The 72,089-nt window shown below is 42.0% G+C and overlaps 1 protein-coding gene across 1 annotated transcript; it reads left to right on the forward strand.

Annotated features, from left to right (window-relative positions):
* Positions 1 to 13,194: 13,194 nt before the first annotated feature.
* On the forward strand, positions 13,195 to 42,246 carry SFXN1 (sideroflexin 1; the record flags this gene model as incomplete). The annotated part of the gene is made up of 10 exons (XM_084242634.1): positions 13,195 to 13,358; positions 20,801 to 20,971; positions 21,865 to 21,963; positions 23,600 to 23,675; positions 24,901 to 24,986; positions 25,908 to 26,035; positions 29,121 to 29,170; positions 37,056 to 37,105; positions 37,637 to 37,684; positions 42,019 to 42,246. The coding sequence occupies 10 exons, from the start codon at positions 13,195 to 13,197 to the stop codon at positions 42,113 to 42,115; spliced, it is 969 nt and encodes a 322-aa protein (XP_084098760.1). The 3' UTR covers positions 42,116 to 42,246.
* Positions 42,247 to 72,089: the final 29,843 nt, after the last annotated feature.

Genomic DNA, 72,089 nt, shown 5'->3' on the forward strand with positions numbered 1-72,089 from the left:
GTAGGCTTATAGTATAGAATGTATTGGTATAGTATGAATGGAAAAATCTGGTACTCATTTTGGCTTTCAAAGCTTATAAATTCTGGGCCTGGATTAATGTGAATTTAAAGCAGGTTTATTCCATTGAGATAATGGGTATTTTTGAAAAGGGTACTCAGACTTGGATGCTAGACTCACCCATATCAATATGACTTATCCCAGTCAGTAATCAGTAACTCAGTTTAAGATTTCATTGGCTGAATTGGGGGATGCCCAGACACAGACTCTCCAAAAATATCTTTATTGTTCATGTCATGAAACATTGCCATCATTTTCTTTCATATATTTGGCTGTTGCAAATTATATCTAAGTCTTTAATTTTGAATTTATTGTTGTGACTTTATTAATACTATGCTGGTTGTATGTGAATGTTTCCTCCAGCTCAATAGGATGTCATTTTAATTTACTTAAGTAGATTAAGTAAATTCTATCTGTTAAGGGTGTCTACAGGGTATTTGGGACAATCAAGGCTGCATTTATTAGAATGTGTTTGTTTTTTCAGCTTACTGTGTGTTGAGTATTTACAAGCTCTGGGCCAAGCCAATGTTTGGAACAGGAGAAGCCATCAGTGGTTATTTAATTGTAAAGTAATTTTGTTTGAATAAAAGAATTCAATGAATTAAAAGAATTCATTAAAAGAATAAATGAATAAAAGAATTAGAGAAGTTTATTCTGATGACTCTCCATGAGACTCTTTTTACACAAAACCTTACCCAAGAGGTTGAATTTTAAGTTTTTTCCTCACTAAGAGATTATTTTTTTCCTCGTTGAGCAGTTAGTTTATTAATATATATAATATGTAAAATAATCTCTGTTGGAATGACTCATTTAAATGCAGTCTAATGCTGTAATAATTAATGGTCCCAGATAGTTCAGCTTAAATGATTGCGTTTTTTAAGTGATAAAGCCTTCACATTGCTTCCTAACCTAAGTGGTATCAGTCAACCATAAAAAAATGTTTCTATAATCCCACTTCTTTTCTCATACAAAAAAAAAAAAAAAAACACCCAAAGCATTTTTCTCTAGTGGATAGTTTTTATTTTCTGCGTTACTGTCCCTAACATCCCTTTCACCATTTCTTCCCCCCACCTCAGATACCTCACTTCTTTTGTTAGTGTAGGCTAGTTTCCATAAGTTTTGCTTCATCAGATTGTCTGCTGTGTAAAGATTTTGTATTTGTCTTTGTCATTCTGACTTGCCGTATTACATGTAATTCCCTCGCACTCCTCCCATTTTGCTGTAAATGCCAACATTTCATCTTTTCTTATGGTTATCTTATGGTATTCCATTGTGTGGCTATAGTGAAACTTCCTAATCCAATCTTCTATCAGTGGACATCATCGTTGTATCCATGTCCTACCTACTGTAAAGAGCACTGAAGTAAACATTGTATCACATGGAATTTTTTGTTTGTTTTTTTGGTAGGTGACCAAGACTGGGATTGCTGCAGCATACAGTGTTTCCATTTTTTTGTTTTTTAGGGTAGGTCTGAATCATTTTCCAAAATGACTATACCAGTTTACAGTATTCTTGGTCTGCATCCTCTCTAGCAACATTTGTTGGGGGGATTGTCATTCTCAAAGGTGTTATGATAGATCCTTGTGACTTTGACTTGCATCCCTCTTATTGGAAGTGACAATGAGCATTTCTTCATGTGTCTATTAGCCTCTGGATATCCTCTTTAGTGAACTGTATATTCAGATCTACTGTCCATTTATTTGTTGCTTTTTTATTATTATATTGAAGATGATTTTAGTATGCCTTAGATATTGACACTTTGTTGGTTGTATAATGTATGAATATTCTCTTCCACACAGTAGGATGTCATTTAATCTACTTAATATTTTCTTTCATTGTGCAAAAGCTTTAATTTGAGATAACTCCATCTGTTTTTTTTTTTAAGATCTATTTATTTATATAAGAACCAGGATACAGGCCAGATTTACAGGAGGGTGAGAGGATCCGCTAGAGACAGAGCGGGGAACAGAACATGCAGACTTACTGAAATGCACTGCTGAGGGGAGCAGCGGGTGAGACAGAAGAGGTCTGCCTCGCCATGTGGGTATCTCCGCAGCCAGCAGGGATCAAACTGGCACTGCAGAGGCTGTGGACAGCTTCACAGTGCTGCGCTCAACTGCCTGCGCCACCAGGGAATCCCAACCCCATCTGTTTTTTTTGCTTTTATTTCCCTTGCTGTATAGATTGACTTTCCAGAAACATATTTATTATTCATGTCATGAAACATATTGCCAATGTTTTCTTTTATATATTTGATTGTTACAAGTTTTATATCTGTCTTTAACCCATTTTGAACTTAATTGTTGTGCACGGAGTTAGAGAGTGTTCTGACTACATCCTTTACATGTGGCTGTCCAGTTTTCCCAGCACCATTTGTTAAAGAGGCTCTCCTTTTCTCCTTTCCCCATTGGGTATGATCATGGCCCCTTTATCATGAATACTGATATATAAACGGACTTATTTTTGAGCTTTTAAATTCTGTTCCATTGATTTGTAAATATTTTTATGCCAATACCAAATTGTTTTAGTTACTGCTACTGTACATTATACTTGAAGGTCAGATAATATGATGCCTCTGTTTTTCTTTTCTTCTCAGGGTTTCTTTTGCTATTTGAGGCCTTTTATGGTTCACATATAATATTTTTTATTCACTTCCTCTGAAAAATATTTTTGTATTTTAATAGAAATTGCATTGAATTTGCATATCACTTTTGGTAGTCATCTTGACTATATTGATTCTCCCCCCATTAACATGGAATATCTTTCCATCTGTTATGATCCATATCCTTTAATAATTCCTTATAATTTTCACTGTATAAGTCTTCACCTCTTTAGTTACACTTTCCTAAGTATTTGATTCTTCTTTGTAGTGATTATAAATGGAATTATTTACTTAAATTTCTTTTCCTTCCCATTCATAACTTCTGTCTAAATATGCAACAGATTGTATGTGGATTTTGTAACTTTCCACTTAGCTGTGTTTATTTATTGTTTCTAATTCTTTTTTTGATGGAGTCTTCAGGATTTTCTCTCGATAATATTTCTCTCGATTGTTTCAGTTCTTTTCCAGCCTGTACTCATTTTATTTCCCATTGCCTAATTTATCTAGCTAAGACCTCTCTCACTAAATTAAACAGATGTGGTGACAGTGGGCATTCTTGTCTTGTTCCTGATCTTAAAGGGGAAACTTTCAATTTTTCACCAATAAGTATCACATTGGGTGTAGGTTTGTGATAGATGGCCTTTATTATGTTGAGGTAGGTTTCTTCTATTCCTGTCTTATTTAGAGTTTTTATCATAAGTGGTGCTGAATTATATCAAATGTTTTTTCTGCATCTGTTGATATTATCATGATTTTAACTTTTCTTTTATTAATATAATGTGATATTGATTGATTTACACATAGTGATCCATCCTTGCACCCCAGGGTAAATTCTTCTTCATTATGATGCATACTCCTTGCAATGTATTGTTGAATTTTCTATTATTTTCTTGAAGATTTTCACATTTTTTTAAGATTTATTTTTTTTTATATTCCCCATACAATTGCACCTTATTTGACCCCAATCCCTCCCTTCCCCTCCCCCCATAGTGTGTCTCTGGTTTATAGTTGCTTGTTGATTTTGATTTTTTCTTTCTTATAGTTATTCTTTTTCCTGGTCCCTTATTTAGGTTTTCTAGATTCCTGCTATGAGTGAGACCATCCAGTATTTTTCTTTTTCTTTCTGGCTTATTTCGCTGAGCATGATCCCTTCCAGCTCCATCCATGTTGCTGCAAATTGCGATTTTTCACATTAGTACTCATTCAGGATATTGGTCTATATTTTTCTTGTGCTGTCTTTATCTAGTTTCAGTATTAAGGTAATGTTGACATCATAAAATATATTAGGAAACATTCCCTTGTCTTGGATTTTTATAAATAATTTAAGCTAGGTGGATAGAAGTTCTCTATTAAAAGTTTGATAGAATTCATTTGTGAAGTCCTGTGGCCCTAGGATTTTGTTCTTAGGAAAACTTTGGTTACTGTTTCAGTTTCTGTGATTCTGATTGGTTTGTCCAATTCTGTTTCCTCCTCATTTAGTCTTGGCAAACTGTATTATTCTAGAAATTTGTCCGTCCTTAAAGGTTATTGAATTTATTTGCACATAGTTGTTCATCATAACCTCTTATGATCACTGTATTTCTGAGCCATCTGTGGTAATTTCTCCTTTCATATCTAATTTTGTTTATTGCTCTTTTCTCTTTTATTTGTTAGCCTAGCTGGATATTATCAATTTTGTTTGTTTTCTCAAAGAACCAACTCATACTGTCATTGATCCTTTATATGATATTTTTGACGAACTATTTCATTTATTTCCACTCTTATTTTTATCATTTCCTTCCTTCTAACTTTTTTTGGTTCCTCTCTGTCAAGTTGCTTTAGGTGGGTGTGAGAGTAGTTTATTTGGGGATTTTTCTTGCTTCTTTATGTGGACTTATATTGCATTAAAATTGTTCTCCAGACCACTTTTGCTGTACCCTGTAAATTCTGATAGCTTATATCCTCATTTTCATTAGCCTCAAGGTATTTTTTATTTTGGTTTTAATTTCCTCTTTAATTCAACAACTATTAGGCAGCATATTGTTCAGTTTTCTTGTATTTATGATTTTTCCTTTTTTAAATAATGTGTATGATCAGAAAGAGTACTTGATATGATTTCAGTCTTCATAGTTTTATTGACAGTTGACTTATGTCCCAACATATGGTCTATTCTTGAAAATGTTCCATGTACACTTGAAAAGAAAATACATGTAGCAGTTTTTGGGTGGCGTGTTGTACAGATGTCTGTTAAAACTATTTGGCTTTATTACTCATTTAAGGCTATTGCTTCCTTGCTTTGTCTCGTTTTTGTTGAACTGTCTATACTTATTAATGGAGTGTTAAAATTCCCTAGTCTTACTGGGGTTTTTCGGTAAATATCTTTCTTTAGTTTTATTAATAATTGTCTTGTGAGTGTAGGCACTTCATTAAGGTGGTTTATAGCTTCTTGTTGTAGTTGGTCCTTAATAATAGTGTAATGTCCATCTCAATCTTTTATTGCCTTTTATAAATTGCAAATCTATTTCGGGCCTCCCTTGGTGGCGCAGCGGTTGAGCGCTGGGCTGCAAAGCTGCCTGCAACCTCTGCAGCGCTGGCGAGGGTCCCACATGGTGCACAGACCTTTCCTGCCGCACCCGCTGCTCCCCTCAGCGTGTATTTCGTTAAGTCTGCCTGTTCTGTTCCCTGCTCTGGCTCTGGTGAATTCTCTCACCCTCCCGCGCTTCTGACAGTACCCAGTGCTTGTGTAAATACATAAATAAATCTTTTTTAAAAAAAAGGAAAGAAAATACTTTATGTGATGTAAATATAGCTGTTCCTAACTTTTTTGATGACAACATTTAACTGCAAGTGTGCTTATCTTTGATAAGATTAATTTCCAAGCATTATAACAGAAGGTTGGACTTTGTTTTGAAATGACTTCAACCAATCTAGTGAATTCAGTTTATTTGCATTTAAGGTGATTATTGAGGCATACATGCTCATTGCCCTTTTTTTTTTTTACTTTGTATTTTTTATTTTGACATATTCCTTTTATGTTTTGTTTAGGTTCCTTGCCATTGTTTTATGTGTTACTCTGATTTTTGTTTGAAGGGTCTGCTGAGGTGAGTATATGATGTACTATTTTTGTGGCCCAGTAGATGGTCTGATATCAAACTCATTCTGATGGACCACATTTTAACTCTCCTCCTCCTCTTCTACATTGTATAATTTAGATATTTGTTACCTATAGATTCTTTTGTTATTTTTACTACTGCTTTATATTAGTCCTTTTATACTTCTTTTACCTTGGGCTTGGTGCTAATAAATTCTTTTAATTTTCACTTTTCTTTTTTTTTTAAGATTTATTTATTTATGCATGCAAGCTGGGGCACAGGTCAGAGGTACAGTGGGGGTGAGAGGATCCAGCAGAGACAGAGTGGGAAACAGAGCAGGCGGATTGACCAAAGTACACTGCTGCGGGGAGCAGCGAGCAAGACAGGAGAGGTCTGCCTCGCCATATGGGAATCTCCCTGGCCAGCCGGGGATCAAACTCATGCCGCAGAGGCTGCAGATTGCTTCATAGTGCAGTGCTTAACCCCTTGTGCCACCAGGGAGGCACTAACTTTCACTTTTCAATGAAGTTTCTTACCCTTCCTTTTGTCTTGGCTGATAATCTTGTAGGATAAAGTATTTTAGGCTGGAAGTCGCTTTCTTTGATTACATTAAATATCCTTGCCATTCTCTTCTTGACTGTAAGACTTCTACTGAAAAGTCCATGGACAGTCTAATAGATATTCCCTTACAGGTTACTCTTCTTTCTCTCAATATTTTTAATATTCTCTTTTGTCATTGGATTTCAGCAGTTTAAATGTAATGTGTCTTATAATATGTCTATCTTATAGTATGTCTGTCTTGTAGTATACATGTCTTGGATCCAAAAAATATTTTAAAGGTATTTTAAATACCTTTAAAATCAATATTTTTGTTTCAGTCATTCATGGAATATATTCGGAAGTCAGAATTAACACTTCAATTGGTCAAGCTTCATGAAGCTACATTACAGCTATTTAAAAACTAAAGGACTCATTTCTCTAGACATTTCATTCTAATGTCTGTTTCAGAATCCTATAGCCTCTTTCTCTATTCTCCATGCCATCATTTCTTCAGGTCTTGAAAACTGAATTTGTTGAATATCAGAAATCTGCCAAGAGGACATTATGCAAACCATACCATTTTCTGTTGACCAGTGACAGTAAACTAGCTGGTCTCTGCTTACTAACTTTCTTCTGGGGAGCTTTTTACCTACTCCTTCTGTAACTGTGATGGTCCACCATTCGTGTCTCATTGCATCGTCTTTCTGAATTTCGGAAGATATTTCAGCAGTTCCATGTAATTATCAAAGCCTTAGGTAGACATGGCAAAGAGAATATCCTCCCCACAGATGTGTCCCACTTCTCTTGGTGGCACCTTTAACTTGCTTCCACTCAGCCAAAGCTGATAAACTCACACATTATTTGGCATCCTGTGCAGCCTGTCTCTGAGGCATGACTTTTTTCCTTACGCTTCCCACATATGCAATTGGGAGATATATATATCTTGTTCTCAGAACCTTTCTTTTGAACTCTCATGGCTTCATGATCAGTATGCTGCCCCAGCATCCTCCTACGGCTGTACAACACACTCTGCAGACATTTCTAGTAGGGAAGCGCTGTTGTAAAACTGTCACCAGCCACTATCATGCAAAATGGTCAGAACTGTGTGGTCAACGGTGCTTAAGAACATCCCTCTACAAAGGCATCTGAACTTTTACCAATTTTAATCTTGGGTAGGAATTGTTGGGAGGCAGCTCAAGTTTCAGGGACCACAAGCCACAGGATAGCTGTGTGCTTTGTGTCTAAACTAGACTTCTGGGAAACCAAATCCATTTATTTCTTCCCTTCCCACAAACCAGGGACTTAGCTTTCTCCCCACAAAGGTGTCCATGGCTGTTCTTACCCCACAGCTGATTGATGGGCACTGTCAAGAGTACAAGGTAGAGGGGCCTCCCCTGGTGGCACAGTGGTTGAGCACTGGGCTGCATAGCTGCCGCAGCTTCTGCAGCACCACTTCAATCCCCGGCCACCGGCAAGGGTCCCACATGGTGCGCAGACCTCTCCTGCCGCCCGCTGCTCCCCTCAGCAGTGTATTTCGGTCAATCTGCCTGTTCTGCTCCCCGCTCTGGCTCTGGTGAATTCTCTCACCCTCCTGCACTTCTGACTGTACCCAGTGCTTGTATAAATAAATAAATAAATCTTAAAAAAAAAAGAGTACAAGGTAGAAACCCCCAGAGCACAGACCCTCCTGCCCAAGGCTGCCCACCATTAAGTGGGTGCCCGGGATACTGTAGCCTAGCCAAGCATCCTGGAGGACCATATGGGGATGTGCCCCAGTGACCCCACATGTCGGTAAAGGCCATGGGAGTACTTTTGTTCCCAGGGCACACTGCCAGGTCACGAGCCGGATCCAGTCTGGGGCACTAATTAAAGGGCTCTTGGGTTTGTGCTCCAGTTCCCCCTTCAGCACATGGCCATCCACAGCTTAGCCCTCATGAGCCAAGAGCTGGTCCCAGGCCCACAACTCAGTCATAAGGAGGGAGAACAGTCACCGGTGGCAGCAGAGAGGGAGAGCGGTTTTTCAGTGTGGAATAGGAAATAAGGTTTTCTGGTTTTTATTTTGTTTTACGTAGGACTCTTAATTATAGAGGCTGCTTGATTTGCTTGGAGTGGAAAGAATGAAAACTATTCCTGTCCTTGAAGGTTCATGCAGGAAGAATGCTTGTCTAATTGAAACATGGAAATCATAGCGGATAATTAAAATTTTATCTAGTTTGTGATTGTTGTCTTTGTAAGAATGTTAATATCGAATTCTGTGTCTGCCTAGGTTTTTGAAACTTGTGGAGGTGGGGACAGCTTCGTTGGTATTTCTTATACCAGTATGTTATGCTTTTCCAAATCCTTTTTAAGTTGGGAAGAAGCGCTGTATTCATTTCTTATTCCAACTGTAACAAATTACTACAGATTTTTTAGCTTAAGACAATATATTATCTTATGCCTCTCTGGGTCGGAAGTCAAAAATGAGCCTGTGTTGTTCTGTGAGGCTCCCAGGGAGAATCTGTTTTCTTGCTTGTTCCAGCTGCCAGAGGCTGCTCACATTCTGTAGCTGGTAGCCCTGCAACACTCCAGCCTCTGCTTGTCCTCACGTCCACCTTCTCCCCTATTCTTTCCCTTTCTCTTACAGGAACCCTTGCTATTTCATCAGGTTCACCCAAATAATCCAGGGTAGTTTCCAGTCTCAGGATTCTTAACTAATCCCCTCAACAAAGTAAGGTAACATATTCATAGGGATTGGGATGTGGACATCTATGGGGAGCCATTCTGGCTTCCGCAATCCATACAACTTTGATGAAGATGAGCAGTCAGTGTTGTGGCTTTGGAAGACTTGGCCTGGAGTCCTCACCTGCTTCTTCTCTGCCGGGTAGACAAGGGGTGGCTGTGCCGTCCCAGGATCATACTTACTTCTCCTATAAAACACACATAGTCAAGTTGACCCTTGAACAATGGGAGTAGAGGTGCCTAGCCCCACGCAGTAGAAAATCCTTTAAATCATTTACAGGTGTCCTTGGTATCCCAGGGGGTTGGTTTTAGTACACATACCTCCTCCCATGCCTACATCTACAGATGGTCAAATCCCTCAGTGGACCCTCTGTATCTGCCTGTTCTACATCACAATTTAACCACATGAAATCCACAGTTGATTGACACTGTGAATGCAGAACCTGCAGAAAGGAAAAAGTCCTCATGTAAATGGACTCAGGCAATCCATACTTGTGTCGTTCAAGGGCCAACTGCATAAGCAAAGCCCATGGTTGTGAGAACTGAGATAGAAATATCCTGCCACTGACACAGAGTGGGCACATGCACTCTTTGGGAATCATCTAGCCGAATACCCTGTATGTAATAGAAACTCCAAAATTGTTGAGATTCCTCTCCATGCCACTCTCCTTTGTCCTTGCCTGTTAAGGAAGAGACCTTATGAGGCCCCACAGTGTTCTTCTTGCCCATCCATGCTACAGTCACCATAGGGCTATGTCAGTGCAGAGCTTTGTAGCATCAGAAACACATTTTCATTTAAAGGAAAGAAAAGTCATCCTCAAAGATACCAGTTCTGTACAAATATCGCTTGATACCCTTTGGGGAAAAAAAATAGCTAAGAGAATAGTAGAGAAAATGAGCTGACAGACCAGTGCCCAGGAATCCAATTATACTTTGGGTAGAATCTTCTACCACTAGCACCGATCATGCAACCTGGGTGAGTGACTCCCCCTGCTGGGCCTCACTTTCCTTATCTGTCTGATTAGCATGTTTGGGTAGATCATTTTTAAAATCCTAGGCTCTTGTGCAATTAGAACATTTTTATTTATAAAGTAAAAGTAACCCTATTTAAAATGAGATCATGTTTGCAACAACTTGACCTAAATGTGTAGGAAATAGTTTCTTATTAAGAACTAGAATCCTGTGAAAACTACATTTTAATTTTTTTTATTATGTACGGTAAGTGCAAGGGCAAAACAGTGATAGAGAATTATACTTCAAAGAGAAGAAGGATGATTTGGCACTCCATTTTTTTATGAGACAGATTGGTATCTGATATCATGAGAGACCATCATAGGTTACGCAAGCCTGAGGGACGGTTCAGAGAAAGCTACAGGGAAGGAAATGACTCCCAAGTTCATGTAGAGGCAGAGCCTGGTGCCCAGGGAAATGGAGTTGTGACCAGAGCACCTGAAGCTTATCCTGACAGGCCTGAGCTTATCCTGGACCTACCTACTGGATCCAAATCTCTAGGCATTCTCCAGGTAGTTTCGATATGGTCCTTTGGTGAGAACCCATGAGTCTGTGCTAGTGGCTTTGTGGGAATAAGCAGTCCAGAAGAAGGAACATTTATTTACTCTGCTGTACACTGTTGCTTAGACCCTTTTAGTACCTGTAAAAGCAATTATCTTTACAGTAATCCCCTCCCTAGACTGGCCCCGTGGATTTATATCCCCCTCCTAATTGGAAGTGACCACCAGCCGATGGGGTCTTCCTCTGGCCCCCTGGGAACACCGGTACACTCACTCTCCTTTCTTCCGGGACATCACCCCCCTGCATTCCCCCCACTGGTTCCCCTCTCCACCTCCTTTGCTGTAACTTAGTCTGTTCTGACCTCTGAACATAGCCGTCCTCGGGCCTCTTCCCAACTTCTGTTCAAGGTATCAAATTTTTGTCCAGATTCACCCTGTCCCCTCAGCTCCCGACTCCAACATGTATCCACTGTCAGGTGTCTCCGTTGAATGTCTCTTACGCATCTCACACCTGAACTTGCTGTTTTCTCCTTGGACTTGCCCTTCTTCCAGACAACCCTTTTGGAGTTGTGCTTTTTCTTTCTCTCACACCCCACATCCAAGCTGTCAGGAAATCCTGTTCACTCCATCTGGAAAAGCTCTGGGACGTCAGCTCTTCCCTCCACTTCCGTGCAGCACTGGCCTGGCCTGCAGCACCGCCACGCTCTGCTGGATGCCCCTGGAGCCGGCAGTTGCGTTTTCTGTGCCCACACCTGTGCCTTCACCTGCCCCATTTTGATGCAGTGGGCCATGCTCCGTATTCATTTGAGATTCTGATAAAGTACAAATGACAAGAGTGCCTCACATCTTCACCTGACAGCTTAACACACCCAAGAACATGTGACGCACCAAAAAATAACAATGAAAAAAATCTCCTGGGGGCATCCCCGGTGGCACAGCAGGTTGAGTGCAGCACCGTGAAGCTGTCCGCAGCCTCTGCAGCGCGGGTTCAATTCCCGGCCGGCCAGGGAGATGCCTACATGGCACAGCAGTCCTCTCCTGTCTCGCCCGCTGCTCCCCTCAGCAGTGTTTTTGGTCCGTCTGCCTGTTCTGCTCCCTGTTTTGTCTCTGGTGAATCCCCTTACCCTCCCTCGCCTCTGGACTGTACCACAGTTCTTGTATAAATAAATAAATCTTAAAAAAAAAAAACTCCTAGGAAAGAACACTACTGTTAGAGCTGCTATTAGAAATGCAGGAAAGATGGGCCTCCCCTGGTGGCGCAGGCAGTTGAGCACCGCGCTGTGATGCTTCCGCAGCCTCTGCAACACCAGTTCGATCCCGTCTGGCTGGCGAGGGTCCCACATGGTGTGGCAGACCTCTCCTGCCTTGCCCACTGCTCCCCTCAGTGTATTTCATCAGTCTGCCTGTTCTGTTCCCTGCTCTGTCTCTGGTGAATCCTCTCACCCTCCCGCACATCTGGCCTATCCCCTGGATCTTGTGTAAATGAATAAATAAATCTTAAAAAAAAAAAAAAAAAAAAAGAAAATGCAGGAAAGGGAAATGGAGGAGGAATTGACTGTTAGAAGACTTCATAGTGTTTAACATCCATCCTTCTGCTAATATACGGAGAGCTCTGGTCTGAGGGCATCCCCAGCTTCTAGACAAGGTACAGCATGCTTTATCAACTGAAAGGGGTTGCTGTGTACCCCAAATGAATATTTAGTACCCCAGGAATGCTCCTAAAATAATACAAAAAAAAAAAAAACAGGACGTTAAAATCTGGAGTATGATAGCAGCTTTATTTTTTTAATTATATGATAATATGTGTATAGAAAATGTCTGCAAGAAACTGTACCAAAACATTAATAATGATTACTTCAGTGTGGCTAAATTATAGGAGATTTTGTTTCTTTCTTTATTTTCTACAATAAGCTGATATTATTCAGAATGCCACAATAAGCATGTGTTCCAACAGCACAATGCAGTTCTAAAAATAAGAATGTCTTATGCAGAGAAAGAAATTAGTTACTTTTAGAGAAAAGTAATGGTTTGAAGCCAGAAACTGGATATTTTATGAGGAAAATTATATGGTGCAGTGTTATTCCTGTACACGGGACTGTCAGACTGCGTTTCCCCATTGTGTCCCTATTAGATTGAAGAACATGATTTTTCATTTTTGCTTGGTAGCTTACATACTGAACAAGGATGAATGAACCTGAATCTTTTTTTAAGTGTACAGTTTTTAGCATTGAAGCCCTTTTTTTTGCACAGCTAGTCACTTCTACTGGTAGAGATAATAGATGTAGAGCAGCAGGCAGTAGGAATTTAACATTGCTTGTTTTACCCAGAAAAAGTGTTTCAAACTTTAGACCCTATTTTAGCTGTTATTTTTAACTTCTTCTATCTGCTTTTTTTCCCCTAGACTATTTCTAGGTGTCTAAAAATAAGAAATGATGAAAAACTGTATACTAATGAGGAGGAAAATGTGGGAAATTACTGAAATTTGGTTAAGGTCTATTGAGATTTATGAACAAAGTTAGCTTTGGATTTAGATTGTCTTTCTGTTAATTATAGCAAAATTTCTTTTGTAAATAGGAATGTACATATACTGTACTTGAAGATTAGAACAATTATAAAGTTTCTCAATTATAAAGTTATACCTAACATTGTAAGTCTTAACCATGCTTGTCTTTTTTACCCTCCTTAGTCCAGAACGATGTCTGGGGAACTTCCACTAAATATTAACATCAGGGAACCTCGATGGGATCAAAGCACTTTTGTTGGACGAGCCAATCACTTCTTCACCGTAACAGATCCCAGGAATATCCTGTTAACCAACGAACAACTGGAGAGTGCAAGGAAAATTGTGCATGATTACAGGTAACATTAATGATTATGCTTTTGGGCTTAATATATTAATAGATTGTCATGTTAACCTGCATTTAAACCTTCACTCAGTGATCTTGTAACTTTTTTTTTTTTGTAATGGAATCCTTTTTACCAAAAAAAACCACAAGAAAACAAAAACAAAAAACAGGAGTAGGAAATGGGAAGACATTGTATCCCCACTGCTAACCCTGAACACAGATACCCAGCACTCATGGAAACTGGAAATAAGACAGCCCTCCCTGCAACTCCATAGGTACCATAGGTACCAATCTGTGAGATCCCCTTTTTCCATCATCCTGCCTCCTACGTTCCATAACAACCACCCCCTGCATCCACAGCCACCCCCATGTATCTTTCTGCCTCTATTTGGAGACAGCAACATGCAAAATATAAGTGGTCAAGAATTGGGGTAGGTTGTTTGCTTCTGAGATAAAGCACTAGTGAATATACCCCATAAGCAGGCATTCAGGTGGGAAGGATGCTGGAGGCAGGGCGTGTAGGTTTAAAGCACTCCATCAGTTCCGAGAGCTAGGCAGGGTAAGGAAAGAGGGCCTCTAAGGCAGTGTTGCAGTTTTCTCTATAGAAGACCATTTAGGAAATGTTTTAGGCTTTGTGTGCCACAAGTGTTTCTCTCAGGTATTCTTCTTAGTTGTTTGCTTTTTTGATCCTTCAGAAATGCAAAAGTCACTCTTATGCTTTTACTAGTAGTTGGCTTATCCCTACTCCAGGGGACCTTCAGGCAGCTGCTGAGAAGCGGATGAAAGTGAGCTGTGTACCTAACCTTGCCGGAGCAGTGCATGAGAGTCAGGGATTTGATGTCACGTGGTCATTAGAGGAGAAACAGGGAAATCTGTGAACTTGGTTGCCAAACACTGAATCTGTCACCTGGTAGGCGCCCCCTGCCGATCTCACCAGGTGCCAGTGTGCACACCAGGGAGCACCGCCGTCATGGAGCCTATGAGAAAGCACGGGGGTACAGGCGTAAACATCCATGAGAATTCAGGAGAATAAATGTGCTGAGAATCTGGAATAAAGACTGTTAAATAAGGAGAGGCCAAGATGAAACAATAGCCAGTCTGGCTGAAAAAAAATATAAAAGGGGGTTCATCGTAAGGTGGTGGAGTAGGACATAGTGTAGGGTATACAGGTTGACTATGGTGCTGCATCCCTGAAACTTACAATACAGTTGCACCCGCATTACTTCTGCTGAGATGACATAGATGTACAGGTCTGAACCTGTACCCCCAAAACATATATAGTGTTGTAAGCCAGTAAACAGAATTAAAAACCAATCATTAACATAGTTTTAAAAAAGGAAGAAGACTTAAAGGTCAAAATTAGGATGTTCACAGAAGGAACTGGTGGAGAAATTAATGACAAAAATGGGCGATGAAAAAGCGGAAGCTGAGCTGTGGAGAATAAACCTGACATGCTCTAAGAACACAGAACAGAGGTTGGCAGGCTTTCCCACCAGGCCAGAGGGCAATGGTTTGGGCTTTCTAGACCAGCCTGTCTCTATGGCACATTCTTTGGTGGTTCTCATTGGTTGTTTTACAACCCTTTTTAAGGGGTGCTTTGCAAAATGCTCAAATCATTCTTCACTCACAGCCATGCAGAAGCAAGGCTGGGCACTGTCGTTGACCAACACCTGTTAAAGATGAAAAGGTGAAAGTGTGCAAAAGATTATATTTACAGGGACTAGAGAATGGAGAGTGAAGGTATAATTCATTGATGTTTCTAAAGGAGAAACTAGAAAAATGCAAAAGAAGTAATGTTAAGTACAAAATGTATTCTTAAAAGTATAAAGGTACATAAAGTATAACATTAACTATATAAATATGTTTAACATATAAAAGGAATTTTTTCCCTGATGAGGAAAGGCATCTTCAAATTAAATTCACCCTATTTTAAGCAAAGAAACCCACGTGAGGCAATTCGTCCTTTTTTTCTTTTATTATTTTCCTACAAATAAACTTTTAAAGTTACATAAGTATACAAGAATAGGGAAAAAATTATTTAAAAAGACAAATATCATAGACATCTCAACTTTTTCATGTATGTGCTGAATGCCAGAGGACGGGAAAGGCACGTGTGCTGGCTACCTAACTAGTTATATGTTTGAGGTAACTATGGAAAAATGTAATGCGTTCTTCCAAAATCCCTAAGTGCCTCATCTTTTCTCTACCCCTTTTAAACCATCTAAGTCTGTGTGATAAATGCCTAGGCCTGCTCCAGCTGAAAGTTGGGGGTGTTTGTTGTGGTTTTATGCTGCTTTTGTATATATTGTAAAATACATAAACTATGTGTATGTTATATAAAATATGCATTGCAATATATGAGCTACATATTAAATGTGTGATATAAAAATATTATATATAGTCAATAACACCAGTGATTAAATTAATGGATAAAAATGCCCCAGAGTTCCCTCCTGCTCCCACCAAAAATCAAATTAGGCATGCACCTTCAGGGAGAATGGTTGAAAGGGCTAGCTGGAGTCAAAGCAATTTTAAGTTATAAACCCTCATGGAGGATGCATACCAATCTGTTGTTCTACCGGGATACCAACAATGCTATTTTGATATAAACCTAAAGGAGGTAATAAAAATGAATGACTGATATCACAAAGCAGGGCAAAGGTAACTGCAAATAAAACACAGTTCAGGGCAAATAGGTCAGAAAATTAGATATTGGTAAGTGAACATTGAACATACAGCTTTTATGAGCCAGTTAATAGTTTATCAAATGTACAAAGAAAAGATTTAGAGATGCAGATGGAACCTGATTAAACACAATGATAGTAGAAAATTCTAGCCTTTGATAGATTATCTAATTATATCAGAATCGTTTAATGCTTTAGCTGTACAGAAAGAAAAAACAAAAGTAAAATTACAAAGTGAAAACAATGAGAGAATAAATAGGAAAATGTACCAAAATTGTATAGAAAAAGTTTCTGGTTTTATATGTCTGTATTATTAAGTAATCAAGATTGAGAAACACATGAACTGAAAATCCAGCTTAAGAAATTAAATAACAACACAAAATAATTTTAAAAAAAAGCAAATGGTGTAGTACACTTTGTGTGTGCAGTACGGCTTTAAGCAATCCACATTCATTCACTTAACCCTCACAAAAGTCCTTAAAGGTATATTCTATCATTATTCCCATTTTTCAGGTGAAAGATCTAGGCATAAAAGTTTATTTTTCATTTTATTTTTTATTTCCTAATAGAGTACCATTGTTTTATATCCTTATTAATATTTGCCAGTATAGGATTTCTCCCCCAGGTGTGGTCACCGGAGCTCTCCCTCTACGGAAGAGTCCCTAGTTCTCCACCTTAGTCTACTTGTTCTACCCCTGCCTGACCCGGTGTGAAAGTTTAACTTGCTAGGAGTCCTGCCGCTCCTTAGTGGGGAGCCAGGATTGGAAACAGAAAGCCTGGCTCCAGAGTTCATGCTGTCAACCGCTGTACATACCCCTTTTTTAGGAAATCAGGGAGCTATTAATACATTTTAAAATTAAAAAGTAATTCATAAAATTAAAAAATAAATTTTAGAACTGATTCTTTGGTAAACCGAGTGAAAGCTAATCTTCTGGCATGTCTAATCAATCGTAAATAAATAAATAAAACCCAAAAGAGTTGACAAGCAGAATAAGAAAGTTACCTAAGAGAAATAAAGAAGTTGAAAAGTGCAGCCTGCTATTTAGCTTTTTGCTAAAAATTTTGGAGATTTTAGTGAAATGTATAATCTTTATGAATTACCAAGCTTTACTCAATCCAAAAGAAGGAAAGAGAAAAAGAAGAAAGAGAAGCTGAGACAAAGGTAAACAAATAGCAATTGGTAAAAAATGTAACTTTCCCATAAAAATCTACAAAGCCTGTTGGCTTCACAGTTGAGAGAAATTATTTCTTCACAGGAAGAAATAATACCAATTGTATCACAAACTCTCCCAGACAAGAGAAGAGCAGGAGTACCCCATTCATTTAGGAGGCTAAAATACCCTGATAACAAAACCAGACAAAGGAATAAGAAGGAAAAAAACATATAATCCAGCACCCCACATAGGTATAGACACAAAGATCTTTGAAAAAGTACAAAGTAAATCTAGACATACAGCCCACACAAATTAAATCTAGACACACACACACATAAAGGACAATACCTGAAAAGCAGAACCCGACTAGGGTTCATAACAACATGTAAGATTGTTTTAACATTTGGAAATCACTATCAATAGGCAAAAACAGAAACCATATATGATTATCTCAGTAGGTACAGAGAAAGCAGACAAAATCCAGTATCCGTTCATGATAAAAATCTCAACAAACTAGGAATAAAAAGGGTAAAGTTACATCTGGAAAAACCTACAGTTAACACCAAACTATTAATCATGAAAGAACGAACACTTTCCCCCTGTGATCAGGAAAGGCAAGGATTTCAGCATTGTGCTGGAGGTTCTACCAGTGTGATAAGAGAAAAATAAGTAAATGGAGATCCACAGATAGGAAAGGAAGAACTGTCTTCACTCACAGAAAACATGTTTATCTCTATAAAAAGAATCTACCATCATGTTTAGCATGGTCACAGGATATATGGACAATATAGTAATTTCAGTAAACTGAAATTTTAAGAATAATAGAATTTTTACTAGGAAAAAATATTAAACATTTGGAGACCACTTTAGCCAAATATGTAAAAAGGTGGTAGTTTCCTATATATCAGCAATAGCCAATCAGACAGTATTTCTTCAATTTCACACGAATGAGGAAATCATAAAATATCTGGGAATATGCTTCTCCAAACATGTGAGAGGCCACCAGGGTCATTAAAATAAGTCTTTGGGGAAGAACACTGGGTTAGGCTGGACAGAAAGTCATAATATTGTACAGGTGTCACTTTTCTGCAAAATAATATAACGTCAGTCAAAACACACTTGTGATCACCTTTAAAACTGACAAAATATTTCTAAGGATTATCTGGAAGAGTAAAATCATGAGTGTATTGCTTCTTGACCTTTTGGTGAGGATCAAGTGTAAAATCATGATCTAACTCAAGACATTTCTGAAAGAGAAGAGGAATGGAGTGAGGGGCCATTGTTCTATTGAAGAGTGATGTGGACTGTGGAATGAAAATGGCAGCACTGGCCCCAGAAGATGTAGATAGTGGGAAAATACGAGGAAGTCCAGAAATCAGGCCTCAAAGTCCTGAAATCTCAACAGCATTGTTATTGCAATGACAGACCAGCCAATAGTAAAGTTAAACAGGTTTCACATTTGCATATTTTAGGATAGATTCCCCAGTAGATTAAACAAAATGAGTCAGACAGAGAAAGACAAATGCCAAGTGATCTCACTCATATGTGGAATATAAAGAAACAAAGCAAAGGGATAAAACCAAACCACAACAATCCCTGAAATCTGGTTGTAGAACTAAAACTGCTAGGGGATGGTAGAGGGTGAGGACCCCAGGGGAAGGGGGCCCAGTTGACTACAGTGGAGAACTGTGGGTCCCTTGTTGGTGTACGTGGTGTGCTAGCATTCATCTGAAGAGGTGTGAACCTAGACCCTAAAACACATTCAGTGTTGTAAACCAGTATTACCCCACTAAAATAATTATTTTTTTTAATTAAGCAACAAAACTGTCATGAAAATGCAAAAGGTAAAGATGAACATATATATAATCTTGAAGTGAGTTGAACTCTTGTAGGCAGAAACTTAATTTGTTCCTACCTATTATACATAAAAATGAAAATTCTCAGGATGGCAGATAACAAAATTACTCACAGTGTACAAAATATACATACAAACTATTACATAATAATGGTGTTGCTGCTGAGGATAAGAAAAGGTATAATCTTGTAGAGAAAAAGGATAAAGACATCCAGTTTTAATAATTTATAGTTTTCATCTCAGCAAATGTGCTCATCTCTTTCTAAATCAACTTGAATGTGGCGAAGATTTATTTATGAGGCTACTTACTTCTATGTCCTTTACAAGTGGAAAAGATTGGAAACAATTAAAATGCTAAAGTGTGGACGGTTGTTATGATATAGTAGTTGACAAAAACAGTGGAATATAGTGCAGCAATGAAAAGGATAATGTGTTTATTTCCTAAGGCTGCTAGAACAAATTAGCACTAACTCAGTCACTTAAAACAGAAATTGATCCTCTCAGTTCTGGAGGCTAGAGGTCTGGACTCAAGGTGTGGACAGGGTAGTGTTCTCCCAGTGGCTCTGGGGCAGGTCCTTCCTGCCTCTTCCATGGTCTGCCTCAGTTGTTACATGACCACCTTCTTTGTGTGACTGTCTTAGAAGGACACAGGTCCTTGGATATAGGGCCACCCTAACCCAGCATGACCTCATCTGAATTAATTATACCTGCAAAGACCTGTTTCCACATAAGATTGCATTCAGAGGTTCCAGGTGGACGTGAGTTTTAGGGGACACTATCAACCTAGTATAGATGATCTGAAGAATATCTAAAGGTGCAGAGAAAAGTTTACAAAAAAGTATTGAAGAAAAGGGCCTCCCCTGGTGGCGCAGCGGTTGAGCGTTGGGCTGCGAAGCTGCCCGCAGCCTCTGCAGCGCCGGTTCAATCCCCGGCCACCGGTGAGGGTCCCACATGGCGCGCAGACCTCTCCTGCCTCGCCCGCTGCTCCCCTCAGCAGTGTACTTCGTCAGTCTGCCTGTTCTGCTCCCCGCTCTGGCTCTGGTGAATTCTCTCACCCTCCCGCGCTTCTGACTGTACCCAGTGCTTGTATAAATAAATAAATCTTTAAAAAAAAAAAAAAGTATTGAAGAAAAAAAAGGTGGCTATAAAGCAGCAAGCGTGGTGTGACGCCTTTAAATAACATATTGACGTAGATCCTCGAAGAGAGTGAAAGTGTGCTCACCAAAATGTTACCATGGTGATGAGTAGGTTTGAATGATTTTAATTGCTCTAATGAATGTATTTTCTTAATTTCTAGCACTGAATATGTGTTTCTTTGATAAGGAGAAAAAACAATGAGCCTTTTTAATCTAGGTTTTCAAACTACAAGTTTAGAAATGAATTAATATTCTTGATTGCCACAGCTTTTGTCTAATTGGTTAGAAATATCTTAGAGTGTGTAAAGTTCAAAATGCATTTTTCAATATGTCTTTTTAAACAAAGAATATTTCAAAGTTGAATACTTCCCTATTATGCAAGGTAAGTTTTTATTTTTCTAAATTATAGATATTTTAAGATATGTGAGTTTAAAATGTTCATGGGTTTATTTATTGTGCTATGGGTTATTAGACTGTCATTGACCATTTAATAGGTTAGACTGTCATTCCATTTGGGGGCAGTTATTTTAGGTAAGGGCAAACTTAAAATACCTCTTGCTGTGTCTCTAGAACACCAGTAAAATACTTGAAATGAACAATTGCCGTGTTATTTGTTGTTTTCCTAGACAAGGAATTGTTCCTCCAGGCCTTACAGAAAATGAACTATGGAGAGCAAAGTACGTCTACGATTCAGCTTTTCATCCTGACACTGGCGAAAAGATGATTTTGATAGGAAGAATGTCAGCTCAGGTTCCAATGAACATGACCATCACAGGTTGTATGATGACATTTTATAGGTAAGTTATAGAAATGTAACAAACGAATTCATTTTATATTATAGAAAACTAAAAGTGCATGTTTTGTATGTATATAGTTTTATTGAAATAAGTATCACTTCCTGTTGAGTTTCATTGTGTAAATATATCAACTCGAGAAGGCTGTTTTACTTTTTCCCTCTGCTATATATAGCATTCTCTGTGTTGTTCAAAAAGAAGTTGAACCTTTCCCTAAATCTTAGACTCAAAAGAAAAATGGGCTTAAAAAGAAAATAAGAGTCTTCAAGCAAATTTTCTTTTTAATCCATTCATCTGATACAGATTTAAGCAGAGATAATAGGGGTAGATGTAGGTGCAAGTATAGATGTAACAGTAGGTGTAAGTGCAGATATAGCAGTAGGTGAAGATGTGGGTGTACAAGCAGGTGTAGAACAGGTATATGTATACGAATAGGCGTAGATGTAGATATAAGATTAGGTGTAGATATAGTGTAGGTGTAGGTGTAGACATAGCTATAAACACAGACATATGAGCTTGCACGTGCAGTCAAAAGGGACTTTTGGCTACAAATGGCTTTTTTCCCACAAGAGAAGGGACCTGACATTTATTGAGTGCTACCTATGCTAGGTTCTCTACAAATTTAAGATAAAATTTAATTTAAGTAAGATACCTTCCTCACTGTAACCCTCTGAACTTAGTGTTCCCATATCGAACAATTGAGGAGGCTGAGAATCAGATGGCATGGGAGCCTGCCAGGCCACACAGGTTAAGCCTTTGCCCCAGAATGTATGGCCTTCCATGCAGGCTTTTCCCTTCCTCATGCATCTCACCTCTGGGTGCTGTGTGCGTCCTTGCTCCACACAGCAGCAAGGGCACAGGCGATGGGGCCCACGTGCCGGCTCTCTCTGTTTCAGGACCACGCCGGCGGTGCTATTCTGGCAGTGGATTAACCAGTCCTTCAATGCCGTGGTCAATTACACCAACCGCAGTGGAGACGCCCCCCTCACCGTCAAGTAAGTCTCTGCTGAATGAGCCTCTGTGTTCCCAGGGTTTGCTTGACTCAGTGAAGTATAAATTAAACAGTATATTTGTACAAATTGTATTGTTTAAAATATTCAGGACTTACTTCACAGTCATGCTCCTTTTCTTCTCTTTTATCAAGATCCACTTGTTGGTAGTGGCGCTGGTGGAAAGGTGTGTCTTCACACCCTAGGACTCATGTCTCCTGCTCAGCACACAACAGGCAGCTGGGGCGGGTGGGTAAATGACAGGCCGCACCCTGCTCTACTCTGCCAGTACATGTGATACCAGCATCCACAATATGGGCTGCAGACGTCCAGGGGACATCTGTGGCTTTTATGTCCTATTTGGGGTTTTTTGATATTGTTTATTGAGTTAGTATTGGTTTAATCACTGTTTCCCTTTTAGAGGTGCACTCTCCCCCCTACAGGCGTTTTTGCCAGAGTTCACCCACCACCAAGGAACCATGGTCCACCCCCAGAGCCCTGGTGCTCTGTGCTCCCCACTCCTTGTCCCTGGCCCCAACTCTTCTCTCCCCCTCCAGTTCCCCCATTCCACAGTCAGCTTTCAAGGGTTGGTTTTATAGCTTGGGTTCATCTGTGCCTTTGTTTTGTTTGCTGTATTCCACTTAATAATTGACACCAATTGTCTTTCTCCTTCTGGCTGATTTTGCTTAATATTATCCCTTCCAGCTCCATCCATGTTGCCCATTTGTTTTTAAATCAGACAGCCAAAAAAGAATGCAAATGATCTTCAGATTTTGTCTCATGTGGGAAAAAAACACTTTTAGACAGGTGACAGAGATCAGTTAACAGAAACTTTAGCATCATGGGCATAACTCTTCAAAGTGTTTTCTTTTTTGATTTTATATTGCTTTCGACAGCCTGTCTTCTTCTACGATCAGCCTGTAGCACAAGGATATGGAAATTAGCAGCCAGCGGTGTTTATCACACCTTCATTTCATCCAATCCTTGAATTTAAATTTTAAACTGAGAGAATTGCCTGGGCTTCTTCACTGCATTTTGGAGATGGGACTTTTCAAATTTCCATCCAGTAAGATGTCATTTCAATGCTGGCAGCATTGCTTTGAGTTGTCACTTGCAGTATGTATATCAATATTCTGAGAACTATTTTATATTTCAGCAAATACACTATAAACACTTGGCCCCGTGTGCATTTGTTTCCTGCACGTTTCTACTACACACTCACTTGCCCCTAGCCCTCACACACACTTGGTGTGGCTGCTTATTTTGTGTTGTAGGTGAAGAATCCCATTTTTTTACGGGCCAACGTGCTTTTCATGGGGATTTCTCTACATTGAGAGTGATCATGGATGTTCCATGGAATCCCCATTTTTAATCTAGTTCTTTCACCTTTCCCCCTCATTGCTGCAGAATCTGCTGTACCAGTTTCCTGACAGGTGCTCACTGGTTACGCACTATTCTTTTGTTTTTTTAAATGGAGGTAACATTGGTTTACAGTTCTGTACATGCACTAAGGGAACAGGTTCAGATGCATGTCACCACAGCACACCCACCACCAAAGCACCCATGACTCGTTACCCTGCACCACCAGACCCCCTACCCCCTTGCTCCTTCTCGTCCCAACTACTGTTCTCTTTCTTTTCAGTGAATTGGGAACAGCATATGTTTCTGCCACAACTGGTGCTGTAGCAACGGCTCTAGGACTCAATGCGTTAGCCAAGGTACTCAGATCTTTATTTCTATAGTAAAGCTTCCTAATTTGTTCTTACCTGCCTGGTTCTGAGTCTCTCTATTATTGCCCAAAATAGTTAACTGACTTTCTTCTTAGAGTCATTCTCTTCAATGCTGATTTTAATTGTGTCTTCCAATAAGCTCAGAAAGGGGTGTCACCAGAACATGTGCCCAGACCTAGTCTATAGCTGGCATTGAAGATTAAGTGTTAAATGCTCATCTGCCACACAGCCTGCTGGAGCAGGGGTCAGGTGGTGTGTCTCGTGCCTACACCTCCCGGAGTTGGAGGAATCCCAACTGAACTCAAAACCTGGGACTCCAAAGCCCCTACTCCAGCAACCACACTAGACTGTCAAAATGTCTTAGATGTTGGCATTTTATGCCCAGCATGCCCATACTTGAAAGGTAAATGCCACTAGGAAACAAGTTTTTTTTTTTTTTTTTTTAAATATTTATTTATTTATTTATTTATACAAGCACTGGGTACAGTCAGAAGCACGGGAGGGTGAGAGAATTCACCGAGCCAGAGTGGGGAGCAGAGCAGGCAGAAGGACCGAAGTACACTGCTGAGGGGAGCAGCGGGCGGCAGGAGAGGTCTGCACGCCATGTGGGACCCTCCTCCGGTGGCCGGGGAGCAGCTGGGGATCGAACCGGCGCTGCAGAGGCTGCGGGCAGCTTCGCAACCCAGCGCTCAACCGCTGCGCCACCGGGGAGGCCCAGGAAACAAGTTTTGAAAGTACTATTTGTGTGAGTTTTTTCTTCATTGAAGTAACATTGCATTATAACATTCTATAACTTCGAGGTGTGCATCATTGAGAACTACATTAAGTTCACCACTCAAAGTCCAGTTCTGTCCTTCCCCATACCATTGTCCCCTTATCTACCTTCCTTTCATTCTCCCTTCCAGTAACCACAAATTGGTCTTATCATCCAAAAGTTTTTGTTTTTTAATCTATATGTTACATATGAGTGAAGTCTTAAGACATTGTCTTTCCCTATTTCATTCTGCTTAATCCCCTCCAGGCCCATCAGTGTTGTTACATATGGAGGGATTTCATCCCATTTTGTAGCTGCACAGTATTCCACTGTATGAGCACTGAGTTTCTATGCAAACAGGACTCTGCATTTTGTAGTAGTATTCAAGAAGAAATAAGTATCTCCATTCAATAGTCCTGGAAAAGTACAATAATGCCTTTGGAATTATCTTTTCTGCAGCGTGTCTCACCACTCATAGGACGCTTTGTTCCCTTTGCTGCTGTAGCTGCTGCTAATTGCATTAATATTCCATTAATGAGGCAAAGGTAAGATGAATATGTACTCTTTGAAAGGACTTGTGCTTAACAGGACAGTCTCTTCAAATAATTAGTCAAATTTTTTTAAATTTATTTTAGTATCTACAGATGGAATTGTGTGGGATCTGGGACTTGTTTCAAAATGATCTAGAATTGAGGGTAAAGGTGAGTCCATTGATGAAGCAAGTTTAGCATGAGTTGCTGATTATAAAGACAGGCTGATAATTAGGTACATGTGGGATTAGAATCTTTTTTCTACTTCTGCATAATAAAAAAATTCAAAAATGTATCTTAATCTTTCATTTAGTTGTGCCAGGACTAGGGAGAGGAAGGTCCTGAAAGAAAGATTATTCTCTAGAATAGGTTCTTTTTTCCTGTAGAAGTTTCATTTTGGTTTTTAAGTAATGTTAATCTATATATTTGGAAGTAATTTTTAGCTGAAGAAAGAATAAGAAAAAGCATTTTGGAATGAATAACAAAACAGGGTAACAAATCTGCTATACAGTATTAGTAACTTGTAGATAAATTGCCAATAGTACCAATTACTAGTGACTCCTCTGTCAGTATAGTTAGTTCCCTTTGTAATGCTGCATATTATTATATTTTTCATTTGGAAATTTGCTCGACTTTGCACATGAACCTAGAAATGAGCTCTGTCTTTAAGTTACCATATTCACCCCTGGAGTCACATTAATATTAAAACTGATACACCTATTTTTTTAACAAAGTTTACTAGTGTTACTTTCCCTTTGAATCTATCGCACATGAATTATACTTGTTCATAGTATTTAAAAATAGACTTATCTGTGCCAACAGTGACACTTGGGAGGGTGTTTGGATGGAGTGGAAACTTCACCTTTCAATGTGGTGCTGTGTCCAGCCGCTCCATGAAGCATCTGTGAATATCTTTGCATGTGTCTCTCTCTGCAGGGAACTCAAAGTGGGCATTCCTGTCACAGATGAAAATGGCAACCGCCTGGGCGAGTCGGCCAATGCTGCCCAACAGGCCATCACCCAAGTAGTGGTCTCCAGGATCCTCATGGCAGCCCCAGGCATGGGTTAGTAGAACTTTGTCTTCCATTCATTTATTCTAGGAGCATAACTTGAACAAGTGTGTATGCACCCAATAATTAAAAAAAAAAAGAAAAAGAAAATCACCCCACTTGGTGAAACTCACTTGCTGGTGGGGCTGGCAGGGGATAAACAAAATAAGCAAAATAGATGATACATGAGATGGTGAGAGGGAGTAAAGGGGAAAGAGGAACTGGAGATGGGGTGCTGCAGTGGATGTGGCAGGAAGGTCAGGGAAGAGGACTGGCCAGAGGTAAGATAGTGAGCCAGGTGGGTGTCAGGGGTCCATGTTCTGGGCAAAGGGGACAGTGGGAGAGTGGGGAGCTTGCCTGGCATGTGGGGAGCATCTCAAAGCAGCAGGGGCAACTGGTGTAGAGTGGGAAGTGGGAAGAGTAAAATGAATAGGATGAGGCCCCAGAGGTCAGGATGTGGGTGACCGGAGCTAGCTCTGGTTTTCAGTGTAAGGGACAGGAAGCCAGGGAGGGTTTGAGCAGGGAGGTGGCACAGTCTGATGTAATGTTTAGGGCATGATCTCGGTGCTATGTTGAAAATAGACGGAGGGAAGGAGAACAATGGATGGAGTCCTCTCTGAGGGTTATTGCAGCCCCCAAGTGAGAGGTGCGGCAGGGCCGATGAGGCAATAACAGCAGAGGTGATGAGAATTTGGTAGCAAAGAATTTGATCTTTGTAAACCTTGAAAAGAAACATCCAAATCTTCTTGAATGGGAAAAACGTCTCTGAAGATTTGTGTGTATCACTTGGAAACCCTTAGAACACAGAGAAACTCAGGCTGGTTAGAGCAACTGTTACTAAAATGTGCCAGGCAACCCCTCTGGGGGCTTGAGCCAACCTGACTGAGCGCACTGGATCTGCATTGTGCTCAGTTCCTCTGCGAAGCTCTGCTCCATCCACTCCTAAGTCTTCTTACCTGGAGGCCTGGAGATGGCTTGCGGATAAGGAACAGTAAACCTGGACATCTGGGAGTCCCAATGTCCTTTTCATGAAGTGGAAATAAATGTGTTTCATTTCACCATCTGAACTAGAGCACAGACAGCCCTGGGCTGCTTGCTCAGCTTTCAGAGGAAGCGAGCTTGGCGAAACTTGTCAAGTTTTCCCACTGATCTTTTCATTCTCTTCAAAATCCTTTTGAAACTCTGATGCTCATCACAGATGAGTAGGAGTAGACAACAAACTGAAGAAAACAGCCTGAAAGAAAACTTTGAGGAGGTTGATATTTGCACCCCAGCTGATTGGGATTGTCTGATTTCACCATCGGCAACCTGCACTCTGTCGCTAACCTACAAGGGGGCAGTGGAGTTCCTGCCCCCCCACCCCACCCCCCACCCCCGCCCAGCCTCCCCTTCCCTCTGAGCTCAGAGCTCAGATTTTCTGGTTTGCTGACATCAAGGTCACACCTCTACATGCTAGCCTGGGTTTGCTTTCGATTATGTTCTTTCGCATTTTGAAACCCAAAGAGGCTCGTCTTTGGAGTTCAGCCAACCCAGCACATCCATTCACAGAAGCTTGGTTATTTCCAACATCATCCACTCTGTCCACCCCTGTGAAATCTGTAAGGCATCGTCCACAAGGGAGGCAGCTGAGCTGACAGTTGAGTCTGATAAAAGTCCTGAGTAAAGGGACTGATGCTGCCAATGTCTGGCTGTGTGGTGCGCCTGCACATCACAGCCTCTTTGGTACAGGTCACCACTTTATCTGAGAAAACAGGCTCAGAGAAGTGAGGAAACTTCCCAGGGTCGCCCAGTTGGCAAGGGGGCCTCCTAACCCACAGGCCAGATCCCTGGATGAGCCTTGTCTGTTAGCACAGGAGAGCACTGTGGTGTGAGCAACCTTCATGTAGTCTGCACAGATGTTGATTTTTAGTGATGCATGCCTGAAACTTCACCATTATCATGCAGTGTTACTTCAATTTAAAAGAAAAAAGGGATCCATGTTGCTGCAAATGGCATGAGTTTATCTTTTTTGATTGCTGAATAATATTCCATTGTGTATATATATACCACATGTTCTTGATCCAGTCATCTATTTTTGGGCATTTGGGTTGTTTCCACAGTTTACCTGTTGTAAATAGTGCTGCAGTAAACATAGGGGTACAGGTGTTCTTTTGAATCAATGTTTTTGTGTCCTTTGGGTAGATTCCCTAGGAGTGGAATTGCCAGGTTCTATGGTAGCTCCATTTTTAGCAGACTGAGGAACTTCCACACAGCTCTCCATAGTGGTTGGACCAGTTTGCACTCCCGCCAGCAATGCAGGAGAGTTCCTTTTCCACCACATCCTCACCAACATTTGTTGTTGCTAGTTTTTTTGATCTGTGCCATTCTTACTCAATGTAAGGTGGTATCTCAATGTGGTTTTTTTTTTTATTTGTATTTCCCTGATGGTAAGGGATGTTGAACATTTTTTCATATGCCTGCTGGCCATTTAGGAATTATGCTCAGTGAAATAAGCCAGAAGGGAAAAGAAAAATATCGGATGGTTTCACTTATAGCAGGAATATAGGGGAACCAAACAAGACATCAGTGTAAAGAAATAACACAACAAAGCAAAAACAGACAATTATAAATCAGAGCCATACTGCAGGGGAGGAGGAGGGAGAGGGATCAGAGGGAGGGAGGGAGGAGCACAGGGGACTGAGGTGATGGTGCACGGGTGCATTGACGAAGGAATATCTATGGGACTACACCTGAGAGAGTGGGGGGAAGCAAATATTGTTTAAAAGTGAACAATGATGTAAAAAATTAAAAATTGAAAAAATTGAAAATTTTAAAAAAAGAAAACAAAAAATGGAGTTAAATGTAAAGTTATCTTCAAGATTATAAAATTTTCTAACTGGTAAGAGCACTACATTATTTTTCAAAAACTAGAGAATGGGGACTGTGGATTTTTTTCAAAATACTAAAATGTTTTTAAAAGTTATGCAAATTGTTGCACTCTGCCAATGTAAAAATAGCCTAAAAGTGATATGAGCCTTGTGTTAAATTGTTTGGAGATGGGGAGAGTGGGTCAAAAATGGATGTTAAATAAAGATTGAAATGCATCTGTCTTTACTTCCAGCCATCCCTCCATTTATCATGAACACTTTGGAAAAGAAAGCCTTTTTAAAGGTAAGACCCCTTTTTAGTGCGCAGTATATTGAACACAGACAGGATATTGTTCTGAAAGTGTGTAATGTGATAAGTAATGTGATAAGACAACCTTGCTACAATATACAAATGTGTAAGAGTAACATGCTGTACAGTTAGATTGATGTGTAAATAAATTTACAATGTTGTATGTCAAATTATTATACAACATTATTCAGTGTTGCATGTGAAATTAATCCAAGGGGAAGAAAGAAAGGATTAAAAACTGGCAAGCCCTAGTTCTATTTATCAACGTCTCAATCCTTTCAACTCCTTTTCAGACTTCAAACTGTAACAGAATTTTTCCTAGTGAGTAAAGATTTTGAAGGCACTTGAGCAATTGTATAAATAAAAAGATGTTTCTTGGAACATGTGATGTCTAATCTCAGATATTTGCAAAAGCACTTGTAATTGAAGATTGTGCCCACTTCTCCTGAAGGTTCTGATCCATTATACACTTACCTTAATCACTAATTAATGCCTTGTTTTGTGATAATGAAGAGACTGTGTGAATATGGGATGATATGTTGACAAGTTTTTCTGTATGCTATCAAAGATGAAAAAATAAATTGAAATAGTAGCTTCATGGAACACTGAATTTTGCTCCAAAGGTATTTTTCTTTGGTGATGATATCTAAAAATGCATTACTGTAAAGCTGCCGTTCTTCAAGGTCTGCAAATATTATAGTATGCAACTGTATGCAACTGTAACCCAGAACTCTCAGTGTTCCTGAGGTATTCTTTCTACATTGCTTCTTATAGAGTCCTTGACTTAATGCCATAGAATTTCTGCTTCATCTTTTTCCCAATCCTTGCAACATCTGGAATACTGTGGCTTAGGGTGACTCATTTGGCCCCAGCTGTTTGAAAAGTAACGCCATTAGATCTGCCAAGAGAAATGGGTCAGGTTTCTTGCAGAGGTGCTGTGGCAGAGACCACAGCTCTCTTGGGTAAATTGTTTTGGGTCTTAAAAATAAATATTTGCATTGCTGGGACACTGCAAAGGTTTGAGATAAAGGGACATAGTTCACAGACCAAACATGCTCTGAGCCGTACCAGCGATGAGGAGAGCCCTAAATGCCCAACAGGTGTGTTCATTGCCTGCTCTCCTCTCTGTGGGCCCCAGAAGGGGATCTAAGGCCAGCACTCAGTGAATGCTTAATAAGCACTTTTAATCGTTATGTTCTTAGAAACAAGCTAAGAAAGTCTGCTGTTACAGTGAGTGCCTCATTGGGTGGGCATCCCGGTGCTCATTTGTTATCCATGTATCAACCCCCTGTGAGGGGAAGGGGCACCTCTCTTCCTCACCCTGCCTCATATTCCTTCTTAGAAGCACTAGTATGTGGAGGGATTCTAGTCCAGAGTCGCTTCCTCTAGGATCCTATGTGTTGATATGAAAGGTGTGCATCAGTTCCCAGGGGCTCTATAGTGACTGGACTACCCCATTGCTTTGTGTTGGATTCATGAGGGACACCGACAGATCCCGGGTCCACACCTTTGCAGATACTGAATCAATGCCCTGTGTCTTCTCTGCCAGCTCTTGATCTGAAAAATTACTAGGATTATAGTATCCCCACAAGAGCATGTGTTAACCTATGCAGCCTCCTACTACTTGCATGGTCCTTAATCCCTGAGGTATTGGGAGGCCAACTTGGGGAGCAACAGATAGTCAAAGTCATTCAATAAACCTACCCTCCACCCTTCTAAATTGAGCCAAGTCAGGTTTTCTAAGCAAGACTAGATTTCTAAGTAGATATGAGGCTGGGAACATGTCAACCTATCCTGTTAGTTTCTCTTTCATAAAAGCGATAACTTGGCAAGAGAGGAGTGGTATATGTGGGCCATGCCACTGAGAATATGAGAAAGTCATGATTATGGCTTCACTTATAGGAGGAATGTAGGGGAACCAAATAAGGGATCAGGCACAAAATAATTATAATAAATAAAAAACAAAATTAACAGGCAACTAAATCAGAGACATTCTGCAGGGGATGGGGAGGGAAAGTTTCCAGGACCGGAGGGAAGAGCACAAGGGAATATGGCGATGTGCACGGATGACTTGGTGGTGGGAATTCTACAGGGACTATACCTGAGAGGAGAAAACACACATTGTACAAAAAGGAAGAATGATTTAAAATATAAATAAATAAATAAATAAATAAATAAATAAATAAATAAATAAATAAGAAAGTTAGGGTTGTCGTGAACTTGCCAGTGACCATAAAAGCAGTTTGGAGGTCACCTTCAGTGGCAACATCCCCATTCCTTTTTTTCTGTCTTTCAAATGCCATCTGACACCCACTTAGCATAAGCACCTCAGCAGTAACTCCAAATATTGTCACTTATTAGTATAATAGGGTGATATCCATAGAAAGGGGAGTTGAGGTTCCCTGCCCCACCCAAGGAAGGGTGGAGCTGAGCAGGGATAAGAAGCTAAGGAGAGGAAGGAAGGAGACTGGAAGGAGACCTGGAGGAGGCACATGGAGCAGAGAGACAGGTGAAGAAGCTGCACTGGCTTGGACTTGTACCAGGGACTTAGGGGACAGGGAAAGAGACACTTGAAAGAGACAGAGATGTTGGTGAGAGACTGTGGGGAAGCTGATGATGGCAGCCTTTATCTTGACTTGGATTTTGATTTTGCTCTTTTCCTTCCAGACTTGCCTGGTCGCTTCTGCCCCTTTCCTATGGTTCCTCTCCAGAAGGTGCCTTAGACTTGTGGCAGGCTTTCAGGCCATAGTGATCCTGCTTTGGGCCAACCCTGTTTGGCCGGGCACCCATGAGGGGATGGGTAGCTTTGGGTGTTTAATTAGAAACTTTTAAACTATATTCTTTCTCTTCTCTCTGTCGCACACTAATTGTGTTAGAGTTCCTTTCCATTGAAGGTCTTATGCACTAGATTATGTTTTGTCTAGTTACAGTGAATAGCAAAGAGTGTACAGGTTTGGGGGTGGTGTCCCATGGTGCCCCTCAGCCTGCACACTAACATTAGTGGGCTGTTAACATGTGTCCTGGTCTTGGCTTGTGGTTCCAGGACAGTCTATCAGAAAGCCAGCATTTCAACCTACATCCGTTTGAAAGGTTAGGTCGGTGGGGAAAGCATAGCATGAAGTTGGCACACCGTTCTTGCAATTCGGTCAGGCCTTTGAACCCCTGGGGTCTTGGTATTGTTGGAAAAGTGGCCACAGTTACCCTCATGGCTCAGTGACAAACACTGGATGGAAGACACTGAAGGGAAGATGCAGGACCTTCTTGCTGAGACTCGTAGACGAGGCTGTGGACATAGCCTGGCATTTCCTTACGTGAAGGGACCAGCACATGGTAGAAGCGTACACCCATCATTGCCACATCCTCCTAGGCTTTCACAGTCATGAGTGAGTGGATGTTTGTTAAATTCTTAGTGAAATGCCTCCCATGTCTTAGTATGCGGTTTTTGCCTATAGCCTTTAATAAAAATTTGGAGGTGTGTCACCTGCTCGCCTCCTTGAACAGGCCTCTCTCCTCGCCACTGAGGGGAGGGCCTCGCCTAGAGCCAGAAGGAGCCACTGGGGCAGGACTGGTGGTCAGAGTAGGTCAGGAGTCCTTCAGAGCCCCTCACAGGCTCCAGGGGTCTGGTTGTGGCTGTACCTCCTTCTCCAGACCTCAGTGTTTCTCAGTGGAGAAAGTAGAGGCAGAATACCTGGAGCTATCACACGCACGCCCCTGCCAGGTGCCTGGCAGCCATTACACATTAATACCGTGCTTTGCCTGTGTGGAGAGGCCCCTGGATGTCATCAGTACTATGGCCGATGTTAAAATATAAGCAGAAGCTATTTGTGTTACTTTCTTTGTAGTCCCTCTTCATAGCAGTTCACATGCTCTTTGGAGAGACAGGCTGGTCTGTACCCCATCAGCAAAGGCTCCAGACATTTTGCACACTGGGGCGTCTGGCGTCTGATTGTCCCCACAGCTCCAGTGGCCAGATGTGCCCCCTGCGAGAGTGGGTTTATCCGGGCCTGTCCCTGGGACATGACCAGATGCCTCTGCAGACATGAAAGGAAAGGAATTGACCATTCTTGACTTTTTTATTATTACCCTTTGTTGATGTTTTTAAATGGTGAGCTTGGAGGCATTTGCCATGGCTCCTCCCTTCCCCTGCATCTTTTCTTTTCCCACATGGAGTGCTGGCCAGAGGCAAGTGATTCACAGATATTTGTGCAATAAATCAAAAAGTTCACTGCCTACAATCTGGCACTTTGACAAGCAGTTTCCTCTGGAGGAGAGTTCCTCTGGTCTCTAAAGTCATTCTTGCACTTTCATTGTAAATAAAATTGATACGATTTGGGTCAACTAATACTCCCTAATGCTTTAAGTTTTAGTTCTTTAGTTCTTTTATATTCCCTTTGATAAAGGTGGACTGTTGTCTACCCAGTTGACTTAGGGTTGTCTGCTGAGTGGGAAGGTATCTTTGCGTGTACTCTGTGGCCCTTGCCTGAATGCCTGTTGCATGAAAATATCATACAAGGTGCTGCAGTCATAGAAACAGGGCTTGAGCCCTGCTCTCAGGGACCACATGGAATGGGGCAGGGAGGTGGGGTGGGGGGGCAAAGGCTCAGCCGATGGTGCCAGAACCTTGTGAGTACAGCACAGGACCCAGAGGGCATGTAAAGGAGGTGTCTCCTCCAACTGCGAAGGGTGGGCAGACAGTGGACAAGACTGGCCAGGGCAGGGGCTCAGCAGAAGCTTAGAGGAGCAGAGCGTAGCTAATTGGGAGGTGGTGGTGGTCAGTTTGCCTGGGGTGTGGGTCCTGTGTCAGAATTGACTGTACTATGTCTCAAAATGAACTTCCAATGGTTCGTAGACTCTAAATGTGAAAATCTAGATTTGTTAAGCTTCTAGGAGGAAATGTAACAGGCCATCTTTGAGATATTCTATTAGACCATCTAGAGTTAAGTGAAGATTGCTTTGCCATAGCACCAGAAGCACAGTCCATTAAAAAAATTGATAAATTGGGCTTGATGAAGATGTTAAAATTCTGCTTTTTGAAGATTGTAAGGAGGATGAAAAAATAAGAAGCAAAGCATGTATATGCAAAGCATGTATCTGATAAAGGACAGGACTTGTATCCAGATTATATAAAGGACTCTCAATACTTATTTGAAAAAACAACCCAGTAAAAAAGAAAATGGGCAAAAGGTTTGAACAGACATTCTACCTAGTACATACAAATATTAAATAAGCACATTCAAAGATGCTTAGTATCTTCAGTCACTGGGGGAAATTGAATTAAAACTACATGCTACATCTAAACATCTATTAAAATGGCTAACTTAAGGGCCTCCCCTGGCGGCGCAGCGGTTGAGCACTGGGCTGCGAAGCTGCCTGCAGCCTCTGCAGCGCTGGTTCGATCCCCGGCTGCCGGCAAGGGTCCCACATGGCACGCAGACCTCTCCTGCTGCCCGCTGCTCCCCTCAGCAGTGTATTTCTTCAGTCTGTCTGTTCTGCTCCATGCTCTGGCTCTGATGAATCCTCTCACCCTCCCGTGCTTCTGGCTGTACCCAGTGCTTGTATAAATAAATAAATAAATCTTTAAAAAAAATGGCTAACTTAGAAAGACTGATCATAATCAGTATAGGTGAGGATGTGGAAGAACTGAAACTCTCATACCTTGCTGGTGGGAATATAAAACTACCTTGGGAAAATAGTTTGGCAGTTTCTTTAAATATTAAACCTAAACTTACCATCTGATCCAGCCATTTCACTCCTAGGTGAAAAATAGGAGAAAAGAAAACATATTATCCACAAAAGATTGATGTTAATAACAGCTTTATTTGCAATAGCTGAAAACTGGAAACAATCCAAATGCTTATCTACAGGAAAATGGATTTTCATATTGTGATATATCTGTGCAGTGGGATACCTGACTGAGCAATAAAAAGTAGTGAACTGTTGAGACACATAAAAATCTGAATGGATCTGAAAATAATTACACAAAAGAGTAATGAGTTTAATATCCTAGGAAATCTAAATGAATATATAGTGACAGAAGGGAGATCAGAGGTGGCCAGGGAATGGGATACAGGGCTCGTTGGGATGCTCCAGGTCACGGGAACAAGGGCAGCATGAGGGGTGTGGATCAGCTCATTTGCCTTGATTTCTATTGTGATTCCATAGCTGAATACATGTGTGAAAACCTATACAGTCATGTGTCACATAACAGAGTTTCCATCAACAATAGACCACATATGTGACAGAGATACCAACAGGTGTACATTAGCCCAGTTGTGTAGGAAGCTAGACCATGTAGGTTTGTGTGATTTACACTCTGCGTCATTCACAGGATGATGAAATTACCTTAACAACATACTTCTCAGAACGCATCCCAGTTAGTGAAGCACAACTCTGTTGTGCAGAATTAAATGTGTGTAGTCTTTAAATCATTTAACATTTCACTTATCCTCTGCACGATTCTGTGCTGGGCACGACATGTTCCTTCCCCAAGGATATAGTGCAAGTATTTAGGGAAAGACCAAGCATTATTACTCACTAATTTAGTGTTGGACTAAGTTCCATTTAAGAAGCAGAGACAAATTAGGCAGGATGGGAGCTGGGAGAAGGATGACATGCAGGCTCAATTTCACAGGAGAAGTCAGAATTCCCCAGGATTCTTTCATTACCCCTGCCTTTCCAGCAGCCCCCCACAGGGCCACAGTCAGCCCTTCGTCTGTGCCTGCCCCTCTGTGATGCCTCACACAGCTGTTCTCTGGGATACACTTTGCTGCAGACCAGAGTCCACTGAGTAGGAGGCTGCTCTCTCAGCTTCAGGATCTCCTTTCTGCAAGTTCATTCAGTACGCAGCTCACCAGGTCTGTGTGCCAGCTCATCACACAACAGGGAGGTGCTAGGGCAGGGCCTGTCCTCTCCTCATGCGAGTCCTTCCTCCTCAGATGAGCCAGTGGCCCAGGATGCAGTATTTCCTGTCCTTGCCACCCATCGAGGTTGGGGTTAGGGCGCTCTCTGCATGAGCTCCATGGATCTGTCTCATCTTGACGATATTTCTCTCTTCCTCTCTAGTCCACGCCTCTGTCCTCACCTTAGCCCTTATGCTGTACCTTTTCTCCGGTGGAGTCTTCTCAGGGACCTGGGTATGCCTCTCACACAAGCCTCCGTGGTTGGGATGATGATCTTTTAACGATGTGCATTGACCTAACTCTGTTGGCTGATTTCATTACAGCTAATTCACGCTTGGTTGCAGCCATTTCATTGGCCTTATTATATAACCATATGTCTCAGCATTCTCTACTATGCATTTTGGCACCACTCCTTTATTCACACTGAAAATCTAACAGCACTATTTCCCACAAGACCAACCAACCCATTCATTCCCATAAAAAAAAAAAAAATTACATGCAAAAATGTTTTATGCAGCAATAGTTCTAACCATATTGATAGCAACTAAAATCAAGAAAAGAAAGTGCAAGGGCCATTCTGCTGAGTTCCAAGCATTGTACCAATGAATATTATCTGGCCTGTCTTTACCTACACGCTTATTTAGGAAGCTGCTACGATCCTCTTTTGGCTCAGCTGTCTCCCTGGCCAGGAGATAAGTTACAATCAAGTATTAGCAGTTCCCCCTCCCCCATTTGCAGCCAGCATCACTCATATTAAATGTACAAGGGAAGAAAATTAGAAGGCACTTGATCTTCCACATGGTTCATTGATAGACTCAAGGCTACAGGAATGTGGGACTAACGTGCTTGTTGCAGTGTACCCCAAATTCCACTAATCATGTTCCCAATGGGTCTTATAATGTCAAGAGACCCATGCAAAAGAAACTGCCCCTGAGAACCTGGATTAAAAAGTATTCAAAATAATTTATTTATCAAAACAGAGGTTCCCGTGGATGAGCGCACCTATTCAAGTTGGACTTGTTGGCTTCTGGTGAGTAGAATTACTTTTCTACCAAATTTTTAAAAAGATAATTATACAGCATTATGAAAGGGTGACAGGATGACAGAACATGGGACACAAATTATGAAAATGGGACCATTCAAGAACATCTGGAGGGTGTCCCCTGGTGGCGCAGCAGTTGAGCGCTGGGCTGCAAGGCTGCCCACAGCCTCTGCAGCGCCGGTTCATTCCCCGGACCGCCGGCAAGGGTCCCACAAAAAGAGAAAAAAAAACCCAAGAACATTTGGAACTGATGCCCCAATGATTACATGGAAGTAACTCTTTAGAGGCAACTACAACTTTGGGGACAATTTGTGTGATTTTTTTTAAACTGTTATCTCTTTGATTTACAAAAAATTAATTTGGCAATCCTTGGTAGTAAAATTACCCAAACAACATATTTTTGTGATGCAATATAATGCTCTTATGAAAAAAACTGGTTGTTTTAAAAGCAAAACAGAAAAATGAATCTGAAAAATAAGCCATTTCAAATGTTCTAATTTGTCCTTTTTCTTATTAAAGCTTGGTGTTTGCTACACCTCTGTGCTGTGCTCTGTTTCCTCAGAAAAGGTATGTATCTGTAATTCTTGGGAATGATTGTGAGTTGTAACCCCAAAAGCCTGTTGGACACACAGGAGCTGATACTCCATTTCCCTGGCTGGGAAGTCAAGACTTAAAAAAGATAAATGAAGCCATCGCCTCTGTAGGGGAGAGATGGAGGCAGAAACCAAACCCCCTTGTCTGTCTAATTTCAAAACTCTCTAATAACCAGCTCTTATCTACCCTCTCCCATTACCTTTGAAAATACTTTGTGCTTTGTGTGTCAGGTTATCTCTGGCACAAATTTACTTTCATAGAAATTATACTGTGAGGGCCTCCCCGGTGGCACAGCGGTTGAGCCCTAGGTTGCAAAGCTGCCCGCAGCCTCTGCAGCACTGGTTCGATCCCCGGCTGCCGGGTGAGGGTCCCACATGGCGCACAGACCGCTCCTGCCGCCCACTGCTCCCCTCAGCAGTGTACTTAGTCAGTCTGCCTGCTCTGCTCCCCATTCTGGCTCTGGTGAATTCTCTCACCCTCCCGTGCTTCTGACTATACCCAGTGCTTGTATAAATAAATAAATAAATCTGTGGGGGAAAAAAAAAAAAAAAGGTATTATCTTTAAAAAAAAAAAAGAAAGAAATTATACTGTGGTCCTTTGCCATCCGCCCATTGGCCAGTGCATCCAGAGTGCAAATGTATCAGAATTCCACTTCCACCCGGGGACAGCAATCAAGCTCTCTGAGCTCATGGTTGCTGTGTTTGCTCCCCTTCCTGCTGCCTTTTTTCTTGCTTTGAAAGCCTTGTTGTGCACGTGACTTCCATCCCAAGCTGCCCTTGAGTGCCACTGCTTTTGATGTAAGAACTGGATTGACAAGCATTAAATCGCCATCCTCTAGATGCGAGGCTTCAGCTGCCTCCTGAGCAATAATATCAAGGCACAGAGAAGCAGTGTGTTGTTGCTTTGCTCTTTTTGAAGTGTTTCCAGGCTCCTCACTTGGCAATGTCCACACATTCATGGGCCATATATAGTCTTCAGTGGCCTCTGCTTTCACAGTAGGCTTGGGATATGCCTTATGTTTTAGGACAACTTTGTCAGGTCCCTCGACCTGATAGAGATCTCAGCTTGTATCAGCTCTTCATGTGTGTCTTTGACCCTGTGTTATTAAATACGGAATTAAATCTCAAGGCCAGGGAGCCTTTTATCACCTGGAGATAAAAGCCGAGGCCCCCAGGAGAGGTGCGACCTTCAGAACCTGCCTTCTGAACCCAGTGTGGATGGACTTCCTCATCTCTCCTCATCCCCAAATATGAGGGGTACTCATGTTTATTTAGTCATCCAGGCCTGGAGCTCAGGGATTGACATAAGAAGATTATTTTTTTCATTTTAACATTTGTTTTTATGATTAATTTAGACTCAGGGTATGGAAGTTACAGGTTTTTTATACCCACACATGTCATGAGGTCGCATGCTCTCGGAGAATACGTGGTTTTGCATGTGGACCACCACCAAGAGCTCCCCTTTGCCTTCCTCTACCTCAAAAGTTAAGCTTATTGATCTATTACTTTTGTGGGTTTGTTTTTTAATCCATGTGCTTATATGTTTATTTTTCTTTTGTTTCTTCCTTATTAGTTACTTAGAATAGATGCATCTTATTGCTTGGTTCATCACACACCCTCCTTGTTGGGCCAAGCATGGCCCTGCTTTTCAAATGTATTTTAATAATACAATTAAATACCCTGTACCCACTGCCCAACCGTGAATAAAACCACTACAATAACATCCATCTGTGGGCTCTTCCCAGCCTGTGCCATTGCCTCCTTTGCAGGTGTAAGCACTCTGCTGAATGCCATGTTTATCATGGAACTGCATTTAAATTTTTCATTAGGTATATATGTATACCTAATGTTGTTGTTGTCCAGTCTTTTTTTTAAAGATTTATTTATTTATGCATATAAGAGCTGGGGTACAGGCCAGAGATGTGGGGGGTGAGAGGATTCACCAAAGACAGAGTGGGGAACAGAAGAGGCAGACGGACTGAAATACACTGCTGAGGGGAGCAGCGGGCGAGTCAGGAGAGGTCTGCTGTGCCATGAGGGTAGCTCCCTGGCCAGGGATCGAGCTTGTGCTCCAGTGGCTGTGGATAGCTTCATAGTGCTGCATCTTAACCCCTTGCACCACAGGGAGGCCCCGTTGTTGTTATCCAGTCTTGTCTCTTTGGAACTTTTCAGGCATGGGTGTCATATATAATCTTCAGTTACTTGTTTTTTTATTTAACCTCATCTAAGACTCATCCACTTATTGCACATAGTTGTAGTTCATCTGTTTTGAGTGCTGTGTAATAGTCCATTGTAGGAATATGCCAGTTACCCATTCTCCCGCATGAATGAATGATAATGACAATAGAAAAATAAAACAAAGGAATAAACTCCAGAGAAATAAAATGGAGTTAAGACCAGTAATAAATAGAATGGGTAATAAAGAAAAAAAAATAAACAGAGGACCCACAAAGCCAAAAGACACTATTTCTTTGAAAAACAGTAGCACTGTAGACAATTGTCTTCAGAGATTAATCAAAACAAAAAGGCATAAGTAATCTTATGAGTAAGAAAGAGACATAACTAGAGATTCAGCAGAGATTAAAAAAATTAGGAAACATTTTCAACATTGTTTTGAAAACAAGCAAAATGAACAAGTTCCTACAAAAATAACAGAACTGAAACATTAGAATGGAATTGACTTAAAGTCATCAAAGCATTATTTAAACTTCTACAAAGAACACCCAAGAACCAGGTGGCTTTACCAGGGAGATTTATTCAACTGTCAAGAAACAAATTATATCAATTTTAAATAAACCCTCCTAGAAGATAAAAAAGAAAACCCTCTCCATCACCCAATAAGGCTGAAGAACTTTAATTCCAAAATTGGGTTTGGTCTTTTCAAGTGCATCATTAGTAACTTAAGGACTTGTAGATCAGAGGAAAAGCAGGAGGAGCAGAAGGCCCACAGACACTATCACCAAGGGGTGTAGCTGTGGGGTAGGAAAAAAACTAGTTTCAAGTAATTATGCCTCTGGTTTCCTTTTCTGCTAAATTAAGATAAAACTTGACTTTCAGAGGTTTCGTAGGATTAAGATGCATAGTGAGTGACCCAACAGATGACCAGCAATTTGTGTCCATTAATAGCAGAAGCAGCAACTGAAAATTGTCCAAAGTGCCACAACATAGAAAAGAAGCATTCTGGAGTTTTTTTCTAGGTTTCTTTTATTTTTTTGCATATTTTGTATAAATCTGTGTCCTGACTTTATTTTACCTCATTTCTTACCCTAGCTCAACTATATTAGACACCAAACTTTTTGACAGACTATTTACATATGAAAATGCCAGCAGTTTTTCTGAATGTAAGCATTCTGAACAACTTTTCTTCATACTTTTATGTAAAAAGGCATTTATAACCAAAAATACCCCAAACTTGAATGTTTTATATTATATATATATATAAATATATGCCATATATAAATTGCTATGCCATATAAATTTATATGGCACATATAAATTCAAGCTCATTTTTTAAATGCATGCAGCAAAGACTGACAGTGGTCATCTCTAATGGTGTAGCTGCAAGTATTTTTTTTCTGGTACACTTTAGTACTTTCTATCCATTTTAGAATAAGCTCTATTCACAGCAGAGCATGTGAGTGATCCCTCACACTGTGAGCTGTCAACTCAGGTGAGAGCAGGGGTCCTTTTTCATTCATGGTTGAGCATGTATGCATTTTCCTTGTAAGGTGGCGTTGCTAGAAATGGCTCCCAGTACCAGATGCCACTGCCACAGCAGTCCTGGCCACTAGCAGACTGTAAGCTTTTAGTAAAATGAGAAGTAAAAAGTGTATTTCGGTGTTGGGCACCTAAGGTGCATTTCTTTGATTATTAGTGACAGTTCTGCGAAAGGAAGGGATACTGTTGTCCCCCCTTGCCCACAAGAACACGTGCCAAGATTCCCAGTGGAGCCTGAAACCAGGGATAGTATCCCCCTGCACACAATGGTTTCTTCCACCATGTGCATGATAATGTTTCATTTATAGGCACTGTAAGAGATGAACAATAACTAAAATGAAAGAACTGTTGTAGCAATCCACTGCGATAAAGGGTACGTGAATGGGATCTCTCTCAAAATACCTGACTGTATCTTTTTCCAAGGCAGCTGACGGGGTCACTGAGCCCGCCCACCAGGAGGCTCTGCTGGTTTCCCTTCCAAACCTTGTGAAGCTCTTTTCAAGCTGGGCTCACTGGGAGCTCTGCTTTCTCCAACTTCTAGCCCCCACCCCTGCCTGTCTAATAACCCTGTCCCTTCTCCCTTACCCCAGTTCCATGTCAGTGACAAGCTTGGAGCCTGAATTGCAAGCCAAGATCCAAGCGAGCCAGCCTGAATTACGGCGCGTCTACTTCAACAAGGGATTGTGAGGCCGAGAAGGACGCCTCCCCGCGATGGGCAACCCCGGCCGCAGAAACCCGGCGTAGCCCTGGAGGGGAGGACAGTCCTCGTCCATGGGGGTTCGCCCAGGGTCGAAAACCTTTTAAAGACTCACCTTACCTTGTGGAGTCGAGCTGCTGCTGACGGCGCAGCACCTGCTGGGAGCCGGCGTCCACTTCTCTTAGCTCCTTATCATTGAATCACGTTCTCATTTACAGAAATATCCTTCCTGTAGCTCTGATCATAATAGTTTATCAAAAATAATATCCCAAACCCCCAGCCAGGGTGTTACAAAACACCCTAGGCATAGAATAGGTGTTCTAGGTGTGCTCACAAATATTTATTAACAGAAAGGAAATATGTTTAAAATACTGAATTTTTATCCCACTCTAGTTTCAAACCAAGGACCTCTCAGTAGTGATTTGGGAAACACAAACACTCTGAGGCTAGACTGCAAAAAAATCATGTGTAAAACTGTACAAAAAATAAGTATTAAGGGCAGTTTGCTTCCCGTGTGGGCAAGCCCGAAGTAGAGGATGAATTTTTTCTTTTGGAGGATAAAAGTGCCCCCACTGACCTTGGGAAGGTCGTCATACTAGGCAAGGTGGCAAACCGCCCCTGCTGTCAACTGTGTGGGCCTTCATGTCGCGGGTGGTTTCTCTGGTGGACATTTGCATCCTTAGAAGATGTTAATCTTGCACTCGTTGACTTTATATTCAATTATTTACATCAAGTAATCAGTAACCGAGATGTACAAATTTTGGATGTATTTTCAATACCAATGCCGTATTGAATCTGGTATGTTTGATTTTTTTATTAGACGTAAAAGCACAATTCCAGCTACCTACCTGTCTTCTCTTGTGCATAGAGATCTCCTTGGCTTTTAGAAAGACACAGAAATAATATGTATGCCAATCATGACTCCTTGAATTTTACTAGAATGTTGTGTATTAATCACAGTCCACCTGTTAGAAAATAAGGACTCCATGGACCACCATTTACATCATCTGTAGTAATTTCACAAGTAATATACTTACTGTAACAGATTTTGTGTCAAGTCTGTAGTTGTCCAAAGAAGTATGCAAGGTGGTGGTTATCACCAAGCTAGACCAGGAGATTCTATTGTAATTCAGAGACTTGTAAGTGATAACAATGTAGAAACTAGTTTTAACAGATTTTTCTTGATAATGTGACCAGGCTGAATTTCCTCATAAAGAAAAAATGGTGTGCCTTGTGTCTGTGTTTCTCTTTTCTCTGCAAGGATTCATGGATCGGAACCTGGGGCCACTCTGAGCCTTTCTTTATACTGCCAGAATTTTCCCTCTTAGATTTTCTGTCTTAAACTAATCGGACCAAAGTAGCTTCCCCGTGGCTTTCTGGCCTTGGGTACATTCTGTTGCCATAGATGTTTCTCATTTTAAAAAGTGATTTAAAAAAGCCTGGCATTCAAGGCAGATCTCCATGAGGTACTTACAGAGAACTTCTAACAAGAAACTAAAGCATTTGAGGCCCCCTCTTCCCCTGCCCCAGCTAGTCTCAGAATTGTTAGCCTCCTCTCCCCACTATATTGGTAACTCCATTCCAGAATCTTCACCTTCACTGAAAGATGAATGACTGGTGGTTGGAAGATAGACAAAACTCTCCAAAATTGCATGCACACCAGGAAGATAGGATGACAGCATTGTCATAAAAAAGGGCAATGAACATGGAGATGTGTCTTTTTAATATTATTTCCTGATGCCTCTGACTCTTGCTGCTTTAATATAGAAATAATAACTATAGTTTAATCATGGCATATAAAAAAAGAACAAAAGAACCAAGATTGGCAATCTTTGCTGATCTCTTAGAAATACCTTTTCTGGAGAAAAGTCCAAATAAAGTGCAATAAGCTTGTAAAAGTAATTAGTTCTTAATATTTCTATTCCCATGACATCAGGAATCATGACTATAAGCATTTACTCACTGGTAGTTTTTATTTCAGTATTAGTGTCTTGCCAGTGTTGGAATCTGTGTTGTTTCAGTTCAACTGGATGAAATGTTAAATAAACTCAGACTGAAAGTAAATTCTCTCTCATTTGTATGTAAAGGGTGATGCAGTTTTTATGTTACAGTGGATGGCACCTTCCAGGTACTAAGGTACCTGGCTACCATTGGTAACTCCTAAAGAGTATTTTTGTTTTATTTTTATTTTTTTATTGAGTTAATACTGGTTTACAACACTGATTATGATTTAGGGGAATAAGTTCACACCTCAGGAAGAGCATTTTTGTATTATGACTTTAACAGAAAATATATTTCTAATTTTGACTACCAGTCTTCCACCTTCTGAAAGACCAAAGAGGACCCCCCTCCTCCCCCACACAGTATAATTTCAGGAAATTAATTATGAGCAAAGTGGGGGAAATGTAATTCTACTTTAGACCCTGAAGATGAACCATTGTACATGGTGGTGAGATCAATATGCTTTCACATTGTTTGCCATAGTTCACAGTGAAAACCTCAACCGAAGGTTGGGGAGTGTCTTGTTACCAGACTTAATAAAGAACTGAGCATTTCAACCTTTGTCACGTCTCTGCATCTGTTTTGATTCCATAACTCTCCATCACTTTATTTAAATCTATCCAAGAATTTGGATCTAGAAGTCAGACCTGGTGCAGTACAGGTTGTCCCCACTTTTAAAATACATGGCTTTGGACAGCTGACGTGCTCTGTGTCCTGTTTTGTGTGTGTGTGTATGTGTGTGTGTGTGTGTTCATGTTAGTGTTAGTTGTTTAGAGAAAATAATTGAATGTACATCATAGCGTTGTAAAGACTACCCAAGAAAAGGCATGCACAGTGGTTTGCCAAGTACATCGTGAGCATCCCTTGATTCATTGCTCATCATATATTTGCTCTAGAGACAGTGGATGTGCACCCAAATGCCAGAGCAGTTGATCCTTGAACTGTATGGGGTCCACTTATATGAGGGTATTTTGAACAGATGATATAAATTATCTCCTAATTATTATCAACTCACCCAGTACAGCACTGTAAGTGTATTTCCTCATTTTCTTATTTTATTTTCCCTGGCTTACTTCATTGTAAGAATACAATATATATGCACAGATCTCACACATATACATCTCACATGTCACATATTCATGTTCATCAGTTCATGTTTATACCATTAAAGCTGCTTGTCAATAGCAACAATTAGTAGGAGGGGGAGGGGAGTCAAAAGTTACATGGGGATTTTCATCTATGAGCGAGATCGCACCCCGAAACCCCTCATTGTTCAAGGATCAACTAAGAATTAATGATGAGATTTTAGGACCCTGCCAACTTCCCTGGAGATAAGCCTGCCTAACTAAAAACATCAGATTAAAATGACTCATCGAAGATGCCTCAGTCCATCCCTTAGAAATGTCTAACAATTAAGCTTTTTACTGAAATGAGAGGTGGCAAAAGTCTCTGCTTGCAGATGAGAAAGCTTGAAGAAAGCTTCTGATCACTTGAAACCTATAGTGAGAACCCAGAACTGACACTGGAACACCTAAGCCCTGTCCAAAAATGGAAACAAACCGAAATACTCGTTACTTTTTCCTTTGTGTCTTTAGAATATCAAGGAAAGCTGAAGAAATACAAAGTTACATCTGGTAGGAGGATATGCAGTATCATTTAAGCCCCAGATAGTCAAAGTACAGCTGCTAGACCAGCAGCATCCAGCCTTATTAGAAATGCAGGTTCTTGGGCCCCAGCCCTGACCCGCTACACTGGAATCTGCAGGGTAACAGGGGCCGGGGAGCCCCCATACACGTCACAGATTGAGAATGTCTGGCCATGCAGTCCCATCTCTGGAGCTTCTGGAGAGCTGAGCTTGCTTGGGTAGGTTTCAGATCAGTTTACAAATGTCTATGAATTTGCACATTCACCCCTCATCAGAATCCAATAGAGCACACAGTCAGGTGACCACTTTCCAGAGCCAGCCCTTTGACCACAGAGCCTGGCCCCCTGGGAACTTCTGGGGCAGGAACACCTGGGATGCCTCTCCTGGACTTGTCTCATCCCGGTGAGCCCATAACATCCCCATGTTTAAAGGGAAGGAATTTAGAGTGAGAGAAGTGGTCTTGTCTAGGGTCCTCGCGGTGGTCTGGCCACCATCCGCATTGAGGCCCATCCACCCGTGGATCTAGCCCATCGCCCACAGCTTCTCCATCCAAGGAAAAACTGTAATTGGCTTCAATGCAGCCTGGTATGGTCTTCTAAGTGCCCTATCCCATACAGTACTACTTATGATTCTCCCACGGGTTCTTCCAAGTGTGCTCTGCATTGAAAAGGTGGGAAAACAGGCTCCAAGAAGTAAAAATGGCTTGCTGCACACCTAACATTGTGCGTGCAGAGAACCAAAAGATCCAGTTACCTTCCCACCTACACACACAAACCTAAGGTCTGCAGAACAAATGAGCACTCCGTCAAGGTCAGAGGCAGCTCAGCAAGGCCATGCCCAGATAGGCTCCCCTGTAAGAGTTAGGAGCCCTGGGAGTCCAGGTGTGGTCCCTGGACCCACAGCATCACTGGGAGCTAGAAATGCATATTCTCAGGTCCTTCTCACAGAAGCCAAATCAGGACTGTGGAGATGGCACCCAGCCAGCTTCTGACAAGCCCTCTGAGTGATTCTGAGACTTCCACTTGAGCCCTGCTGAGTGGGTGAGACCTGGGTGAGACCTCAGGCCTGAAGTCAGCTCAGCTCCCCTCTCTTAACCTCAGTTTCCTCACCATTAACATTAAGATACTACTATTTCCTGGCTGAGTGGCTGGGCAGATTCAGAAGATACTAATAAATAAACAGTCTCAGCTGGGTGCCTGACATGGAACACGCACAGTGAATGTTGTAGCAAAACTTCAGAAGTATGATCCCAGGGGCCGAAAGTTTGATGATGCTGTTGGTGATCGCCCTGGGCCACAGGTACTCTGGTGACGGCAGGTGGGACTGCGAATCGCTACAATTTCTCTGCAAGATGGTTTTACAGTATCTATGATTATTTATAAAAGCACTAACCTCTTTTAAGCTGTGCTTCCACTTCTAAGAATTAACCCCACAGATGCATACACTCATGTTCATGGTCTAGTCCAGTCCTGTAGAAGCCAGAGGGATGGACTTTAAGGGAGGGTGGAGAAAGGGGGAGCTTGGAGGATGTTCCCAGAAAATGATAGGAAATTGCAGGGGGCAGGGGGTGGAGGGATTTGGGATAATCCAAGAAACAAAAATAAATGTTTCCCTTGGGAAGTTTTTCCTAATTTCTGATTTGGATTCTCATAAAATAGATATAGAGATAAATAACAGTTGATTATCATAAAAATAAACTAAATTGAGGAGAAAGTCTATCTCTGGATGGTGGGATTTGAATTTTTTTTTCATTTTTCCCCTTTATGCTTTTCTGGTTTCTCAGAATTTCTTCTTCTGAATTCAGAACACATATTACGTGATATTTTAAAAAATCTTCTATAATTATAGACACAACTTTGTAAATAGTAGATGCATTGATATATAATATAAAGCACATTGAAAAGATACACACAAAAGTGTTTAACATTAGGTAAGTTTTATTTTCTTTACAGTTTTCTGTTTCTCATATTTTGTCAAATAAATACACCTGATTCATTTTATAATGAGGGGGGAAAAAAAACAAGTTCAGGACCGTGAGTGACTGCTGCCCAGTTTAGAAGCTGGCACTCCAAGGGTGACTTTCAGCTCCCAAGCCCTGGGGATGCTCAGTCAATCGTGGGCTCTTCCCTGGATTCCAGCTCCCTACCGGAGATAACGCTAACTATTGAAGGCACCTGCCTTACTGCGGGGTCTGAAAGTGTGGTCTGGGAGCTTCAGATAGGGAGGGAGCCGCAGCGCCGAGACTTGCCGCCAGAGGGCAGCATTGCCCGCAAGATAGGCCTGAACTGGGCGCTGCCAGGATTTGCCAGCAGGTGGCATCAGGCGTCTGCCGCCCTCGAACCTGGCTCTGAAATTCTGAGGGCAAGTCAAGAAGAGGATAGAGAAAGCTGGGAGAATGACATGATTGTCCAGCTGCAGCACGCTAGAAAGATGCCCCTCGCTGGTATCCTACAAGCAGGAGTGGATTCACCCATGGGCGCTCATTATACAGGGCACTTGTTCCCATGGGCAAAGCAGCACAGTGGTAGACCAGAAGGGTCCAAACCCTCAGGACCATTCATCACCCCTGGAAGATGAACCCTGAACCACCTGGGGGTGGGAGTGAGTGAAGCCAGGGATCAAGGACAACTAAGGAGATGCAAACCAGCTGACACCAGAAAAATGAACAGGGATTACTCACTGGAAAAAGCAAAGGGGCAGGAAGAAAACTAGTTTCTATAATAGATGTGGTATATACACAATGGCATACTAGTCAGCCGCCAAAAAAGATAAACTCATGCCATCCGAGGCAACATTGATGGGGTTAGAGGGATTTTGCTAATAATAAGCCAGAAGGAGAAAGATAAAGACCGACAATGTCACTTGTATGTAGAATATAAAGAAACCAGTAAAGGATCAGACAAAGACAAACATTAAAACCAACCCTTGAAAGCTGACCACAGATACAAAGCACCCAGGGGGAAGGGAAGAGGGGGAGGAGCAGGATGGACTACGGTGGAGGTTACCAGTGCTCTGACCACACCTGAGTGGAGAAATCCTATATGGTCAAAAAATTAACAAGGATGTAAAACAGTGGAACTTCATTAAAAATATAAATACATAAATAAATAAGAAACTAGTTTCTAGGTAGAGCAAAGAGTTTGTGAGAAGATCTGGAGACCAGAGACTGTGGTCACTCACTCTACTAGAGAGAGGAAGCCCAGGGGCAGCCTCCACCAGGTCCTCAGGGGACAGGTCTTCAGAGCCCTCAGTGCCCCAGGGGAGCATGCATGCCCCGAAAAACATGATCATTCTGAAAGTTTTTGTGCCGGGGAGGAGCAGCAATCCTATCCTAGCTCTGCTTCTCTTTTTAGGGTACAGGAAGACTTAGTTCCCTTTTGTGAGCTCAGCTTCTTCATCTGTAAAATGGAGATGCTGAAAACCAACTGCAGGGTTTTCTGAAGCCCGAGTGTCCTATTTCTCGGCAATCACATCAAAGAAGACGGCAGAGCAGCAGGCCATCTCCAGTCCAGCCACAGCAGCCTCTCCGCAAACATTAGTAATCCGGGGGGTCCTCCTGGTGAGTCTCCGGGGCCAGGAAATCGTTTCATGTGTGATTGCAATCAAGAACAAGTTCTTTCCTCTTATTCCCATTTATAATGAAAGTGTATTTTAATCATGTGCAATCTCCAGGAAAGATGGTAAAAAAAAATAAAAAATAAAAAAGCTAAAAATAGAGAGGAAAACATAGATTCTATTGAGATACAAAAGGACTCAATCTGAATAATAATTTCAGCCCAGAATGTAGGAGGGGAACCCATTTCTCCAGCAGAGCAAGTCGGAGGGAGCTAGAGAAGGGGTTACCTCTAGATAGCTTTCCCCTGGGTTTCTGGGTGCAGGCACCACCGACAGGGGTGCAGGAGGACACCCGGGTGGTGCATTTCCCCCATTCAGCCTCCTCACGAGGCAGGTGCATTACATCCGAAAGTCCAGGGAGGGTGACCGACAGGGAGGAAAAGGAGGCCGTCAGCAAGAGGAGGAAACCCTTGTCACAACATCAGGGCTCCCGTGGGGGCAGGGGAGCAAAGGCATCCAAGCTGCTAAGTAGAGTCTGACAATATAATCAGAGGGAAGAAAAGGAGAAGCCCCAGAAAAGCCACCTGGACTTGCCAGGCAGCAAGAAGTCTGGGCCTTGAAAGCTGGGAAGAGGCGACTCTGGGAAGGAAGGGGCGCAGAGAGGCAGCACTGGTAGGACAGCGTCCCTAGAAGCGGGCTGGGCATGAGCAGAGAGCCCCCACTTTGGCCTAGAGCAGGCTTCTCACCCCTGGCTTCCCTCCAGAATCACCAGGGGAGCTTTTCACAGTTCTTTGTTTGTTTGTTAAGATTTATTTATTTATGCATACAAGAACTGGGGTACAGGCCAGAGGTGCAGTGGGGGGTGGCTGTGAGAGGATTCAGGAGAGACAGAGCAGGGAGCAGAGCAAGCAGATCTACTGAAACACACTGCTGAGAGGAGCAGCGGGTTAGTCAGGAGAGGTCTGCTGCACCATGTGGGTAGCTACCTGGCCAGCCAGGGATGGAACTTATGCTGCAGAGGCTACAGGTAGTGTCACAGAGCTGTGCTTAACCCCTTGCACCATGAGGGAGGCCCCTTTTCACAGTTCTTACTTCTCAGGTCCCATGCCAACCAGCTGCACTCCAATACCTTAGGGTGGCCTAGGAATCAGCATGTTAGCTTCCCCAGGGCCTTCTGAGGTGCCGCCAGGGTTGAGCTGCTGTCCTAGGACAGAGAACTGTGGAGTAAGCTAAAGTACAGCACAGTGACACAAAATGCCCAGCAGCGAGCTAAGAGTGTGAACGTGCATTGTGACACTTAAATCTGCTCCATTTACCAACATTGCTGCCTCATATTCATTAAGCAGTTATTTTTCCCTATCCCCATCTTGTGAAATCTTACAACACCCTGTGAAATAGCTATTTTACTAGCCCCACTGCGTAGGTGAAACTGTAGTCTTTCAGGAACTTGCCCTTGATCTGTCTTCTAAGAGGTAGCACAGGCAGAAGAACTGAGTCCTCCTCGGCCCCCGTTGGCACTAGCACCACTTATTGGCCAGTACACAACAATGGTCTGTGGCGTCCTGTCCAGGCCCTCCTGCCTGCCTGCCTTCCATTTGAGGGAGGGGGGCGGCAGCCAGCTTCTGACCCCAAGGTCTACTCCATTCGACGGATCTGGGAGAAGGAACCTGGGCCGACACTAAATGCCGACCACAGATGTCTCCTTAGTTTTGGAGACCGGGACTCTGAAAAGATTCCAGTATGAATGGTGTTTGCCATAGAAAGAGGAAGCTTCTGGAGCCCTGCAGCATGTTCTATTCTGGGCGTGCACCTGCTTCTTCCATTCATTTCCATTCCAGCTCCCGTGCTGGCGCCCACTTGCACTCTTTCTACAAAAATATGCGCTCATAAGAATAAGCTAGCAAAGGATTGTCCAAAGCGGTAGCTTCCCTAGCCTCATCCCAACCTCCAACCCCCACAACTCCCAGAGGTGACTACTGTAGAATATGGTCTATGTTCATCCAGACCTTGCATGCCCTTATGCAAACATACATGCTCGCCTGCAAATATATTTGATTTGCCTTTGCCTGCAAAAATGAAATGTTTTCTATATTCTACCACACCCTTATTTTTCCTCTTAAAAAATTTGAGGCCCTCCATGACCTCATCCCTGCCAGCTTGTCCAAGTCAGTATTCTTTCTCTAGTTTTCCTGTCCATTTTCTGTCAACTCCAGCAAGCCACGGTCCATGGACTTTCACACCTCTGAGCCTGTGCAATATGCCACTTCCTGTTTCCATCTTGTTATGCCTAACCTACTCCTACTCACCTTTCAAAACCCAATTAAAATGGCCCCTTTTGGCCTCCCCGGTGGCGCAGCGGTTGAGCACTGGGTTGCGAAACTGCCTGCAGCCTCTGCAGCACCAGTTCGATCCCCGGCTGCTCCCTAGCCACCAGAGGAGGGTCCCACATGGCGCGCAGACCTCTCCTGCTGCCCGCTGCTCCCCTCAGCAGTGTATTTCGTCCGTCTGCCTGCTCTGCTCCCCGCTCTGACTCTGGTGAATTCTCTCACCCTCCCGCGCTTCTGACTGTACCCAGTGCTTACATAAATAAATAAATAAATAAATAAATAAACAAACAAACAAACAAATAAATAAATAAATAAATCTTTAAAAAAAAAATAAAAAAAAAATAAAATAAAATGGCCCCTTTTGAAACCATTTTGAAACCAAGGAGAACACCAAATTGTTAATGGTGAGAATGAGATTTCAAGTGATACTTATTTCTGTCTTATACCTTTTTGAGCTCTCTAAATGTTTTGCAGTGAGCAGTTGTGATTTTCATAATTAGAAAAAATAAATTTAATTCTTGAGTGTTTTTCAGTTGAAATGTCTTAGTCTGGCCTTAATAAAAGAATGATTTAGGGCCCTAAATCACTTAAAGCTGAGATAACTCTGAATTACTTTGAGAGGATTCTTGATCTTGTCTCTTTGTTCATGTCTGGCTCAAAGTAGATGTCCTTTTCCTCCAAGAAAATTTCCAGAGATAGAGTTGACCCTCTATAAGTGACTGCTGTATGCATTAATTAATCAATTAACAAAAAGTCGAGCACACACGCACATGCACACGCACACGCACACACATACACAACTTGGCCAATATCTAAAGCACGGTTTCCCTTTACATCCAAAAAAGATTCCCATAGTGCACAGTCTCAAGCAAATCCTTACAGAGGCCCTCTGAATCTCCAGGGGCTAAGACAACAGACATTACATTTTTGTACCTGTGTCTCATTCCCAAATTCTGGAGGCACACTTGGATAGAGGCAGAGGGTTGGAGCAGAAGGACCAGCTCTGCCCTGCTGAAATTCTCATCCCTCCAGGCCTCTGCGCAGGGGCAATCTTGCAAATTATGTGGCAGTTAGGAAACACAGGTCTTGCCCCTGGTTGATTTAAATTGTAAGATTTCAGAAGATTCACTTTTCTTCTCGGAAGGTGTTCCTATAGTACATGTGCGTCAGCTCTCTAGGGCTAATAACGCAGCACTCCAGTGCCTGAAGACAGCAAGGGTTTATGGTGCCATGTGGTGCTGGAAGTTGGGTGGTCTCCTGGTTTCCCCTGGGCTCACTCTCTGTATTGGTGGCTGGAAAGTCCAGGATGGCTTCAGCCACATGGGAGTCCCTGGGAGTCCCTGTGTGTTGACGCATCTGTAGGTCCTCTATATTCCCAGTCTAGACTTGGCTTCTCCACCTGGGGGCCTCCCAACAGTGCACCGAGAGGCTAAGCCTCTATGTTCAAACAGCTGTTTCTACTGCATTTTCTGATGTTCAGTTGGCCAGATCAAATCACAAGGCCAAGTCTAGAGTCAGCTTGAGAGGGTTCGGAGCCTGCTTCTCCATGGGAGCAGTGGTATTGGGGAACAGTCCAATCCTCACCCAGCTGCTGGGTGGCTGGGCCTCCAGCACTGTGTGTCTGACAATGAGCCGAGTGGAGCTGGAGGACAACACATCTGGGCCTGGGCCGAGGGCACTGCCCCCCACCCCTTGGCTCCCTGAGGCCCTATTCGGACCAGCTAGGACTGGAAGAAATGCACTGCTGGAGGAATGATGGGTCTTGGGGAGAAGCCAGCCCATAGAGTGGGGCATGGTTTTCCAAAAGCTGGAAGGATACCAGGACAGGCGCTTTCTCTGAGGCTGCAGACTGAACAGAGCTGGGAGCTGGGCAGCCTGTGAGCGACCCCCAGAGGCTTGAGCTCTGGTCTTCCTTCAGAAAGCTAGCCTTCCAGTTGCAAGCAGTGTAGCCTGGATCCAGCACAGGATTCCGGTTCTAGTGACCACTAGTGTTCCTATCACTACTTAATAATGAAAAATTTTTGAACTGTCCTAAAAATCCAGACGTAACCTACCAGATCACACCAAATGGGAATGTTCTACTCTCAGAGAGCGGGGGAACCCTGCCTCGTGAGGCTCTCTTGTTCGGGTGCTTATAAAGTGCTTAGCATAATTCTGGGCACACAGCCAGCACTTAATGTATGCTAGCTACTGTCTTAGTCCCCGGGGGTTGCTATAACAAAAGTAGTATAGACAGGCAGCTCACAATGGAAACTTATTTCTCGCAGTTCCAGAGGCTGGGAGCCAGCAGACTCAGACTTGGGAAAATGAGCTGCTCCCGCACTGACTGCAGTCTTCACTTGTGGAAGGGGCCTGATCACCTCCCAAAGGCCCCACTTCCAAACACCATGACCTTAGGGGTTAGAATTTCAACATATGAATTTCGGGCAGACACAAACATGCAGACTATAGTGGGCTCTTCTCACTCTGGTCCTTCGGGCAGTAGGAGCTGGCTCATGGTTTACTTAGCATGTGTCCCCAGGAAGCACCCAGGGGTCTGGGAGAGGGAAAGGAGAAAGGACAGCACAGGGTGTCATCCTGAGCAGGTTCCTGCTGTCACCTAGGGCTCAGGATCGCGTGGCACCCTCAGTGAGACGGTGTGGAAACACATCAGAATCATTCCCCGGCGGATCCACAGGCTCCCTACCCTCATGGTTAAGAGTTGTCCTGGAAGGCAGTGAGGGGTCCACACACCCTGTGGGAGCCGCTGAGGAGAGGCAACAATGGCAGAGAAGACAGAGGCAGATGCTGGGGTGGAAGAGGGAGGCAGGGGTCAGTTTTGGGGCCACCCAGAGGGCCCAGGAGACGTGCTTTGGCACATCTATGGCTTCTGCTCCAGTTGCTGTTACTATTACTAATAATGACAAACACAGGCAGCCTGATATATGCTTTACACTACCCACTTAAACAGAACAGATGGCTACAACCAACTCCATCTAATTTTCCTCGCCTTCTATAAAGCTCGAATTTCAATAAGAGCTGGAAGAGGTTCCTGATTCACACAAGGGAAAGCAGGGAACTACGAGAGCTTGAGGGACCTCGCTCAGCACCCAGTCCTCTTAACACACGCCACCTTGGGGATTAATATCACTATTTTGCAGGGACCAAAATCCAGACAGAGTGCAGTTACAGTTCTTGCCCAAGGTCATACAGCCTGTAAAAAGCAGATGTGAGATTCAAATACATGAAATAAGACTCTGACATCGATCATCTCAACCTCTGCTGCATTAAATGAAAAATGACAAGACTGTGAAGTACCCAGGAGACCTGAGGAGTGGGTGGGACAGAGGCAGGTGCTCAGCCAGGCACCAAGAAGCCAGAGTTAATGACCTTATAAACATTTCCCAAAGGTCATCCTCGTGACTCCTGTTCTTGGGAAAACAGAAGTAAGTAACAATTTATGCACTTGGGACAAGAATGCCCTGCATTGGGGTGCACTGGGTGTCTTTGTTAATAGCTCCCTCTTCCTTTCCCCATAATCCTGGTTAAGCAAGACCCAGACAGCAAAGATAATTTGCACAAAGCTGTGAATGTATGCCTGAGGGGTACCCAGAGACCCCAAACTGTTAATGGGGTACACATTCTAAGAGGTCTGGCTATCGGCATGCACCAAGGCAAAAGAAGCATATTCTTAGTGTGAAATATTTTTAATAGAATTGCCATGCATAGAGAGAGAAGAAAGGATTTCAAATAATCAATTCTCAATAAAACTTTGAGTTGCCCATCCCCTTGTGGGCAAATGCCAAGCCAAACAGGCTCAACCAGAAGGCCAAAAGTCTAAGGCACCGTCTGGTACAGAACCACAAGAAAGGTGTTAAGCAAGTCCCAGAAAGCAAGGAGAGAAGGAAAGACGCAAAATTAAAAATGTACCACATAATCCACCACGAGGTCATGACGACAGCTATATCCCCTTCTTCCCTCCACCTCAGTTTACGGAACCACCTCTCTCCTTCCCAGCTGTCCCCCATTCAGGAAGTCCAGCTCATGGCATGTTGGGGGTTGTAATCCAAGGCACTCGCTATCTCCTCAGAACAGTGATAGGAGGGGAGTTCATTCAGGACATCACATACTGGCTTGGAGATTGTTCCCCACTATTCCTCTGACAAAACCATACCTCAGACCCTAGCATGGCTGAGCCCAAAACCCATATCTGACTCCAGACCCATGTTCTTTCCATTCCACCATGTTGTATTATTTTAGGTTGTTATCCATTCATTTGCTCACTCACTCACTCTCTCTTCCTTTCATTTTCGAGCACATTATGCCAGTCCTCCTACTTGGCTTAACTTCTGAAAACAGTTCCAGAATGACACAAAAATCAGGTCTGGTCCCTGTGTTGAAGCCCATGGAATTCTGTGCATGTCCTGTGCCCCTGCCTCTGCCTTCCAGCCTGCTGCGGGTACATATGAGCCAGTGCCCCCCTCGACAGCCTTTGGGAAGATGAGAGGAGGTAACTGGTGGCAAGAGGTCAGCAGAGCCCCTGCCCCTGCACTGGACACACAGGGAGCACTCAGCAAAAATGTGAACTGTCTTCTCTGTCAAGCAGGAAATGCCACCCAGATCTGAAGCTGGATGATGGAGACAGCTCTAGGAAACCAGAGGATTGGGGATTTGGTTTTGTTTTTAGTTCTTAGAGTGAACGCTAATTCCAAATTTTTGTCTCCCAGGGAATATGGGCTGTGTTCTAAAGAACACATTTGGGGCTGTGGAGAGGGGAGTTATTTGGCTTCTGAGGAAAAGGGACTTGAGAAATGTTGAACCTTTATTTTTGCATCTGTGCTTCGTTTATCCTGAGAGTCTCCATTTAATCACACAAGGAAGCAGAATCAAAGGGGACATATTTGCATAAGAAAAGAGGTGATTGAATTAGAACGTGTGGAGTCTTTACCTTTCAGAGTCTCCAATCCTTTTGTTCTCCTTTCTAATCATTTCTGGCAGTTTTTTTAAGGCTGAAAATGTGGCACAGGAAGATATCAATTCAGGAGGAAAAAATCCAGCCATAAAAGGGGTAAATTTGAATCATGGGCAAAAAGTCCCTTTCTTTTTCTTTTCCTTCCAGGGGCTCTGACCCAGAAAGGGAAAGAAGTGATGGCCAGAGACAGAAGGAAAAGGAATTGAAATCCTGATTTCCTTTTACCATCCCTATTTTTCTCCTCCTCCTCTTCTTTTTCCTCTTCCTCTTCCTCTTCCTCTTCTCCTCTGACCTGGACCCCTCCTCCTCCAAAGAAGGATTTAAAAACATTCTCAATAAGGTGTTGAAAGAGGAGGCTCAAGGGAACATTCCTCCACACCCCTGGGTTCTTCTGGAACTGGATGAGCAAACAAATTAACATCAGATTAGTAGAAGGAAAGATCACTTTTACATATCTATGGAAAATTTGCAACGCTGTGAATTCTAAGGCAAATGGGGCAAACCAAAGGTTTATATCCTGAGCTAAGCATTGGGATAGGGGCTGGGTCATCAAGGAGAGAGGACTAGGTCTTACATGATGAGGAGGGGATGATTTTATACACCAAAACCTTGCTTCAAGATGTTTGCCTTTGCCTTAAGGTAGGTTTTGTTGGCGGGAAAGGATGTCCTGAACAAACTCCACAAGCAAGTTTTTTTGTTTTTGTTTTTGTTTGTTTTTTTTTTTTTTTTTTTTTTTTTTGTGGGACCCTCGCCAGTGGCCGGGGAACGAACCAAAGCTGCAGAGCGGGCAGCCTTGCAGCCCAGCGCTCAACTGCTGTGCCACCAGGGGAGGCCCCACAAGTAGGTTTTATGGACCCCACCCCACCCCAAACCAAAGAGATCCAAGACACCAAGGGCTACAAATCCCATAATGTCGTCCCACTGAAGGGAGGGTTGCTGGGGATGAGGGTGGAGTTAAGCAGCCGGGTTTAGTATACAACCAGACTGTGGGCCTTGGGGGTCCTTGGTGTCTTGGATCACTTCAGTCTGGGGTGGAGTCAGGGTCCATAAAACCTATTTATGGGGTTTGGTCAGGACATTCTTTCCCCCCAACAATTCCTGTATTCAAAGGCTGCACCCTGAGATCTGTGCCACTATAGATGTGAAATAAAAATTATAACAGGGTGGTCCCCAGGAAAAGGGGAGGTTCCAGTTTCCCTTCCCCACCCAAGGGAGGGTGGAGCTGAGCAGGGAGAAGAAGCTGGAGAGGAGACTGGAGAAGGAAGGAAGCAGGATGGAAAGCCCTAGGAGGAGACCTGGAGGAGGCACGTGGAGCCGAGAGACATGTGAAGAATCTGCGCTTACTTCTTGGTCCTGGACTGGGTGAAACAGATGTGGGCAAGAGCCCTGTGGGGAGGTTAACAATGGCTGCTTTTATCTGATTTTGATTTTGCCCTTTTCTTCCCAGACTTGTCTGGCTGTTTCTGACCCTTTTCCATGGGTCCCCACCAAAAGGTACTGTAGATGTGTGAAGGCTTTCGGGCCCTGCTCTGGGCCAACGCTGCTTGGCTGGACATTTACCCATGCGGAGATGGGTAACTTTGTGTACTTGATTTGGAAACTATATTCTTTGTCTTTTCTGTATTGCACACTAATTGCATTAAATAAAGTTCCTTTCCATGAAAAGAACTTTCCATGTTTTGTGTTGATGCAGCAGATGGCAGAATCTATTTAGACCAGGAAGGTTTGGAGGTTCTGGGGTGCACCCTCCCTGCCCTACAGCAATTTCTTTGATTAAAAAAAAGTTTGTTTCTGAAGCAACCCCTAAATATAAGTCATCTGCATTTTTTAAAGATTTATTTATTTATGCATACAAGAACTGGGGTACAGGCCAGAGGTGTGGAGGGTGAGAGGATTCACCAGAGACAGAGTGGGGAACAGAACAGGTAGATTGACCAAAATACACTGCTGAGTGGAGCAGCAAGCAAGTAGGGAGAGGTCTGCTGTGCCATGTGTGTTTCTCCCTGGCCGGGGATTGAACTCTTGCTGCAGTGGCTGCGGATAGCTTCATAGGTTGCATCTTAATCCTTTGCACCACCAGGGAGGTCCTGCCATCTGCATTTTTTAAGGTTGTGAACATAATACAAATATTCTGGTCTGGCAGGCAAGAGAAAAATGTCATCTGCACTGACTTCAAGTCAGAGCAGTTCCATCCTGTGCTGTGAAGCAGTCATGCGAGAATCTGCTGCCTGCAGGTAAACCAACATTTCATCCACCATTAATGACCAAGGAATCAGATAAGGAATATGTTAACAATGAGCTCCCAATCTGTGTGCTCCACACTGCATTCTTTAAAAGTCAGAGAATGATTAAGCCCCAGCATTTGCCTTCCTTTGTGCATAGGGAGCACCAGCATTTCTCTAGGTTGGGATAACTTGGGAAAGCCCAGCGATGGCACTGGCAACACAAGAACTGGGGGGCAGGGCCTCACTCCCACCCCTCCAAGACATCCAGGGTAAAAGAAGCCAAAATGCTGGCGAGCATTGGGTCTGTGGAGAACCACATGGGAAGTGACCAAATGCTGGGAATTGCCCGCGCTGGACTGCAAATACCTGAAAGAACGAAACAAGAGAATCTGACCCTTATCTATATTTCCAATTCCATCCTGGCCCATCAGTTCAGCTGCAGGATTTAACTCTCAGTGACCTGGACCAATACCCATTGATTGACCTTACCATGATGAGACCTTCCCAGTCTCATCAAGGACAGTGAAGGCTCTGACTCAGGAAAGGCTCGTGGCTGGCCAGGCCTGATGCTTCATCGTGATGGCCAATTTCAGGAAAGATTCAAAGAACCTTGGGGAGCAGAGGCAAAGCAAATCCTTACTTAGGGCATCACAGTGGTCTATGTCCCAGTAAACTGAGCTGAGTCTCAGAGGTTTGGAAATGAGATTCAACTTTGAAAGCCATTAACAATGCAGGTCCTGTCGTGACAGATAATGGGAACTTTAACCTGGACTGAAAGTTAGACCAGATGCACAAATGGTGTGAAGTGAACACAACTACTCCATCAAAATAATTCCAGCATGGGGGATACAAGCTGAGGGAGTCCACTTCCAAATGAAGACTATCTCAGTGAATAGGAGGGAGAAGCCTTTCTGTTGCCCCTGCAGGAATGGACTACATTCACTTTTAGTCTCCAGCCCACAGATGAGGTGGACAAGCCTCTCTGGGACCTTTTGCCTTAATGTAGCTGTGCTAGATGGACAATTGGCAGGGGTAGGGGACTGGGGTTAAAGCCAGTCTTATGCAGTATTGTTACCATTTGGATGAGAGGTACCCAGGAACCCCAAACTGTTAAGAGAGTCTGCTCCCTGAGTCCAGCCATCCATGAACACAAAGGCAAAAGAAGGAGCCAAGGCTTGGAGCCTCTCAAGCATGTCTCTTCCAAGTGTCTCTCTACATGTCTCCCTCCACATGTCTCCTCCTCTCCTTCATTCCACCTCCACTTATATATCCTCCATTTACATATCCACCTTGATCCCTCCCAGCTGCCCCCTACTCAGAAAACCCAATTCATGGCATGCTGGGAGTTGTAATCCAAGGTGTTTGAGATATCATCATGGGGATGGCAGTGGAATTCATTCAGGACACCATTCATAGACTCAGAGTTTGTTCCTCACTGTTTTTTACTAGGATTTTATTAAATGCCTTTTTAAAAATGAGAAATAAAAAATATATAATTTTACTAAGAAAAATACTCTTTTTTTATAATGTAGAACTGGATTTCATGTTCTATATAAAATATTAAAAAAAAAAAAAACCTTTCAATTTGAGCCTTCTGCAGGTCAGGTTTACTGAGAAATGGAAAGCAAAAGTTTTCTGTGACTGGTGAAATGAGGGGCTCTGCCAGCAGTGAGTGTCTGGTGTCTTACTGGAAATACCAGTGTTTATTTACTTTTCTATCACACTCTCTTTTATTTTAGTTTTCATTGTGGTCAAGTGCAATACCTCATTACATGTTTTAAGATGAAGTTTACCAAAGTCTGGTAAGTGGAGGTGTGTAGTATGCAGCAACTCAATGTGTGAACTGTCAGGGAGAAGGGGGTACTGCTTTTTTTGCTAAGATCAGGGGGGTTCATTCAAGACCCCTGTTGTTGGAAGTGATTAGCCAGAAGTACTGGCCAGTGCTGCCAAAACACTACAGGATTGTGAGCTTCTTTTTAACTGATTATCTTTTTGGTAATATTTAGTCTGTTGCTTCATTATTGTTTGCACCATTCACTACCAGAACCTGTCACCTCTTTGTATTGTTTGAGGATTGAAATAAAGCCATGTGGTGCAAAACAAAAAGAAGATCACTTAGAAAATTAAAAGATCTAAAAATAAAAAAAAAGTAAATTGAAAGATCTAAACATATATATGAAAATCAGAAGATCTTTGTCAAGAGTAGTATTTTGGGGTCAATGACTAGCTGTTTCTTTCTGTTGTACACATGTGCTACTTTGTGACAGATAAACTGACCCACACTTGAGATTGTCCCAATATCTGTCAGGCTATTCCCCAGGTTCAAATCCTCACTTTAATCATCTAATAAACTCTTTGTCTAACTATCATTTGAGATTTTTATTTCCATTAACAAAGTGATGGTGATGGTTTCTCCTGATGCCTAGAGGGCCTGGATTTACCTTACCCACTGAAAATACCCTTGAGTTTCAAGGAATGACAAGGTGGAGGCAGGAAGTCCCTGACTAAGGACCTGCACACACTTAGTCTCAGCATCTTCGATGTGGTTACATTATTTCCATTTTACAGGTGAGGAAACTGAGGTTTAAGTTCAAGACAGTCCCTGGAAAGTGTCTGAAGGAGTGACTGGATCTTTCTTTTTACTACAAAGCAAAGAAAAGAGTCTGGCTGAAGACAAAAAGAAGCGAGAGAAAGAGAGACAGAGAGAGATAGAGAAACAACGACTTCTTAGGTTATTATAAAGAGAAAAAATAAAAAAAAAAAAATCTAAGCAGGTGAATCGTGAGACATACACTGACCCAGAAGCTGAGTATCAGAAACTGACCCCAAGAAATAAAGGTGTGTGGAAGTGGTCTCTGGTGCCAGCTGGGTACATGTGCTGGTTGAGGAATGAAGCCACCTGCAGGACTCTGGCCCTGTGGACAACACGGATTAGCCAAAGATGGTGGAGACAGTGTCGTCTCTTACCTGCCCCAATTCCTCCTGCTAACAGTACGGAGTATCCAGAACAGCAAAGGAAAATAAATCACAGACAACATCTTGAAAAGAACCAGGTGATCCCCAGTATACAGGAGGCTGGAGCAAAGGTGCTGATGGGGCCAAGGTCACCAGGATGGCATGCCCTTACAGTGACCAATGCAAGGAAAGTTATTGCTTATGCCATTCACTACCAGAGGCTGTCACCTCTTTGTATTGTTTGAGGATTGAAATAAAGCCATGTGGTACAAAAAATAAAAAGAAAGATCACTTAGAAAATTGAAAGATCTAAAAATAAAAAAAAAAGAAAATTGGGCTGGTCAACCTCCACACCAAACTGTTACAGGGCAACCCCAATATGAAATGGGCTGCCTGACTGTGGGTCTTCACCCGTGCACTTAAAGAGGACTTATAATAAGACTCAACTGCAGCACTCACAAAAAGGTTTATGAAAGTTTATTTACAAAAGGTTTATTTACAAAAGAAGAGGAAATGAAGAAATGAATAACTCAGGGAGAAAAATTTGCGAATGCATCCTACCAGTTCCACTGAGCTAGAATCCCAATGGCATGCTGAGAGCCAAGAAATGAAAAGCCAAGAGCCAAGAGGCCAAGAACCCCCCAAGGCCCACATGTCTGGTTATATACCAGACTTGGCTGCTTAACTCCACCTTCAGTTCCCAGCAACCCTCCCTTCCATGATGATGACATTATAGGATTTGTAGTCCTTGATTTCTTGAATCTCTTCAGTCTGGAGTGGGGGTGAAGCCCATAAAATCTGTGATCGTGGAGTTCATTCAGGGCATCCTTTCTCCCCGGTATGTGGGACCAGGTAGAGAGAGGTAAGGGCTTCCAAGCGCAAGGGGCTGGGAACCTCAGAGAGTGCCAAGTTGTTCTGCTAGAGAAGGTGGTCTGGAGGACTGGGAGCAGTCCCAGCACAGAACCGAGAAGAGGTTCCACAGCCTCCGATCTGGATATGGGGTGGGCCTGGGTGCTGGGCCCAGGGGGTAGAACACCAAGGAAGGACAAGACAGTCACAGAGAGGTAACAGAATGAAAATGACAGGAAGGAAGTATGTGGGGAAATGTGGGGAAAGCTTTAAATCCTTCTAGGGGAGAAATCCTGAGAAATTCAGAGAAAGAATCCTGAAGGTACCAGGGAGATAGCTGCACTAAAGGTTATAATTTTAACACTTTTAACACAAGAGAGAGCCCTGGAACTGTAAAGAGTGAGAGAAAAACAGCTGGGGGCACTTGTTAAAGGTTCAGGAAAGGTTTTATTCCAGGGAGGCAGAGAGGATCCAGTATAAACTGAGCTCCACCCCGGCTGAGACAAAAGGACTTGAGGAAATGGAAAATTACAGAAAAGAAGTTCGTGGAGAATTACTGAAAACGGTTTGACAGTGTGGGTTGGGACAATGAGCATTCATGATCTTGCTGAATTGTTTTTTTAAACAAGGACTCAGTGTGGGGGCTGGGGTCACCTTCCCAGATGCAGCCTCCTGCAGGTGGAAGCCAGACTAAAAGTTGGTCAAGTTGGTTAGCCAGTGCAGGCAAGTCCTCTGGGCTGTGTGGGTGTCCAAGTTCACAGCCGATAGGAGGGCTGGCGTACCCCCACCTCCTGCACATGGTAGCAAAAAACCTTTTCTGCAGTGGAAAGTCTTGCGCTGGCTATAGCTCACTCTCGTGCCCAATCAGGTTCCCATACAAGGGAAGCGGTTTTATAGCTCTGTAAGTAATCCGTAACTGGAGAACAGGGGAGTCTCTCCTATCTCATTCCCCTCTCCACACACACATACACAGAGGCAAAGTTTGCCTTCATTTGTAATTAGTTTCAGCAGGCCTTTATTCTACACAAATGTGTGCTTTATCTGACTTTTCCTTTGAATTGGTTATAACATCCCCCTTGTTGATCAATAAATCAATTAAAATCTTTAACATGTGTTCATATTTGTATCTGTATGAGAATCATGATTTTAATTTTTAATGAATTATGTCTTAACAATTATGTCTTTCCTCCCAAAAGTACAGGGAAGCCCATGTCACTTAAATAAGAGTAAACAGAAAAAGATTGTGGTCAAAGAATTTAAAAAAGTACAGAATAATTATCAGATTGACATATCCATGACAATAATATATTAGAAATGTAAAGTTTGAAACACAAGAAAACTACAATGTATTATTTCAAAATGAGCCAGAAAACCAAATATAGAAGGATGGAAGTCAAGGAAGAAAAGCATAAAACAGAATTGGAAAAGGTCAGGAATAAATTAGAGATAAACTTCTTAAATTCAGAATTGAGGGCTAATTTAAACACAACAGTAAACAGATGCCAAAGGAAATTACTGCTAGAGAAAAAAAAAAAAAAGACACAAAGGAGACAAAAAAGGAAAAAGAATAGGGGCTTCCCTGGTGGCGCAAGGGGTTAACAACAGCTCTATGAAGCTATCCGCAGCCTCTGCAGCAAGAGTTCGATCCCCGGCCAGGAAGCTATCCATATGGCACAGCAGACCTCTCCTGATTCACCCGCTGCTCCCCTCAGCAGTGTATTTCAGTCAGTCTGCCTGTTCTGTTCCCCACACTGTCTCTTGTGAATCCTCTCACCCCCACACCTCTGGCCTGTACCCCAGTTCTTATGTGAATAAATAAATAAATCTTAAAAAAGAAGAAGTGGAATAGAAATAAAGAACTTTAAAAAGATTTGAGAGAAAGTAAAATAGAAGACAAGTTAGGTTCTCCAACATATATATGATAGCTTCCAAGGTGAAGAGGAATGTAACAGAGGAAAATAAATAACAAAAACTATAATTTAAGAATCTTTCAGAAAAAAGAACCACTTGAATTATATAACGTGAGAAAAGCAACTCCAAATGGTCACCATCAAGACATATTTTAGTGAGACATTTAGACTTTAAAAGAAAAAGCAAGTTGGGTAGCCAAAGTGAACAAATTATTTAAGTGGAAAGAAATATTAATTTGGTGTCAAATTTGTCATCAGAAACCCATCACAGAATTTTAAAGAGTAGTATCTTTGAGAAGTTCAAGGAAAGAAAGTGAGTCAAGTATTGTACATCCAGTTAAATGGATCAAGTTAAAAGACCACACACAAACTGTTATGAACACCCAAGAATGAATGTGATTACTGTTGCAGGGGAAAAATCAGAGTATAGGCTGGAGGTGTGGGGGGTGAAAGAATTCACCAGAGACAGAGTGGAGAACAGAAAAGATAGATGTACTGAAATACACTGCTAAGAGAGCAATGAGAGAGGGGAGAGATCTGTGCAGAGAGAGAGGGTCCAGAGGCTCTAGTTACACTCCAGGCTTCATTGACTGGTTAGGATGACTTGTCTTAGGGGTGTCCTGACTCATGATCTGGATCAGCTTAGCGGATCATGAGTTTAACAGCCCATCTCCCACAGCAGTCCCTTCTACTCCCTTTACCCATTCGAGCCTCCCAAACTTGCTTGCTAGGCAAGGAGTGGGGGCTTAATTTTTAAATTTAGTAATGATATCATGGCAATTACTTTCCTGAGAAGTCTACTAAAGAACAAGTTTCAGCCAGTCAGAAAATAAGGGAAGAGACACAGCATGAGAGCTGGTGGAGACCTGAATATGTTCAACAATAGAAGTAAGACTAAGTGATGGTGACATGAATAATAAAGTAGTATATAATGACGACATGTTCCAACAATTGGATATAATTTTCAAAATATGAATAGTGAAGGGAGAGAGTATATGAAAAGTACTAAATGATTTCATTGATTGTCTCACTGGTGTTCAGTGGAAATAAAAAGACACTAAAATATATGTTGGTACTTTAAAATGTAGGCTGGAAAGAGGCAGAGGATGAAAAACTTCTTAACTTCAATATTTCTCATAGAAGGAAGTCAATAGACATTAACTAATAAAGAAAACCTAAGAATCTTATAATATTCTAGTAATAGAAAAGGTACCTTTAGAATGAAAATACAAATATTTCTAAAAACCAAAAGAAATAGTGGAGGGTAAGTGAAAAATTATCAGGCATTTCCACCCTCCTGCTATTAGCATAAATGATGGATCCCTGCGGTCCTGCATGCATGCCTGATGGCGGCCATCTGGAGTGGAGTGTGGGCATGCATAGGTAGGTGCACCTGGGCTGAGACTGGGCTTATAAGGGCAGCATTAGGGGGGCACCAGCAGAGAAAAAGTGGCAGAAGGAGAGAGCAGGAGAGAGAGAATGAGAATGCCAGAGAGCCCAGAAAGAGTGAGGACTCACTGGGGGCCGGGAGGCTGGCAGGTATGCATGACCACGCACACCTGCCTGCCTTGTACCTGGTAAAAGCTCAATAAAAGCCTGAAAAAGCCCCTGAAGGCTCCAGGACTCTCCTTCACCCGTCTGCTCAGATCATAAAGATCCTGCACTGTGCCCTTCCTGCTGCTACAAATAGGTAGGCATGGAATCTGACTAGACTTCTCCATATTTTTATTTGTAACTATGTAGATTTTACATAATTTTGAAAAATCAATATTAAAAGAAAAATCTCTAAAATAAAAAGAAGAAAAAAACTAGCTATTTTTTTAACTAGGAAGTTAATAGCATAACTACCTACGTAAGAATTGTTTCAAGTTCCTTTATAAAGTAACAAGAGACACAGAAAGATATCAATATGCTAAACTTCACTCAAATATTTAATATTTAGCTAAAAAATATTTAGAAAAATAGTAAAAAATATTTAGCAAATAATTAAAAAAAGGTTAGAATTGTTATGTGTTATGTTAAGCCCATGTGTACATATAATTATATCTTATACATATATAGTAGGATAAAGCAAAATTAAAAATAATATTAGTTTCATAAGAAACCAAGATAATTAACACAGTAGAAAAATCGGGAAAATAGATCAAAACATTTTAATACAAACTCATTTAAATTGGAAATAGCTATATTTATTTATTATTTTTCCCTTTCTAAAAATATTTATTTACTTCTTCTGCCCACTGGAAACAGCTAGAGCCTCTGAGAACAAAGTAGCAACAAGTGCCCTTAGCACCGAGATTGTGGCCTCTAAATGCCACTGCTCTCTAGCAGGAACCATTGCTCCTCAGAGAAATGGGTATTTGGAGGTCTGGGACAAGAAATGTCAAATAAATCCGGGACATCTTGTCATGACTGCAAGCAAGACTCTATCAGACAATGTGGGAGCATGTCAACGAAAGCAAGAGCCTATTTGAAGACACTTTCATCGACCAAAGCAAGATTAATTTGAGCATCACAACGCTATGGTATATAAAGTTATTAGGCTTTTTCCTGCCCGCCTGCTGCTTGCGTGGCTACCTGGGCAGAGGGGCGTGGTCGTGCGCACCTGTAATTATGGACACATGGGACCAGGGAGCACAGGCACGAGCCAGTGTAAATGTTCACATCTGTGCCTAGAGGTGATCGCTAAAAGGGCAGAGTCAGTCTGAGATGAGACCACAAGCCCACACAAGACTGTGGATGGCAGAGAAAGAGCACAAGGATTCGTGGGGGGCGAAGGGGCTCCGTTGCCCATCTATCTCCCAGCCCCACTGCACAGCCCATGCCTGTCTCCTTGCATGCCAGCCACCCTGCCTGGTGTGCCTGTGTACCTGGTTCCTTGAGAGAGTATTAAAGGCCTATAAAATCCACCCAGGGCTCTGGGACTCTCCTTTCCATCTGCTTGAATGGACAGTGAACCTGCCCTGTGTGTGCTGCACTAGAACAAGGATATTCACTGAAATGGATTAAGCAATCACACAGAGTGTATGAATTCTGTTGTTCAAAATGATGCAAAAGCAACTCTCGTTTCCTTCAGAAGTTGCTAGGCACCAACTCATTATGCTAAAAGTTGATAAATAATAAATAAGACAGCATTTCTCTGGCCTTATCCGTATGGATTGTATTTCAGGAAAACCAAGCAATTGGTAAGGAAAATTCCTTCTTTTTTAAATTGTATTATTTTTATGAGGAAAGATTGGTTTATAACACTGAGGAAAAGTTCTTGATAGAGAATCATAACCAAGGAATGATAGCATTGGAAAAATACCGATTTGCAATCCCTAATGAAATAATACATCCAAGCCAGTGTTTCTCAACCTCCTTTTCATCATCTTCTTCCCTAAGGAGGCTTTGTAGACTTTTGTCCTGCCTAATCATATCTCCCTCCTATAAAATTTTAATACCGGAGATAGACTGTCTATCTGTTAAGTGCTAGATGAACTTCCATGCTTTAGCCATTGGGAGAGTAAGATTTTTTCCCAACACCCCCACTCCCATTCAAAAACCAAGTTCCACCTCCTTGGAAGCCTCATTATCAGTTGAGAATGCAAGACCCAGATAATTACCATCAATGGTTTGGTGGTGAACTTGTCCTGGTAAGATCTACTGACACCATCTGAACTCAATCATCATTCTTTAAAAAAAAATGAGGGTGCAATTGTATGGGGACTATAACCAAGATAAAAATGCATACATTGTGCAAAAATGAAAAATGATGTAAGAAATATATTTTAAAAATTCAAAAAACTAAAAATAAAAATGAACAATGATGTAAAAAATAAAATAATTTTAAAAATAAATTTTAAAAAATGGGCCTGTTGAGATAAGGCAATAGGAAATAAACAGCACCAACAATAAGCAATACTTTCAACAAGGAAAAGAACCCTTATGAATCTGAGTCTCTCACTCTAATCAGTTTAGAGGAAATATGAATCTAGATATAACATGTTAAATAAGCAGGAGGAAGCAGTTCGTTAAACCCAGAAAGTGTGCAAAGTTCTACCAGAAAAAAGACCTGTTTTCTTCAACAAATGTGAAAAAGAAGGAAGGGGAGAGGAACTTGCAGATTAAGTGAGATTTAGGAGACACAACTGCAGTGTGTGGGTCTTATTAAATATAGTTTGACTATTGGATGGTGACAAGGAATTATTTTTTGTTGCCATTATAATGGCAATGTATTTATGGTTTGGTTTTGTTTTTTAAAGATTTATTTTATTTATACAAGAGCCAGGGTACAGTCCAGATGCGCGGGAGGGTGAGAGGATTCACCAGAGCCAGAGCGGGGAACAGAACAGGCAGACTGATGAAATACACTGCTGAGGGGAGCAGCGGGTGAGACAGGAGAGATCTGCTCGCCATGTGGGTTGCTCCAAGACTGGCGGGGATCGAACCAGCACTACAGAGGCTGCGGACAGCTTCACAGCGCTGCGCTCAACCACCTGTGCCACCAGAGAGGCCCTGTATTTATGTTTTTTAAAAGCTGGCATCCCTTAGAAACTTATGTTCTTACATTTACTATTGGAATCCTATGATGCCTTGAATTTGATTTAAACTCTTCCAACTTTCTCTTAAAAATTTTTGGGATAGAGATTGCGGGGGCAAGAAAGTAGAATGCTAACAATTTTCAAAGCTAACAATGTTCAAAGTAGAATGCTAACAATTTTCAAACAATTTTAGTATAGGGAATGGCCCTATATTATCCTCATCTCTCTACTTACTTTGTTTGAAAATTTTTCATAATAAAAAGTGGGGTTTTTTTGTTGTTTGTTTGCTTAACCAAGACATTCCAGGATAAGCATAAAGTAAAGAGAGCGGCTAACTGATGTCTCATGGGAATCAGGAGTTGGTATTTCCAAATATTCTAGTTTTAAAAAATGCTTGAAATTGGGTTTTATGTGAATTCTCCCAGTGTGTAAGTGTTAATAGCAAATTCTGCATTTTTTAAGACCCTTGCATACTCCCACTACTGATTTCATATAACTGTGAGCCCACACTCCAGGATCTTGGGAAAGATTGTCAAACTCCATTATTCTGATTAAAAGCAGCTCTTTCTGCCCTGCGGATAATGTGTCTGCTTATTGGTTTGAAACCTTGTGGGTATTTAGGAAATGCCAGTTTATTTTCCCAAGGATGGTTGAAGCACTGATTTCCGGTCTCACTTCTCACTGTTCCTGAGTGCACTGGCCTTACTCAGATCGCCTCTTCCTCAAAGTCCCTGCCATAGGCCACACTGCTTGGCTCTGCTTCTCCCCCTTTGCATGCCCTCTGCTTTTTGTCCCCTGCAACTACACAGGGCAGCACCCCATTTATTCTCACTCCCAAACACTCCCACAGGTCAATTCCCATGATCTGTGTCCCTGTTGCCATGCCCATGCCTCCCATACCTTGCTCTCCTACTGACTTTCCAAGGCGACATCTCAACATCACTGCATTCCAGCCTGGAGCCCATCTTCCTTCCTCTGCACTAGAAGTCACTCTGGACAGGACAGCTTAGAAAGTATATGTTGGCGTATCAAATAGCTGTCCAATCTCAAACTCGGGTTTAGATTCTTTCTGTCACTCATTCATTCAAAAATTATTGAGTGCCCACCTTGAACCTGGCACTATCTGGGACAGAGGAGATACAAGAATAAAACAAAATCTCTGCTCTGATGTAGTTGACTTCATACAGATAAGGCCATGATATAGCAGACCAGTGACAGAATTGCCACAGGGAAGGTCAGTCCAAGGAGGTGACATGATGAAGGGTGAGCTACACAGAACTAAGGAAGAGGATTCCAGCAGAGGGGACGGCATGTGAAAAGGCCCTGAGGCAGGGATGACTGGGCAGATTCCAAGAACAGCTAGAAGGCTAGAAAAGATAGAATGGGACCGGTGAGAGGCAGATGGTAAGCAACGGGATCAGAGAAGGAGTCTGGAGGGTCTAGAGAATGGTGTAGGGTTTAATTTGTAAGGGGAAGGACTCCAGGCTTATTTTCTATGACTATGGGATGTTATTGGAGGGCCTTGAGCAAAAGAGTGACTTTATCTCATTGACTTTTTGTTAAACCTCTCTGGTTTCTGGTTGGAGAATAAACTGTAAGAGGAGAAGAACAGAAGCAAGGAGCCTGTGAATTTGTGTTTCCATGAGCCATTACTCCTAGAACTTTGCTCTCTTCTGGGTTGTTTTTTGTCCTTTAGAGTGTTTGTTGTTATCATTTGAGAGTTAATGTCAATGTATTCTGGACTCCCTTGGATGTCCATTTGAGAACTGGGTACTGGTACAAGATTCCAGAATCAAAATCAGACAAAGTTAGAGTGTCTAGGGATCCAAATCCAGGTAAGAGCACAATAAAGAACACTAAAGAAGCGATTATCAGAACGACAAGGTTACTATTACCTAGAATGGAGAGGGATGTAATTTAAAAGCTTTCCTAGGAGGTTTCTGGGGCCGCTAACCACTTTTTAGTTTCTTGACATGCTCATTTTGGAAACATTTACATTTGTGTTGCATATGTTTTTCTGGACAAATATTATTTATCACACAAATAAAAGGTCTTTTTAAAAAATACATATGTTTATTCTCACATCTCAGTGTATTTTCCTACACCTGGAAGAGGTTTCAGGAGCAAATTTCCCTGGTGAGAGTATCTGCCTTGGGCCCAGCAGAGTTTGCTATACTAGAAGGCATGGGAGGCAATTAGTCACTTAGGGCCCTAAGAAAATTGCACCAGGCAGGAAGGGAGGGAGAGAGGCTTCAGGCTTCCAAGTCACATATTAAGAAGGAAATCTCAGCATTAAAACTGTAATCTAGTGTCTGAGCCAGAACTGGAAAGATAAATGGCAACTCCATTGCCAATTTGCCCCTATTTCAGCCTCTTTGGGTTATTTTAACCCTGAGCAGGTTACTCAGACCTACCTGTCCTTCCCACAAAGTGATTCATGGCAAATGTCAGACATGAGTAAACACGTGTGCATTTGTGCATGTGTGTTGTGTAGACACCAAGCATATGCAGCAGCCTGACAGTTATCTACAAGATCATACAGTGTTAAAATTATTTTGAAAAATACATTGGCAATCAAGAACTGATAACATGTCCTAACTCTTGTCCCAATATTTCTATATCCGAGATTCTTTCTTCATAATATTATCAAAAATAAGTAATAGGTTCTTGCATCAAATTTTCTCATCCCTATGTTATCAACACCAATGGAAAATTGGAAACTACTTGGCATTCAAAAATAGAAAATGATTAAGTAAACCAATTCCACACACATGATGAAATATATTACGGTCATTAAAATTCTGTTTGGGGAGAGCTGGCAATAACCAGGAAGAGAAGAGGATACAAAATTGAAATTAGAGGATGATTACAACTCCAGCAACAACAAAACCTTAAACACAGAAGAAAAAGTTGGAAGGAATTCCAATAAAATGGTAAAGAGTTATCTTTAGGAGATGGGAATGGTATATGGATTTTTTTCCCTTATAATATTCTGGAAAGAATTTTCCCAAATTATCAAAAAT

Source organism: Talpa europaea (assembly GCF_964194135.1).
Source record: "Talpa europaea genome assembly, chromosome: 9".
NCBI lineage: Eukaryota > Metazoa > Chordata > Mammalia > Eulipotyphla > Talpidae > Talpa > Talpa europaea.